Source organism: Zea mays, chromosome 10 (genome assembly GCF_902167145.1).
Source record: "Zea mays cultivar B73 chromosome 10, Zm-B73-REFERENCE-NAM-5.0, whole genome shotgun sequence".
Lineage (NCBI taxonomy): Eukaryota > Viridiplantae > Streptophyta > Magnoliopsida > Poales > Poaceae > Zea > Zea mays.
The window spans coordinates 69015708-69087796 of record NC_050105.1 but is presented as its reverse complement, the minus strand read 5'-3'; the positions used below and the strand labels follow the sequence as shown (position 1 = coordinate 69087796).

General features: G+C 42.6%; 1 protein-coding gene across 2 annotated transcripts; it reads left to right on the top strand.

Annotated features, from left to right (window-relative positions):
* The first annotated feature begins 34026 nt into the window (after positions 1-34026).
* Positions 34027-40910, top strand: LOC103641176 (F-box/kelch-repeat protein At1g51550). Of its 2 annotated transcripts, none has more exons than XM_008664543.4 (2): positions 34027-34801; positions 39019-40910. In XM_008664543.4, the coding sequence occupies exons 1-2, from the start codon at positions 34366-34368 to the stop codon at positions 39033-39035; spliced, it is 453 nt and encodes a 150-aa protein (XP_008662765.1). In that variant the 5' UTR covers positions 34027-34365; the 3' UTR covers positions 39036-40910. The 2 variants fall into 2 exon arrangements, with proteins under 2 accessions (XP_008662765.1, XP_008662763.1); XM_008664541.4 differs by having other exon boundaries at positions 34030-34801; positions 39023-40910.
* The last annotated feature ends 31179 nt before the right edge of the window (positions 40911-72089 follow it).

The following is a 72089-nucleotide window of genomic DNA, read 5'->3' as shown; positions in this document are numbered from 1 at the left end:
GAAGGACCAAACACTTCGAATGTGTGTGGATTATAGACCCCTTAATGAGGTTACTATCAAAAATAAGTACCCTCTTCCACAGATTGACATTCTATTTGATCAACTGACTGGAGCAAGGGTATTCTCCAAGATTGACCTTAGGTCGGGCTATCATCAGATCCGTATCAGGCCCGAGGATATACCAAAGACCGCATTCACCAGCGGTATGGACTATTTGAATATTTGGTTATGTCTTTCGGACTGACGAATGCTCCTGCCCACTTCACTTATCTGATGAACTCGGTATTTATGCCCGAGTTGGACAAGTTTGTGGTGGTCTTCATCGACGATATCTTAATATACTCCAAGAATGAAGAGGAGCATGCTCAGCACTTGAGGATCGTATTGACGCGCTTAAGGGAACATCAATTGTATGCTAAGTTCAGTAAATGCGCGTTCTGGCTGGAAGAAATTCAATTTCTGGGACATGTATTATCTGCCAAGGGGATTGCGGTGGATCCCAGCAAAGTCAAGGATATTTTGGAGTGGAAATCCCCAACCATTGTACATCAAATCCGAAGTTTCCTTGGGCTGGCTGGTTATTACCGCCGATTCATTCCAGATTTTTCTAAGCTTGTGAAACCAATCACGAGTTTATTGAAGAATGATATTAAATTCAGTTGGTCTTCAAAATGTAATGAAGCTTTTGAACAATTGAAAGTATTACTAACCACTGCTCCGGTATTGGCTCAACCGGATATTAATAAGCCCTTTGATGTGTATTGTGACGCATCAAGCAGTGGTCTCGGCTGTGTATTAATGCAAGAAGGCCAAGTAATAGCTTATGCTTCACGGCAGTTACCCTGACATGAGGAAAATTATCCGACTCATGATCTGGAGCTAGCTGCAGTGGTTCATGCCCTAAAAATCTGGCATCATTATTTGCTGGGTAATATCTGTCACATTTATACAGATCATAAAAGCTTGAAGTATATCTTCACCCAGTCAGAGTTGAACATGAGACAAAGGCGATGGCTTGAGCTTATTAAGGACTATGAATTGGAAATTCATTATCACCCGGGCAAGGCCAATGTTGTGGCAGATGCACTTAGCCGTAAGGTTTCCTGTCACTGTCTTACGGTGAAGACCTCTGACGATACACTATGCCAGGAGATGGAGAAGTTAAACCTGGGAATGATCCAACAAGGAGCCTTAAGTCAACTAAAGCTTGAGTCAGTCCTTTTACAAAGGATAATGGATGCTCAAAGGGATAATGAGGGTATGAAACACATCCATGAAAAAATAGAGGCCGGAAAAGCCAAATGTTTCAGAAAGGATGATCAAGGCATTGTATGGTTCAACAACCGCATAGTTGTGCCAAAGAATGAAGAAATCCGCCAACAAATATTAGATGAAGCACATCTTAGTCTCTATTCTATTCATCTCGGAAGCACTAAGATGTATCATGATCTAAAGCAAAATTATTGGTGGACAAAGATGAAAATTGAAATCGCACGCTATCTGGCAAGATATGACACCTGCAGACGTGTCAAAGCCATACATATGAAGACTGTTGGTCCATTACAATCTCTACCAATACCAACATGGAAATGGGAAGATATAAGCATGGACTTTATTGTGGGATTACCCAGGACCGCAAAGGGGTATGATTCTATTTGGGTTATAATTGACCGGCTTACGAAAATTGCTCATTTTCTGCCAGTCAAGACATATTACCCGGTCCTCACATATGCGGAACTGTACATTGCTCGTATTCTCAGTTTGTACGGTATTCTGAAGACTATAGTATCGGATCGTGGACCCCAATTTGTATCCAAATTCTGGGAAGAACTTCACAAATCCTTGGGTACTAAATTGCTCCATAGTTCGGCCTATCATCCTCAAACCAGTGGGCAGACTGAGAGGGTAAATCAGATACTCGAAGATATGTTGCGAGCATGTGTTCTGGAGTTCCCACAGAAATGGGATGATTGTTTACCATTAGCGGAGTTATCATATAAAAATAGCTATCAAGAAAGCATTAAGATGGCACCCTTCGAAGCTTTATATGGACGACGATGTCGTACTCCGTTAAACTGGTCTGAACTAGGTGAAAGAAATTTCTTCAGGACTGATATGGTAAAGGAGACAGAAGAGAAGGTTCAACGAATAATTCATAATTTGAAGAAAGCTCAAGCTCGGCAGAAGAGTTATGTAGACACCCACCGGATACCCTTGTACTTTCCAGTTGGAGACTATGTCTACCTAAAAGTTTCACCAATGAAGGGTGTAACACGTTTCGGGGTAAAAGGGAAGCTTGCACCTCGATACATTGGTCCTTTTCTTATCCTTGAAAGGTATGGACCAGTGGCATACCGACTATAGTTACCTGAAACCCTATCTGTTGTACATAATGTGTTCCACGTGTCTCAACTGAAGAAGTGTCTTCGGGTTCCCGATCGAACCATTGACGTAACGGATGTTGCCCTAGAACCAGACTTGACATATTCTAAGCACCCTATTTGAGTCTTGGATCAAAAGGACAGAATTACCCGAAGAAAAACTCTGAAGTTTTACAAGATACAGTGGAACCAGCATTCAGAAGATGAGGCTACATGGGAAACTCAGGACTTTTTAGAAAAGAATTTCCCATGATTTTTAGCCTCATGTAATTTGTAAAGTGTATACAATTGTTGTAATAAAGGAGTGAACCCCAAACCACCCCTGCCTTGTACCAAGAATAAGGAAATAAAGACATGTCATGTTTCCTTTTCCATTACTTGCCCTATGACTTTTAATCTCGGGACGAGATTCTTTTAGGGGAAGGATGTAACACCCCTGGTGTTACTATCACTAAAACTTGAGCATAACATCATAAGCATTGGCATTTCATATGTTTGACACACTTAGAGTGCATTCACTAGGCAAAAATTTCAAACAAGTTGTATTGAGATGATATTTTGCAAATAAAACCCTAGAATAGGGTACTTAACCCTAAATGGGGTTTAGAAGGGTAAAACAAAATCCAAAAAGAGAAAACCATAAAGCTTAAGTGAAATAGTCATAAAATGTTACTAAGAATGGACCTACATTACATTCACACCCCTGAAATACCAAAAACCCTAAAAAGGAACCCAGGAAAACCCTAGGGGGCTAAGTGCAAAATCAGTGCACTTTTGGACTAAAGTGAAAAAACTATGAAAGTAAGGTATCTTAAGTCATATGGTTCACAATCATGAAGATTTGCAAGCTAAACCCTGAATTTTGGACCTATTTGCATAAGGACCCTATTTGAGTTCTAAAGCTAAGTCTGAAATTCAGTGTTTTGAGCTCATCTTTGTGACCTTGTAACTTCCAAACAAGAAGGATTTTGCCCTAGATCACCACATCAACATTGTAGACCTATCAAAGGAGAATAACTTTGCTTAATAGAGTAAGCATGGTTGTTATGAAGAAATTGGAGAAAAATGCACCCAAAGTTGGGCTGTCAGGCTGTTTGGTGTCTAAATTTCAGACTAATAATGCAACTCCAAGAACTTTGGGCTATACCAAGAATTTGCCTAGGGTTGCTATACCAAGATTATAGCTGGATCATAGAGCTATAACTTTGCTAAAGAGTGTTGATCATGTTACTACATAAAATTGAGAGAAAATTCGCCCTAATCATAGACTGACAGACTGACTGAATGGGCTTCGCCATGGTACAGTGATCTGAAATAGATCAGGCCGCCAGCTCAGTTTTTCACCGCCGACGATCTCTGCCACGATTCGTGCTGCCGCCGTCTCGATTCATGCTCGGGTTGATCGGATAACGCTCGTAGTCACGCCGCTGTGGATAAGCTCCAGCCAGTAAATAATTCCGGCCACCGTACCACGCTCGCCGCGGTGGATTAAGATGAGATCGCCGGTGACTGCCGCCTTCCGGCCTTGTGCCACGTGTCTAGGCATCTCCACCGCATCGCCGTGACCTGTTTTAGCTCTCTGTTGATCACCGGAGTGAACACCACGATAAAGGACACCAATCCACTGCGCTAGTGAAATTCCCCCTCCTCCGACCGCCGTGCGTCATCGCTCAAATTTCCGGCCATCGCTCACTAGGCCGATAAATTGAGCACCCCCTCGGCTCTGCCATGTATTCAAGCAGCTAACGCACCCACCCGCACCTCAAATCCTCCACCAGAGAGCTCTAATTTTGGATTCTCCCCAAATCACGTCCGAACTCCGCTCGGTTTAGCCTCACCGCGGCCAGCTCAATTCAGGTCAGTTCAAGTTTCTCCGTCGCTTGTTCTAGCATCCTTAGGCTCTCCTCAAGCTCTTCGACCCCTTTGATTGAACTGGACCGCCATGAATCACTGGGAACACGTTGTTCTTTGGGTTGTCCGCGCTGTCACCGTGGCCAGAGACATTGGGGTAGCTGTTCATGAAATTGAATGAGGGGAACACTCCTCAGGGCTAGAATTAGGTTTAAACCAAAGATTAGCGCTGGTCCTGAAGCGAGTCGGCCGGTACGCGAGCTCGCCGGAGCTCTGCAGCGCCGCTCGACGACGGGGACTTCAAGTTGTAAAGGGAAGGAAGTGTAGGGGTTCTTTGGTAATTGTCAGTGACTGTATTAAATAGTGCTTTGGACTCCTTCAGATTATTCAAAAAGATAGGGGCCTCCGTGCAAAGTCTGTAGGGGCGCGGGCGCGCTTCCGCCCATTGTTGGGCCGTCTGGGCTGGATTCGGCCCAGGACTGTTCATCCTTTTTCTTTTTCTTTTTCTTTTTCTACCAGAACTAAAACAATTTTATAAAATTGTAGAAAAATGGTAAAAATGTCAAACCAATTTTTCTATATCCCTAATTTTCTATAGAATTTAATAAAAATAGTTTTAGGATTTTTAATCCAAACAAGAAATTATAGAGTATTTAAAACAGTCTAAAACCTTGTTTCTGGATTTTTAGAAAATAGATAATGATTCCCAAAAATCCCCAAACTTTTTAGATGACCCTTATATAATATTTAGAAGCCTAGGGTAGAGTTTGGTATGATTTGGACCCTATCTGATACTTAGAACCCAAAACCCTACCCCCTGCTCTTTGAACTTCACTATTGACTCCGGAAACCCTAGGTTCTCGGAGATCCGTGAAGGAAAATTGTACTCAAGACTTTAGATAACCAATTTCTATTGTTTTTGCATCTTCATGAGCACTACATGAACATTCATTATTATACTTGGCTATATATAGCAAACGAAGAAGAAGTTGAAGTAGAAGAAGAGAAGACTCCACCACCACCACCTAAGGAACATCAGGCAGGCAGTTGTTTCTATTTTGACATCTGCGGGTCTGAGCCTAACTCACCAGTAAAACAAGGCAAGCCTCGGTGCAATTGCCACCTCCTTGATGCTTTTAAAATCTTTCTCACTTGCTTGATGCATTAGGTGATAGGAGTTAAGTGCTAAAACAATTCTTGCATTACCTTCCTTGAATTTGATTACCTTCCTTCGAATCCCTGTTTTACAAAAGCAAACAAAATGTTTTGTTTTTACAAAAAGATGATGTGGCAAAGTGGGAGGGATGTTTTTGAAAATAAAACTTAGTGGTGGATCCATCATGGCCATGATGGGTTCAACATCGGAAAAGATGTACCTCTGCCAGGTACCAAACTTTGGGTTTAAAATAATTAAGCTGAGACCGGGCGGGTGACTTGCACGAGAAGAGAGTCTCAGTGTAGTGTCTCCGTCTGAGTCGATTAAGGACCATCTCGATGTAGGCTTGATGACCGAGGACCCTTTAGTTGGTCACATGCCTCGTCATGGGTAAGCTTTGCCTCGGGCAGACTAATACCAGAATAAGATAACACGCAATGGGCGTGGAGAGATGGTGAGAGTAGTGTGTACCCTCCGTGGCAAGAGGCTGGACGGTGGTGTATCTGTGCTCTCGGTTGGCGTGAACCTGATCTGGTCTTAAGAAACCCGGTGGCGAATTGACATATGCAAGGGTTAAGTGCTACATATGTCGTGTGATTGGAGATCCTCAGCTGAGTATAATCGATTCGGATCGTCGTACCTTCGCGGTTATGAAGACTTGGTCACTGACCTATACGTAGAAATCCAGTAAAGATGAAGGGTTGTTAAGAAATCGGCTAGTGCAGGTCAAGTGTTTGAACTAGGGTAGCAAGAACTCTAGTTGCAGGTAATCTTACTTAACCTGACAAATTAAAATTGGATTTTTAAGGATCCACTTTAGTAAGCATTTATGCAAACAGAGTCATTGATTATTGATAAGCCTTACCTTGACTCCCTTATAGCCAGCATATCCTTGAGAGTCTTTTACTTTGTCGGGTAAGTCTTGTGAAAGTACACTTCGTACTCAGGGCTTTGTCACATGTTGTTTTAGGTGAAGAAGCAACAAACTTTTGTTGCTTCTGTTCTAAGGTGGTACCCAAAGGCGAACACCAAGACTAGAGCTACGGGAGGGAAGGCCCTCCATTAAAAACTTTTTACTATCTATTTGGGGAGGAGTTTTTGCCTCCCATGGTTTGTAATAATAATACTCTACACTCGTATATTTTATGTCTGGTCTGTAAATATTTAACTATGTCATACTTTTAAATAAAATTAAGTTATTGTAACTGCTTCTGCACTTCCGCATCTCCGATGATTTGTAATGTCTGCGTGACGGGTGAAACGCTCATGGGAAAGGTAAGAAAAGCATATACCGAACTTGTCAAGTGATTCAGGGGCACCTGCAGGGTTGTCTGAGGTCCGTTGGACAAGGACAACTGTAGGTGGGCCTAATGACTTGGGAGGTTCCGTCACATGTCCCAGCGGCGGCGGTGAGGTACCTGGTCGAGGGGGCAGGTCGTTGACAGCGGTCGTGTCTAGGCGGCGACGATTAGGGTTGGAGAAAATAGTGGGGGAGAAAGAAGAGGAACGAGGGAGATAGAGGATGAGCGGCGTCTGTTTTAGTGACGACGGCGAAACATGTTTTTTGGCGCCCAATGTGTTTGGCAATGAGGATGCTAATACGTTTAAATATATTAGCGCTGGGTATATATTGAAAATACGTGAATCGCTCAATGGTTTGACCTGCTAACTATGAGACCGAGCTCCCAGGTTCAAGCGCCCGCAAGGAGACATTTTTTGTGTTTTGCCTACCATTTTATATTAATTTTTGTTTTTTTATTTTTCTCTATGTTTTTTCAATTATCTATTTATGGACACATTAGTTTGGTTTATGATCATGTTATAATATTTTGAAATAATTTTGACATAGTGGTACTATACATCTCTCACTTGCAATAGCATCTCTCACTTAGTAATTAGCCTTATATGAGAGATGTATGCCTTTCTTAGGATGTGTGTCACCACTTTGTCCGAATGAATTGAAACTATTTTGTCAACATTGTACACCAAAATAAATGGTCCATGCAAGTTTTTAGATTCTTCTAGCTAGGTTATGGTATTGTAAGAAATATCTTTACGAAATGCATCAAATAATTACAGTAATTGGTAAACTAGGTCTGAAAAATGCATAAATGCACACAACATCATAGGTTGGTTCAATAAACATCCCATTAAAATTTAAAAGGATTTGGAGAAAGTGGTAGTATAGATCCATCACAAGCATGAACATCTCTCACTGAGTAACTAGGCTCTATGTGAGAGATGTATGCATGTTCGGAGGATGTATGTCAGCACTTTGTCATAACAAAATAATTTTTTTGTCAACATTGTACAACAAAATAAAGTGTACATGCAAGTTTTTAGATTTTTCTAGCTACCTAAGGTTTTTTTACCACTTATTCTTTAGTAAAATAACAAATAATTACATTAATAGTTAAACTAGTCATAAAAATTGCACCGGCACACAACATCATGGTACACCTCCATCAACACCCTAAAAAATTTGAAATGGTTTGGAGAAAATGGTGCTATACATTATAAACAAAAGACAAAGACAAAAATTATTGAAAAATGTCAACAGACACAAAAAAAACTACCTATCCCATAGTTTGAACCCAGGACGCCAAGGTTATCACTAGCAAGCGGTTACCATTGCACTAGTCAGGTTTGTTCATTAGTAACTGAGCGCATTTGTATTTCTTTCCTCTGTCTAGGAAGCTAACGTTCAGAATTGAATGCTCTCAGTTCAGATGTTAAGGTAATAGCAGATCGAAGCAGAACTGATCTAATAGAAGATCGAAGCAGATCGAAGCAGTTCGAAGCAGATGTATTTAGAACTGAATGCTCTCAGTTCTGAAGCATTTGTATTTAGACTATGGTTTAGCTTACTCCATTCTACTTTATTCTGTTATTATCAAAACTAATAGAGTAGACTAATAGCAGAACTGAATGCTCTCAGTTCTGAATGTAAGTCTGCTACATTCTGAACTAAAATTGAACTGAACTGTATGTTGTATTCTGAATTCTAAACTGATAAATATTCCTGATGCACATCATTACTGCCCTCATATTTTTCAGCCACATCATAAATATTCCTATGTTCAAATTTCTGCACAACTCGGAAATCTTTACATTGTGGAGTTGTGTCTTGCAGGTAAAATATCTTTTTCGCTTGGTCTGCCAAGATAAAAGGATCGGACTTGTACCAAAATGACTGCACATTGATGGATTTGAAATGTCGGTCATCTCGAATGCCCACAGTCTTGCCTACTTGGTTGTACCAATCGCATCGAAATAGAACCATCGACCGACGAACTTGATAATTCGAGTTATATTGTAACTCAATTACCTCTTTAAGGACACCATAAAAATCTATGTTCTCCCCATTATGTTCACCTTCAGTCATTACACCACTATTTTGTGTCTGCATGAACTTCTCACGATCCACTGTGCTAAACCACACTCCATTAATCTTGCAAGCTGTACTAGTCTTAACTCGCTGAGCTGGGCCACATGACAGTGCCCACAGTCCTTCGCTAAACACTTCTGGATTCTCATTACGCTTCTTCTCAATCTGTTGCAACAAAATTACTCAGCTGAGCAATTACATATGCATACCAAAAACTTTAGTAAACCTATAACATAAAAGTTTAGTGACTTACATGGGACATAAACCACTTTGCAAATCCTTGTTGAACCATTCGATCAACATCATTTGGACGTGCACCTTGTTGCGATAGCTCCTCCCTGTACAGACTGCATGGCATACTTTATTCATAAGAATATTTTCAAATTTAATAAATATAACATAAATTATGTAGCACATACCAAACTAACTTACTTCAAATATTCTTGTACTTCATCAGCATTATGTAGCACATACCAAACTAACTTATTCATGATAGCATCATCAATGTACTCAGTCTTAGTAGCTCCAACAAGAGTAGCACCATGCTTAAAAATAGACATGTCATTAGGCAATGGCATCTCTATACCACTATCATCATCGTGGTTAAATCTAGTGTCAACATCCTTCATGTACCTAGAACAAAATGTTAAGGTATCACTTGCCATATATGCCTCAGCAATTGATCCTTCTGGCCTAGCCCTGTTCCTTACAAAAATTTTCAAAGTGCCTAGTCGCCTTTCTATTGGGTACATCCATCCATACTGAACAGGTCCTCTAAGCATTGCCTCATCGGGAAGATGGACACACAAGTGCACCATGACATCAAAGAAGGCAGGTGGAAAGATTTTCTCAAGCTTGCATAGGATCAATGGAATATCTCCTTTCAGCCGTTGCACAACATCTATCCGTAGATTTCTACTGCATAGTTCCCTGAAGAAGGTCCCCAGCTCTGCAATTGCTTCAAATACATCCTTCCTCACCAGTCCTCTAAGGCCAGCGGGTATGATTCTCTGTAGGAGTATGTGGCAAGAATGTGTTTTCAGTTTTCCAACCACCTTTGAACCATCTTCACTTATGTATCTTGCTAGGTTATCCGCAAATCCATCAGGAAACTTGATACCTTTGAGGAACTTGCAAAACTTGACTTTCTGATCCTTCCCCAACACATATGGAGCAGGTGGAGCCCTGCAGGCCGAGTTGCCATCTTGTTGCAAGTGCAGTTCAGGTCTTATGCCCATATCATACAAATCTAGCCTTGCATTATGTGTGTCCTTGGACTTGCCTGGTATACTAAGTAGTGTGCAAAGAATATTTTCACATACATTCTTCTCTATGTGCATCACATCGAGATTATGTGGAAGCATCAAATCTTTCCAATATGGCAATTGCCACAACCCAGATTTCCAGCTATAAATCTTTGGACCGTCACTACGCTTCCTTTTATTTCCAGTAATGTCAGCCTGCTTCCCTGGCCTGACATCTTTCACCTTCTCTAGCTCTTGTAGGACCTCATCCATAGTGAACCTGCCAGGCTCAACTTTGTTTTCACACTTACCATTGAAATCCAAGCTATTCCGCCATGAATGTGTCCTTTTAAGGTAACGACGATGTCCAATGTAGCATAACTTGTTCCTTATTGCCAGAGACAACAGATTCTTGTCGCAATAAATACATGCATAATACCCTTTTGTTGTTTGCCCAGATAACGTGGCCAGCGTTGGATAATCATGTATACACCATAGTACAGCAGCACGAAGGTCGAACTTCCTACCAGTACATGCATCATAGGTCTTGACACCCTTCCATAGCTTCAGCAGTTCTTCAATTAGGGGCTCAAGGAACAAATCAAAATCCTTTCTTGGACATCTTGGACCTGGGATGAGTAAAGACATAAAGTAGTTTGTTGGATTCACGCATTCCCATGGTGGGAGATTAAGCAGTGTCACAAGCACTAGCCACATACTGTACTGGGTACTCATGTTGCCAAATGGATTGAATCCATCGGTAGCTAAGGCTAGCCTCAGGTTCCTCGGATCATCTGCAAAACCTGGGTACTTTCGGTCAACTTCCTTCCACGCTTCCCCATCAGCTGGATGGCTCATCACATTGGCGACTGGATTCCTCACTTTCTTGTGCCATTGTGTTTCCTCTGAAGTTTGTTTTGAAGCAAAAATTCTTTTCAACCATGGCAACAGTGGAAAATGCCTCAAAACCTTATGTGGAACCCGCTTCGAACCAGTTTCATCTTTCCATCTAGACTCCTTGCATACGGGCACTCATTCAATTTAGCATTAACATTCCAAAACAACACACAATTGTTCTTGCACACATGGATGTTTTCGTATCTAAGGCCCAATTCTTTAAGATATTTCATGGCCTCATTATATGATTTTGGCAACTCACTATTAGGGTATCCATCGGGCATCAGCTTCATCATTGCTGAAAATGCTGTATTGCTGATTCGATAACGAGACTTCATATACAACATCCTCACCATAAAAGAAAATTTTGAATGGCTAGAACCCGGACTAAGCGCCTTCTTTGAATCTCCAAGAACTCCTGCAAATCTTGGCTCTTCTCCATCAGCCTCTGCCGCTGCAAACAGTTCACCGATCATCTCAGGTACTCCATAATCATCATCGTAAACATCATCGTCCACATCCATATGTATCCCAAAGTCATGATCATATCCTTCGACCTCCTCCTCTATACCCTCATCTTCTGTATCTGCCGACTCCCATGATGAATCCACCTCGTGTATGTAGCTGACATTCCATAAATGTGTATATGAGTTTCTACTTCACTCTGAGGTCGCAGCCTTTGATTAAGACAATTCACGCACGGACAACGAATGTGTGTGTCTTCTGGGTATCTTTCACTAACAAAATTCATGAACTCTTCAACTCCTTTCACATATGCAGGTGTGAATTGTTTCCCATAAACCCATCTTCTATCCATCTATTTTGACAATAAATTAAAACTTGCATTAACTCCATAACTATGATTAAATTGAACAAAATTGAAAACCACATCAAACACATGCATATACGAAATAAAATTCAAACGCACATGGAACCTTATTGTCAAAAACACAACACATCAAACCTTGTCTTTTCTCCCCGCCCTGCCGCTGTTCTGTCCATGCCCGCCGTAGCTCTGCGCACGACGCCGCTGCTTTGTCGCGCCCGAAGCTTCTCTGCCCTCGCTGTTTTCACGATGACGCCATTCTTCCAACTGACCAATGGATCAATGGATCAGGCGACAAGATCGCTCGTTCACTGCGACGCTAACCAGTTGCCGATCAAGCGGACGACCGACGTCGGTGTCGTTGTGTGCTGTAACCTGAGGGCCAAGACTAAGATCGTCAATCGTAGAACATAGAAGCGCAGATCGTAGAAGGCAGAAGCAGAACAGGCGAACAACCATGCAGATCGCAGAATGGCGGCTGGGAACACCTGTTAACAGAACGACAGATGGGAACAGGTACTATGCTAACGATTCTGTTCTGATTAGGCCCAACTGACCAACTTATGTACTCTAACTTTCTTTAGTTACAAGAACAAGCAAGTAGTCTAGTGGTAACACTGATTTGAAGCAAGGTGCAGGTCTCTGGTTCGAAGCTCCACGGGCGCAAGTTTTTTTTGCCAAATAAACACATGCCGCTTCCAGTTGGTGGGCCGGGGCCGTGTCGCCAGGCGGGGGCTATGTCCCACTTTACCAAAAAACTGCGGCCCATGTGGCCATGTAGGCCAAGGATCCCACGTCGTCAAGTGGTGTGTACACGTGGGGCGTTTTTTACTAAAACTCATCTGTGACCAATTTATTTCATCATTACGTCAGTCGATCAAGGCAAATTAGCGATGACGATATCAAATCTAATCTATGACGAACTTGTTGCGTCCAAACTTTGTGTCTATGACGTTCCTTTCATTTTCGTCATTAATATTCAAGTCTAATCTTCGTCACTTGTAATTGTTGACGAAGATGTAAATTTGGTCATAGAAATGTATAAATCTATGACTGAAGTCACCAGCGTCATGAGAAAATCGTCACTGATGATCACATTCTTACTAGTGGTGGTGCCCGCATGTTTCGCCGTGCACGTCGGTGAGTAGTTATCGCCGTTCCTCGAGCGTGATGCAGTTCTGCTTGATTCTGTAGGCACTTCATCTTTGTGGCGGCAATGACAAAGATGACTATGTCTACTGCCTTCCAAACAGTAGAGAAATTGAGGTATGTCGCGTCATGATGGATAATATTGGATATCCAAAGCACCAAAAGTCTTGTCTACAATGCCGAAGGGGTTCCTTACGGATTGCTTAGATTACAATAGCTTAAAGGTGAGGCTTTTGTTTTTCACTTTGGATAATCATACTTTTATGGCATAGTTTTTAGTTTATTTTATTGTGTTGTGTAGGGGCTTATATTAAGCAAGGCTTTAAAAGCGCAGAAGGATGCCGAAGAAGCAAGCACCCACATAGCAATAAATAATATGTGCTCCAAAGTTATCGAGCTTCGACACAAGATTGAAGAAAAAGAAATTAAGCTCAACACTCTGCCTAAAGATCTTATTGAAAGCTGAACTAAACTTTGGTCAACCACTGAGGAAAAGGTAGTAACATTTCAAAGCTAGAGGTCGAAAAACTTTGGAGCCTAAAGCACATTGAAGAACTTGAAGCCCAAATGAATAAGAATGTTGAGTGTCATGAAGCCCAAATGTCTAGTTTGAAGGTAAAGCTTGACAATAAAAATGAAAATTTTGAAGTAGAAAGAGCAAAAGGGAAATAGCCAACGATGACAAAGACATGCTTTAAAAGAGTAGATGAGCTCTGAAGCTATAAAGAGGAATGCTTCTCCACCGCTGCCCAATGCTGCGAAATGCTGAAAGAGGCCTTTGTCTCCATAGAGACTATTTCTAGTGAATAAGACTATGTATATGGAGACGTCACTGGAGCAATAAAGTGGTTAAATGGGGAAGTAGAAGCCTTTAATGAAGTTCTATCATGCCACAGAGATTACTGTGCATGGATAGATGTGCGGGGGATAGCTTCATTGCTTTGAAAAAGCTGGGTGCAAGCACGTGAAGGCTGTTAGCCAGCTAGACTTCACATTCTTCGTGGACCATATTAAGAGCGCTTCAACTGAAGCGTCAAATTTTAGGGGTAAAATTCTACACAAATGTCCAGAGTGTTGGGGGAAGAAGCTAGCTGACGAAGCTACTAGAAAAATGTGAGATAGGTTTCTGTTTAACATTTGACTCTTGCTTCATTATTTTCAAATTTATTACTTACACGTTATTTTCCCTGCAGGGGAATAAAGCCGCCAAGGAAGCCAAAGCAATAAGAGACACCCTAAGATTAAAAGAACTCAAAGGTATCTTGCTTACTTAATTGCTAGAACTTCGGGTGATTATTTATACTTGCTTAACAACAAATATTTTTAAGCAAATGGCATCTCACCAGAACCCGAGGAGTATATTCTGGAGAATAATCCAGAGCTGAAGGAGTGGCAGTCCCACCTTGATATTGTACACAAGACAATAGGCAAAGTTGTCTTAAAAGTTTTTAATGACAATGTTAAAAAAGTTCTAAAAGAGAACTAGTGAACATTTCTGTAACAAAAACTTTGTAAATGTATTCATGTAATATAGAAGCTTCGTGTGTTTGCTGTACTATATTTTATGATGTGTGAAACTAGTGTGAGTGCCTTTTAAGCCGAAGGTGAAGACATCTTCCCTTCTTTTCACGTGTAACAAAGTCATAGAAATTATTACATTCTTACCGATATGATGAAGGTTAAGCACTTCGTCTCAACGGAAAAACTACTTCGAGTTCCACTTATAATATATGCACTAGTAAAAATGAAATATTCATTTTACTTGCATGAAGTAAAACCTACTACAAAGGCTTTCGAATACCTTTGGTGGTACTTTATATAAAGAGCTTCTGCATACTTGTCACTATTACCATGTGACTGATCCTACTTGTTATATAGTTCAAAAGTAGGGATGTCTTCACATCTTGCGCTCATTCAAACAAGAGGGTGTGAATAATGTTGTGCATGAAGTCATAATGAAATGATTCCATGATGAAAAATATTTGATGCTAATAATAGTATGACAAAGATACATCATAAAATAAAAGATCATGCCTTCGCTCAAAGGTCTTTTGGATCTGACTTTGCATTCCCATTTTGAACGACTTCTGAGTCTTGTTGTCTTTACTAGGCATTTGATCTTGCCTTCATCCAAAGGTCATCGGGATCTTTTTGCTTTCCGTTACACTCGGTGGTGCAACCCTATAATTACATTTACAAGTTTGAGAATGGTTCATTCCCTTATTGTCTCTTGCAATGAAGGTAAACTTGGAGAAAATGCAAAACAACAAGATACAATAGATTTCTTGTTTCTTTGCCCCATCTTTGGCTCCACAACCCAGCCCTTCAGGCCCTAATAAATATGCTTGGATTCAGGGACCACACTATTTACTATGCAAGCTTCGGACGGCTCCCTTCTATCCTTCCGGAGCATAACTTGCGCTAAAAATTGGGGTTGGCCAAAAGACATTTGCTCATATGGTGGAGGTCCTAGGATAAATGGTAATAGCGTTAGCCAATGACTAGGTGAAGGGCTTGTTGAAGCTATGGATCCCGAAGGTTACCGCTTTGACTCTTGGTGTTGGATGTGCTGTGGAATATAAGGAGATTAGTTTGAGGATATGTGGAAGACTTCCTTCGGTTAGCTTGTCTATGCAACGACAAGCTCTTTTTTGCTTTTGTATAGTTATTTGGCAAGTCTTCGTAGTATGGCCTTTGCTTTTTAAACAAAACATGCACAACTTCTTTGGTTGAGTATTGTTGTTGAACCTTTCGCTAAAGCTTCGACCTGCTCTGCCTCCTCTTGGTGCTAATGGATGAAAGTTACCATGTGAAGGCTATTGTGATCCTGGTACATGGGATGAATCCTACTGGTGGTTCTGATGCACTTGAGATTTATCTTCGTTTTGGCTTGGGTTGTGTATGCTTTGGACATGCTTGGGGTAAAATCTTCCTCCGAAGCCCCTAGTGGTTTCTGCATCATGAAGGTGCTCTTGATGTCGTGGATTCATCGGAGGTGGACACCAATGTTGGTCACTTGCTTTTAACTCTTGAAGAATATAAAAAACAAGGTAACACAAATGAATTAACCTTTTTATTCACCATTTAATTAACTCTTCCTGAAGAGATTAATTAAAGGGATAAGGTTAGAGAGGTAAACAATGAATGAAAAGATTGAAGCATAAAGGTATAATTGAAAGTCGCCTAGAGGGGGTGAAAAGGGCGAATCTGAAATTTATAAACTTAAGCACAACTACAAGCCGGGTTAGCGTTAGAAATATAAACGAGTCCGAGAGAGAGGGCAAAAACAAATCACAAGCAAATAAGAAGTGTGACACAAGGATTTGTTTTACCGAGGTTCGGTTCTTGCAAACCTACTCCCCGTTGAGGTGGTCACAAAGACCGGGTCTCTTTCAATCCTTTCCCTCTCTCAAACGGTCACTTAGATCGAGTGAGCTTCTCTTCTCAATCAAATGGAACACAAAGTTCCCGCAAGGACCACCACACAATTGGTGTCTCTTGCCTTGATTACAATTGAGTTTGATCACAAGAAGAATGAGAAAGAAAAGAAGCAATCCGGCAAGAGCTCAATTGAACACAAATGTCGCTCTCTCTAGTCACTATTTGATTTGGAGTGATTCTGGACTTGGGAGAGGATTTGATCTCTTTGGATGTGTCTAGAATTGAATGCTATAGCTCTTGTATGGTGTAGGAAGTTGGAAAACTTGGATGTGATTGAATGTGGGGTGGTTGGGGTATTTATAGCCCCAACCACCAAACTAGTCGTTTGGTGGAGGCTGCTGTCTCATGGCGCACCGGACAGTCCGGTGCGCCATCGGACACTATCCGGTGCGCCAGCCACGTCAGCGGGCCGTTAGGGTTCGACCGTTGGAGCTCTGACTGGTGGGGCCTCTGGGCTGTCCGGTGGTGCACCGGACAGGTCCTGTTGACTGTCCGGTGCGCCAACTGCGCGTGCTCTGACTCTGGCGCGCACTGTAGCGCATTGAATGTGGTTGCAGTCGACCGTTGGCGCGAAGTAGCCGTTGCTCCGCTGGCACACCGGACAGCCCGGTGTGACACCGGACAGTCCGGTGAATTATAGCGGAGCGGCCTCCCATTTTCCCGAAGATAGCGAGTTCAGCGTCAAGTTCCCTGGTGCACCGGACACTGTCCGGTGGTGCACCGGACACTATCCGGTGGCACACCGGACAGTCCGGTGCGCCAGACCAGGGTGCCTTTTGGGATGTCTTTAGCTCTCTTTATTTGAACCCATCTTTGGTCTTTTTATTGGCTTATTGTGAACCTTTGGCACCTGTAAAACTTATAGACTAGAGCAAACTAGTTAGTCCAAATATTTGTGTTGGGCAATTCAACCACCAAAATCAATTAGGAAAAAGGTGTAAGCCTAATTCCCTTTCAATCTCCCCTTTTTGGTGATTGATGCCAACACAAACCAAAGCAAATATAGAAATGCATAATTGAACTAGTTTGCATAATTGTAAGTGCAAAGATTGCTAAGAATTTGAACCAATAAATTCTCATAAGATATGCATGGATTGTTTCTTTATATTTTTAACATTTTGGACCACGCTTGCACCACATGTTTTGTTTTTGCAAATTCTTTTGTAAATTCTTTTCAAAGTCCTTTTGCAAATGATCAAAGGATACATGAATAAGATTTTAAGAAGCATTTTCAAGATTTGAAATTTTTCTCCCCCTGTTTCATATGCTTTTCCTTTGACTAAAACAAAACTCCCCCTTAATGAAATCCTCCTCTTAGTGTTCAAGAGGGTTTTGCAAATTTTGAAGATACTAGTACTTTCTCCCCCTTTTGAACACAATAAGATATCAATTTGAGAATCTTTATTTTAAAATTAGGTGGTGGTGCGGTCCTTTTGCTTTGGGCTAATACTCTCTCCCCCTTTGGCATGAATCGCCAAAAACGGATACTTGAGTGAAATATAAGCCCTTTAACTACTTTCTCCCCTTTGGCAAACAAAATATGAGTGAAGATTATACCAAAGTTGGAGAGCGGCTCGGAGCGACGGTGAAGGATGAATAATTTGATGGAGTGGAGTGGAGTGGAAGCCTTTGTCTTCGCCGAAGACTTGAATTCCCTTTCAATCTATGACTAGGTTTGAAATACACTTGAAAACACATTAGTCATAGCATATAAAAGAGATATGATCAAAGGTATATTAATGAGCTATGTGTGCAAAACATCAAAAGAAGTTTCGAGAATCAAGAATATTTAGCTCATGCCTAAGTTTGTTAAAAGTTTGTTCATCTAGTGGCTTGGTAAAGATATCGGCTAATTGTTCCTTGGTGTTAATATATGCAATCTCAATATCCCCCTTTTGTTGGTGATCCCTTAGAAAATGATACCGAATGGTTATGTGTTTAGTGCGGCTATGCTCAACGGGATTATCCGCCATGCGGATTGCACTCTCATTATCACATAGAAGAGGAACTTTGGTTAATTTGTAACCATAGTCCCTAAGGGTTTGCCTCATCCAAAGTAATTGCGCGCAACAATGGCCTGTGGCAATATACTCGGCTTCGGCGGTAGAAAGAGAGACGGAATTTTGCTTCTTTGAAGCCCAAGACACCAAGGATCTTCCCAAGAACTGGCAAGTCCCCGATGTGCTCTTTCTATTAATTTTACACCCCGCCCAATTGGCATCCGAATAACCAATTAAATCAAAAGTGGATCCCCGAGGGTACCAAAGCCCAAACTTAGGAGTATAAACTAAATATCTCAAGATTCGTTTTACGGCCGTAAGGTGAGCTTCCTTAGGGTCGGCTTGGAATCTTGCACACATGCATACGGAAAGCATAATGTCTAGTCGTGAAGCACATAAATAGAGTAAGGATCCTATCATCGACCGATATACCTTTTGATCTACGGATTTACCTCCCGTGTCGAGGTCGAGATGCCCATTGGTTCCCATGGGTGTCTTGATGGGCTTGGCATCCTTCATCCCAAACTTGTTTAGAATGTCTTGAATATACTTCGTTTGGCTAATGAAGGTGCCCTCGTGGAGTTGCTTCACTTGAAATCCCAAGAAGTACTTCAACTCCCCCATCACAGACATCTCGAATTTCTGTGTCATGATCCTACTAAATTCCTCACATGTAGATTCGTTAGTAGACCCAAATATAATATCATTAACATAATTTGGCATACAAACAAATCATTGTCAAGAGTTTTAGTAAATAAAGTAGGATCAGCCTTTCCGACTTTGAAGCCATTAGTGATAAGAAAATCTCTTAGGCATTCATACCATGCTCTTGGGGCTTGCTTGAGCCCATAAAGCGCCTTAGAGAGTTTATACACATGGTTAGGATACTCACTATCTTCAAAGCCGGGAGGTTGCTCAACATAGACCTCTTCCTTGATTGGTCCGTTGAGGAAGGCACTCTTCACGTCCATTTGATAAAGCTTGAAGCCATGGTAAGTAGCATAGGCAAGTAAAATGCGAATTGATTCTAGCCTAGCTACGGGTGCATAGGTTTCACCGAAATCCAAACCTTCGACTTGTGAATACCCCTTGACCACTAGTCGAGCTTTGTTCCTTGTCACCACACCATGCTCGTCTTGCTTGTTGCGGAAAATCCATTTGGTTCCTACAACATTTTGGCTAGGACGTGGAACTAAATGCCATACCTCATTCCTAGTGAAGTTGTTGAGCTCCTCTTGCATTGCCATCACCCAATCCGAATCTTGTAGTGCTTCCTCTACCCTATGTGGCTCAATAGAGGAAACAAAAGAGTAATGTTCACAAAAATGAGCAACACGAGATCGAGTAGTTACCCCCTTTTGAATATCGTCGAGATGGTATTCACGGGGTGATCTCGTTGGATCGCTTGGTGGACTCTTGGGTGTGGCGGTCTTGGAACTTGTTCATCTTCCTCATCTTGATCATGGGCATCTCCCCCTTAATCATTGCTTTCCTCTTGAGGTGGCTCAACTTCTTGATCTTCTCCTTCATCATTTTGAGCCTTATCCTCATCTTGAGTTGGTGGAGATGCTTGTGTGGAGGAAGATGGTTGATCTTGTGCTTGTGGAGGCTCTTTGGATTCCTTAGGACACACATCCCCAATGGACATGTTCCTTATCGTGACGCACTGAGCCTCTTCATCATCTAGTTCATCAAGATCAACTTGCTCCACTTGAGAGCCGTTAGTTTCATCAAACACAATGTCACAAGAGACTTCAACTAATCCAGAGGACTTGTTAAAGACTCTATATGCCCTTGTGTTTGAATCATAACCTAGTAAAAAGCCTTCTACGGCCTTAGGAGCAAATTTAGATTTTCTACCTCTTTTAACAAGAATAAAACATTTGCTACCAAAGACTCTAAAATATGAAACATTGGGCTTTTTACCGGTTAGGAGTTCATACGATGTCTTCTTGAGGATTCGGTGTAGATACAACCGGTTGATGGCGTAGCAAGCGGTGTTAACCGCCTCCGCCCAAAACCGATCCGACGTCTTGTACTCATCAAGCATGGTCCTTGCCATGTCCAATAGAGTTCTATTCTTCCTCTCCACTACACCATTTTGTTGTGGCGTGTAGGGAGAAGAGAACTCATGCTTGATGCCCTCCTCCTCAAGGAAGCCTTCAATTTGAGAGTTCTTGAACTCCGTCCCGTTGTCGCTTCTTATTTTCTTGATCCTTAAGCCGAACTTGTTTTGAGCTCGTCTCAGGAATCCCTTTAAGGTCTCTTGGGTATGAGATTTTTCCTGCAAAAAGAACACCCAAGTGAAGCGAGAATAGTCATCCACAATAACTAGACAGTACTAACTCCCGTCGATGCTTATGTAAGCTATTGGGCCGAATAGATCCATGTGTAGGAGCTCGAGTGGTCTGTCAGTCGTCATAATGTTCTTATGTGGATGATGAACACCAACTTGCTTCCCTGCCTGACATGCGCTACAAATCCTGTCTTTCTCAAAATGAACATTTGTTAGTCCCAAAATGTGTTCTCCCTTTAGAAGCTTGTGAAGATTCTTCATTCCAACATGTGCTAGTAGGCGATGCCAGAGCCAGCCCATGTTAGTCTTAGCAATTAAGCAAGTATCGAGTTCAACTCTATCAAAATCTACTAAGTATAGCTGACCCTCTAACACTCCTTTAAATGCTATTGAATCATCACTTCTTCTAAAGACAGTGTTACCTACATCCGTAAAAAGACAGTTGTAACCCATTTTACATAATTGCGAAACTAAAAGCAAGTTGTAATCTAAAGAATCTACAAGAAAAACATTGGAAATGGAGTGGTCAGGAGATATAGCAATTTTACCCAATCCTTTGACTAATCCTTGATTTCCATCCCCGAATGTGATAGCTCTTTGGGGATCTCGGTTTTTCTCATAGGAGGAGAACATCTTCTTCTCCCCTGTCATATGGTTTGTGCACCCGCTATCGATGATCCAACTTTGAGCCCTCGGATGCATAAACCTACAAAACAAGTTTAGTTCTTGATTTTAGGTACCCAAACGGTTTTGGGTCCTTTGGCATTAGATACAAGAACTTTGGGTACCCAAACACAAGTCTTGGTGCCTTTGTGTTTGTCCCCAACATACTTGTCAACTACCTTGCCTGATTTGTTGGTTAGCACATAAGATGCATCAAAAGTTTTAAATGAAATGTTATGATCATTTGATGCAGTTGGAGTTTTCTTCTTAGGCAATTTTGCACGGGTTGATTGCCTAGAACTAGATGTCTCACCCTTATACATAAAAGCATGATTAGGGCCAGAGTGAGACTTCCTAGAATGAATTCTCCTAATCTTGCTCTCGGGATAACCGGCAGGGTACAAAATGTAACCCTCGTTATCCTGAGGCATGGGAGCCTTGCCCTTAACAAAATTACACAATCTTTTAGGAGGGGCACTAAGTTTAACATTGTCTCCCTTTTAAAAGCCAATGCCATCCTTGATGCCAGGGCGTCTCCCACTATAGAGCATGCTTCTAGCAAATTTAAATTTTTCATTTTCCAAGTCATGCTCATTAATTTTGGCATTAAGTTGAGCTATGTGATCATTTTGTTTCTTAATTAAAGCTAGGTGATCATGAATAGCATCAACATTAATGTCTCTACATCTAGTGCAAATGGAAACATGCTCAATGGTAGATGTAGAGGGTTTGCAAGAATTGAGTTCAACAATCTTAGCACGTAAAATATCATTCTTATCTCTAAGATCGGAAATGGAAGCATTGCAAACATCTAAATCTTTAGCCTTAGCAATTAATTTTTCATTATCATTTCTAAGGCTAGCAAGAGAGATATTTAATTCTTCAATCTTAGCAAGTAAATTAACATTATCATTTCTAAGATTGGGAATTGAAACATCACTAACATTAGAATCAACCTTATCAATTAAACTAGCATTCTCATTTCTAAGGTTGGCAATAACATCATGGCAAGTGCTTAGCTCACTAGATAGTTTTTCACATTTTTCTACTTCTAGAGCATAAGCATTCTTAACCTTAACATGCTTCTTATTTTCCTTAATTAGGAAGTCCTCTTGGGAGTCTAAGAGTTCATCCTTCTCATGAATAGCACTAATTAATTTATTCAATTTTTCTTTTTGTTGCATGCTTAGGTTGGCAAAAAGGGTGCGCAAATTATCCTCCTCATCACTAGCATTATCTTCATCACTAGAGGTTTCATACTTAGTGGAGGATTTTGATTTTACCTTCTTTCTTTTGCCGTCCTTTGCCATGAGGCACTTGTGGCCGACGTTGGGGAAGAGGAGTCCCTTGGTGACGGCGATGTTGGCGGCGTCCTCGTCGGAGGAGGAGTCGGAGGAGCTCTCGTCGGAGTCCCACTCGCGACACACATGGGCATCGTCGCCTTTCTTCTTGTAGTATCTCTTATTTTCTCTCCTCTTTCCCTTCTTGTCGTCGACCCTGTCACTATCACTGGATAATGGACATTTAGCAAAGAAATGATCGGGCTTACCACACTTGTAGCACACTTTCTTGGAGCGGGATTTGTAGTCCTTCCCCCTCATTTGCTTGAGGATTTGGCGGAAGCTCTTGATGATGAGCCTCATTTCCTCATTGTCGAGCTTAGAGGCGTCGATGGGTTGTCTACTTGATGTAGAATCCTCCTTTTTCTCCTCCGTTGCCTTGAATGCGACCGGTTGTGCTTCGGGCGTGGAGGGGCCATCTAGCTCGATGATTTTCTTTGAGCCTTTTATCATCAATTCAAAGCTCACAAAATTTCCTATCACTTCCTCGGGAGACATTAGTGTGTATCTAGGATTACCACGAATTAATTGAACTTGTGTAGGGTTAAGAAAAACAAGTGATCTAAGAATAACCTTGACCATTTCATGGTCATCCCATTTTGTGCTCCCGAGGTTGCGCACTTGGTTCACCAAGGTCTTCAAGCGGTTGTACATGGCTTGAGGGTCCTCTCCTTGGTTGAGTCGGAATCGACCGAGCTCCCCCTCGATCGTCTCCCGCTTGGTGATTTTAGTCACCTCATCTCCTTCGTGCGCGGTTTTAAGTACGTCCCAAATCTCCTTGGCGCTCTGTAAGGAAAATGGACCCCGGGCCTTTTGGCTAACTGAGTTTTGGTGTTTGATGAACAACACAATCCGTGAACTAATAAGTTTTCTAGTGTTTGTGTTTTGTAGTTCACAGGATGCGAAGAGAATTGGACCAAGGCAATGAGGATGCAACACCTCAAAAGAAGACATAAAAAGATGCATAGGAGTCCAATACTCAAGAACAAAGAAGCCCGAAGAAATCAGCGAAGAAATCCAAGATAAGGGCTGTCAGCCAGCGCCTGGTGGCGCACCGGACATTGGTGTCCGGTGTGCACCGGACTGTCCGGTGAGACACCGGACAGCCTGCGCAGAGAGACCGCAGAAAGGCGCTCTCTGACTGTAGCACCGGACTGTCCGGTGTGCACCGGACTGTCCGGTGTGCCAACGGGCAGACGGCAACGGTCGGATCCAACGGTCGACTGCTACAGGCGCCAACGGTCGGCTGACGTGGCGTGCACCGGACATCTACTGTGCAGTGTCCGGTGGTGCACCGGACTGTCCGGTGCACCCGACGACAGAAAGCTACTGCTTTCTGTCCAACGGCTAGTTTGGGGTGTGGAGGCTATAAATACCACCCCAACCGGCCATTCTCAAGTGTGGGAGCCCAAGCAACATACCAAGGCATATAGTGCACATTTCCAAGAGCTCAAACACCCAAGTGCTTAATAGAATCACTCGGTGATTAGCATAGGTGCTTTGCGAAGTGCTTAGGTTAGTTAGACCGCTTTAGCGCTTGCTCTAGGTGAACCCTAGTTAGTTGAGTGAGTTTTGTAAAACCACACAACCCCTCGGCTCTTGCGTGAGTCATTGTAATTGTACCGAGTGGGGCGAGAGTCTTGCGAGACCGTGACAACCGCGTTTGTGTCACGGCCGCCACCGTGTACCGGAGGGAACGAGGCCCGCGGCGTTTCGGCCGGAAGCTCGATAGTGGAGACGGTGGGGAGCGTCCGAGAGGAGCCGGAAGCGGAGCACCACTTGCGCGTGGAGAAGGGTCGTGGCTCTCTACGGAGTTACTCGACTGTGGTGCTTGGCCCTCGCGTGGGCTTCCCTTTGCGTAGGGGCACCAACGAGGATTAGTCGGGACCTTGCGTGGTTCCGGATACCTCGGTAAAAATACCGGCGTCATCTTCGAGAGTTTGCTTCTCTACTTTGCTCTTTAAGTTTCCGCATTTATATTAAGCATTTAAGTTTCAATCTTGTATGCATACATATCTAGTGTAGATTGAAACTTAGCCTTTGCGGTAGAGATAGCAACACTTAGACAAAACCTAGTTTGCACATTCTAGTTTGATTATTTGCATAGGTTTTGCTCTAAAGATTTATTTGTGGCCTAGTTTAGCGAAAGTTTTAGAAGTCCTAATTCACCCCCCCTCTTAGGCGTCACCCGTTTCCTACAAGTGGTATCAGAGCCGGTTTGGCTCATTTGAAACGCTTTAGCTTCACCGCTAAAAGAGTCGACGCTTTTTAGAGGAAGGGATGGATACCCATAGGCCACCACACTTCGACGGCACTAACTTCCCTTATTATAGTGCTAGAATGGCTTGTTACCTAGAGGCCGTTGATCTAGGTGTTTGGAGAGTCACTCGTGACGGGATGAAACCCCTCAAGAATCCCGAGAAACCCACCACGAGTGAGGAAAAAGAAATTCATTTAAATGCTAGAGCCAAAAATTGCTTGTATGAATCTCTTAGCATGGATATTTTTAACCAAGTATTTACCTTGAAAACTGCTAATGAGATTTGGCTAAAATTGCATGAGCTCCATGACGACACATCCAATGTCCGTGAGCAAAAACATTGCCTAGTCTTAAATGAGTATAATTCTTTTGCTATGAAAGATGATGAGCTTGTTAGAGACATGTATTCTCGTTTGAATCTAATAATCAATGAGCTCAACTCTATTGGCATTAATAAGCTAGGTGATGCGGACATTGTGAGGAAGATTATCTCCCTGCTACCACAACAAAGATATGGGAGCATCATCACCATCCTTCACAACATGGAGGACTTGAGCAACATGACCCCGACCATTGTGATTGGGAAAATCGCAGCCTTTGAGATGTCGCGAAAAATGAGTCGGGGAGAGGAGCCAACTTCCTCAAGACCATATGCTTTTGCATGTGATGAAAGGAAGGGCAAAAAGAAGGCTCCCACTCCAAGTTCCTCAAGTGAAGAAGAGGAAGAAGAAGAAAGTGATGATGATGAAGATAATCAACCATGCACATCATCCTCCGAGGACGAAGAAACGATCCGACGCGTCGGAAAGGTAATGGGGATGATCCGCAAAATTAATCTAATGGGTGTGCCCCTGCAGGTCGAGGATCTTCTCTTTAACATTGACAGGAAAAAGCAAAGGAAGAGAGGATGCTTCGCATGTGGGGAGAAGGGCCACTTCAGGGACAACTGTCCAAATATGGCCAAACCCAAAAAGGAGAGGAGCAAAGGCAAGGCGCTAACAAGTGTTAGAACGTGGGATGATTCTTCAAGTGAAGATGAACCTCCAAGGACGCGCAGCCACCGGTCCTCGTCACGATCATCACGGTCATCACACAAATGCCTTATGGCAAGAGGTAACAAAAGCACTCCATCCTCTAGTGATGAAAGTAGTAGTGATGATGAAGGTGAGGGAAGAGCCTCTCTAGATGAGCTTGCGGAAGCCGTAGAATTTTTCCAGGATGTTTGCACTAAGCAAAAAGCTCAACTTAAAACTTTGAAAAATAAGTTGGTTAGCTCTCAAAATGATTACAAAGGTTTGCTAGAAAAATTTGAAACTTTTGCAAACTTAAATAGTGAGCTATCAACTAAACTTGAGCTATTAGAATCTAGTGCTCCATCCACTGCTACCGATGATAGCCTTATTAAAAAGAATGAAAAACTTAAGGCTAAGTTAGCTAGCTCCCAAGAAGCTATTGAAAATTTGCTAGAGAAAATGGAAATTCTTAGCATACACAATAATGAGCTAACTACTAAGCTAGAAAACATTGGTAGCACCCCAGCAGCATCTTTAGTTGAAATACCTGAAATAATTAAGAAAGATGCTTCTACTTCCTGCTTTGATTTAATTGATGATTCTAACCCCTGCAACCAAGTCGTTGTTGAGAATATTGTTGTAGAGACATGTTCGGATGAGGTTGCAAAGGAAAATGAACAATTAAAGCAAGAAGTGGCTCGCCTTGGCAAGGTTTTGTATGACAAGAAAGGCAAAGCCAAACAAATCCGACCTCCACAGGATAACACCACTGCGGGAGTGAACAAGCCTGTAGAGGGAGAAACTGTGGTTTGTAGGCTATGCCACATGGAAGGCCACAAGTCTTTCCAATGCAAGGCGATGACCGGGGATAAACAAAGGCAAAAGCTCAAGCAAAAGCCATCAAGCAAAATCTCCAACACCTACATCAAAAAGGTGGATAAAAAGACTGCTACACCATACTTAATCAAAAAGAAGAAGAATGGAAAGGTGATAGCAATCAAGGCCAACAAGCAAGCCAACAAAGGAAAGGGGGCCAAACGCATCTGGGTGCCAAAGGAAATAATTTCAACCATGAAGAGCACCAAGAAGGTTTGGATTCCGAAAGGGAAGTGAGTGGACCGAAGGTCGGAGGGAAATTTGGAGACTTGGCAAAGTTGGGATGTATATCATGGGATACATCATATTGGATCAAGTTTATTGCCAAGTGGGTTAGTGAAAATTTTGGACCCAAATTTCCCACCCATGACTAAGGTAACTAGTTTTATTGTATTTCTCGTTTTTAGATATGCGTATCTATTTATCTTTTATCTAGTTTACCTTTCTTGCCTAGTATTACATTTGTTATGTACTTTTGTTCAAAATCATGCATACTAGGTAAATCATATGGTAGGATTGCTAGTTTTTAAATTCATATACTTAAGCAAACCTACATGGCTTAAAATGTTTAGTTAAAGCACGGCACATAGCTTTTATATCACTCCATAGTAAATGATGCATCAATTTAAAATTTTGATTTCTACAAAGTGTATCATTTAACTTATATGTGCCAAAGTTTGGATTATGGATAATTTGCCCCTCTTGATATCAAATCAAAGTGCATGTCTCCTACAAGTATTCAAAACTTGTATGCACACCTTTAGGGGGAGGTTACTCTATAATCTAACACTTTGAGACTAACACCTTTTCAAGTCTATTTCATGTGATAGTCTCATTGTAAGGAAAATGAAGTCCCCGGAGAAAGACAACAATCTTCCACTGCAAAATCTCCAAGAACTCTCATGTCTCTCAAGCTCGCCATTGATCTTCAATTGGTATCTTTTGAGACTACATTCAGTATCATTTACATGTCTTCTCCAATATTTGATTAGACTATATTTCATATCATATGCTTCCATGTTGCTAAAAATGCATAAGTAGTTAACTCATATTCTGTTACCTATGCATAAGGGAAGTCAGTCTTTTCAAATCATGTCTTGCACCTCTAATTTTCACATGCTTTTTCCTAAGTAGAGGATCTCTGTCAAGGGGAGTATTTCTTCATCTCTAAAGGGGGAGAAAAACTCTTTCTAAAGGAAAATACTCATTTAGGGGGAGTAATCTTTTAAGGACTCCTACAACTGGTATCATTCATGGCTTAATTTAATACCATTCTAGTGATATCATTTGATTCAATTCTTGATGAGGGCAAGCTTTTATTCACTTCCTACATGCTTTTAATGTCTTCCTTTTCGGTGGTTGATGCCAAAGGGGGAGAAATTTAGGGACCAAAGCAATGAAAACTATATCAAACACCAAACACCATCAATTTAAACTTTTATATCTACAAATAGCTTTTCAAGTGGTTTTGGTTATTTGGTTCAAAAATAGGAAGTAAGTGAATTATGGAGTTAGGGGGAGGCTTAAGTCCATAATATCACATTGTGGGGACAATCATGCATCTTAGCAAGTAGATTGCATATTTTCACTCAAATACTTGTATTATTTGCTTGCTTTGGTTGTGTTGTCATCAATCACCAAAAAGGGGGAGATTGTAAGGAAAATGGACCCCGGGCCTTTTGGCTAACTGAGTTTTGGTGTTTGATGAACAACACAATCCGTGAACTAATAAGTTTTCTAGTGTTTGTGTTTTGTAGTTCACAGGATGCGAAGAGAATTGGACCAAGGCAATGAGGATGCAACACCTCAAAAGAAGACATAAAAAGATGCATAGGAGTCCAATACTCAAGAACAAAGAAGCTCGAAGAAATCAGCGAAGAAATCCAAGATAAGGGCTGTCAGCCAGCGCCTGGTGGCGCACCGGACTGTCCGGTGAGACACCGGACAGCCTGCGCAGAGAGACCGCAGAAAGGCGCTCTCTGGCTGTAGCACCGGACTGTCCGGTGTGCACCGGACTGTCCGGTGTGCCAACGGGCAGACGGCAACGGTCGGATCCAACGGTCGACTGCTACAGGCGCCAACGGTCGGCTGACGTGGCGTGCACCGGACATCTACTGTGCAGTGTCCGGTGGTGCACCGGACTGTCCGGTGCACCCGACGACAGAAAGCTACTGCTTTCTGTCCAACGGCTAGTTTGGGGTGTGGAGGCTATAAATACCACCCCAACCGGCCATTCTCAAGTGTGGGAGCCCAAGCAACATACCAAGGCATATAGTGCACATTTCCAAGAGCTCAAACACCCAAGTGGTTAATAGAATCACTCGGTGATTAGCGTAGGTGCTTTGCGAAGTGCTTAGGTTAGTTAGACCGCTTTAGCGCTTGCTCTAGGTGAACCCTAGTTAGTTGAGTGAGTTTTGTAAAACCACACAACCCCTCGGCTCTTGCGTGAGTCATTGTAATTGTACCGAGTGGGGCGAGAGTCTTGCGAGACCGTGACAACCGCGTTTGTGTCACGGCCGCCACCGTGTACCGGAGGGAACGAGGCCCGCGGCGTTTCGGCCGGAAGCTCGATAGTGGAGACGGCGGGGAGCATCCGAGAGGAGCCGGAAGCGGAGCACCACTTGCGCGTGGAGAAGGGCCGTGGCTCTCTACGGAGTTACTCGACTGTGGTGCTTGGCCCTCGCGTGGGCTTCCCTTTGTGTAGGGGCACCAACGAGGATTAGTCGGGACCTTGCGTGGTTCCGGATACCTCGGTAAAAATACCGGCGTCATCTCCGAGAGTTTGCTTCTCTACTTTGCTCTTTAAGTTTCCGCATTTATATTAAGCATTTAAGTTTCAATCTTGTATGCATACATATCTAGTGTAGATTGAAACTTAGCCTTTGCGGTAGAGATAGCAACACTTAGACAAAACCTAGTTTGCACATTCTAGTTTGATTATTTGCATAGGTTTTGCTCTAAAGATTTATTTGTGGCCTAGTTTAGCGAAAGTTTTAGAAGTCCTAATTCACCCCCCCCCCTCTTAGGCGTCACCCGTTTCCTACACGCTCTTTAATCCTTGCACCTTGTTATACTCCTCTCGACTTAGAGAGGCGAGGAGTATGGTGGTGGCTTGGGAGTTGAAGTGTCGGATTTGGGCGACCTCGTCCGAATCATAGTCTTCCTCCCCCGGTGATGGTACTTGTACTCCAATCTCAACAACATCCCAAATGCTAGTGTGGAGTGAGGTTAGATGATGCCTCATTTTATCACTCCACATATTATAATCTTCACCATCAAACATAGGTGGTTTGCCTAATGGGACGGAAAGTAATGGAGTACGTTTGGAAATACGAGGATAGCGTAGGGGAATCTTACTAAACTTCTTGCGCTCATGGCGCTTAGAAGTTACGGACGGCGTGTCGGAGCCGGAGGTGGATGGCGATGAAGAGTCGGTCTCGTAGTAGACCACCTTCCTCATCTTCTTCTTCTTGTCACCGCTCCGCCCCGACTTGTTGTGTGAAGGGGATCCCTTCATCTTGTTGGCGGACTCCCCGGATGGAGCCTTCCCATGGCTTGTGGCGGATTTCTCGCCGGTCCCGATTTCCCTCTTGGCGGATGCTCCCGACGTTACTTCGAGCGGTTAGGCTCTAATGAAGCACCGGGTTTTGATACCAATTTAAAGTCGCCTAGAGGGGGGGTGAATAGGGCGAATCTGAAATTTATAAACTTAAGCACAACTACAAGCCGGGTTAGCGTTAGAAATATAAACGAGTCCGAGAGAGAGGGCAAAAACAAATCACAAGCAAATAAGAAGTGTGACACAAGGATTTGTTTTACCGAGGTTCGGTTCTTGCAAACCTACTCCCCGTTGAAGTGGTCAAAAAGACCGGGTCTCTTTCAACCCTTTCCCTCTCTCAAACGGTCACTTAGACCGAGTGAGCTTCTCTTCTCAATCAAATGGAACACAAAGTTCCCGCAAGGACCACCACACAATTGGTGTCTCTTGCCTTGATTACAATTGAGTTTGATCACAAGAATAATGAGAAAGAAAAGAAGCAATCCAAGGGCAAGAGCTCAATTGAACACAAATGTCGCTCTCTCTAGTCACTATTTGATTTGGAGTGATTCGATTCCGGACTTGGTAGAGGATTTGATCTCTTTGGATGTGTCTAGAATTGAATGCTATAACTCTTGTATGGTGTAGGAAGTTGGAAAACTTGGATGCAATTGAATGTGGGGTGGTTGGGGTATTTATAGCCACAACTACCAAACTAGCCGTTTGGTGGAGGCTGCTGTCGCATGACGCACCGGATAGTCTGGTGCGCCACCGGACACTGTCCGGTGCGCCAGTCACGTCAGCGGGCCGTTAGGGTTCGATCGTTGGAGCTCTGACTGGTGGGGCCTCTGGGCTGTCCGGTGGTGCACCGGACAGGTCCTGTTGACTGTCCGGTGCGCCAACTGCGCGTGCTCTGACTCTGGCGCGCACTGTAGCGCATTGAATGCGGTTGCAGTCGACCGTTGGCGCGAAGTAGTCGTTGCTCCGCTGGCACACCGGATAGTCCGGTGTGACACCGGACACTGTCCGGTGCTTCACCGGATAGTCCGATGAATTATAGTGGAGCGGCCTCCCATTTTCCCGAAGGTAGCGAGTTCAGCGTCAAGTTCCCTGGTGCACCGGACACTGTCCGGTGGCACACCGGACAGTCCGGTGCGCCAGACCAGGGTGCCTTTTGGGATGTCTTTAGCTCTCTTTATTTGAACTCATCTTTGGTCTTTTTATTGGCTTGTTGTGAACCTTTGGCACCTGTAAAACTTATAGACTAGAGCAAACTAGTTAGTCCAAATATTTGTGTTGGGCAATTCAACCACCAAAATCAATTAGGAAAAATGTGTAAGCCTAATTCCCTTTCAATAATAAACAACTCATCTCGAACATATAAATATGATTCTTCTTCATTTCTTTATTAACAAAAATAATTACAGTTATACCTTTGGCTTTATAGAAAGCAATTTGAAGGTAAACGAACAAAACAACTTCATAAACAGAGCGATTCGGTTCGTCTCTGGCCCAAAAAATGTCCTATGCATAACACTGTTCCTCTATTTATAATCATGAGGTACAACTTCATGAAAATTACAATCATGTCCATAGATATATACATATGAACTATGAAATCGACTAAGGGCACTGTTGTCTTTTCCCATTGTAGTCTTGTTGATCAAGTCTTGAGGATTTCACCTTGCTCTTACTGGCTTCTTCGTCATGCACTTGTGCCATTGGATCGAAGCTTGTAGCTTCATCTTTGCAATTGTGATGACTACACACCATCTCTAAACGAAGATGTCATTCGGCTATTACCCTGTTACACCTTAAACAGACTTAGTAATAACTGATAAGTTAATAGTTTAAGGACCTTCGGCCAAAGAGTGCCCCTAACAAATCCCTACACACCTTGAAGCGAAAGGTCGATTTTTAGGATTCTATTAAAAAGACGGTGCCTCGGTGACGACCCACACCACAACTATTCCTAGAGACTCCATATACATATCACAAGGGGGATGTCACATCACCAAAGATTGTTGTATCCTGAAGAGACTCATCAACCAGAGCACACATCAAGCGACCCATAACTCGGCTGTTACCCTTTCTTCCCAACCAAGTAATTCATCTTTTTTATAATAGTAGATGAATTATAGATACTTTAGGTCCTAGACAGATTCATCTTAATATTTGTCTTTGAAACTTTTGGTATTTTTATTAATAAATGCATAGTTCATACAACATTGATGGCTCGGATCGTCAAATGATTTCTTGTCCCATATATATTTTCCTACTCTAAGCCTACCTCAAACATCTTGGTCATATCCTACGAGGGGGCAAAAATCATGAATCTGATCTTAACATGCTTACATATAACACATTTACCATGAATCTGATCTTAACATGTTTACATATAGTGCATTTTTCATGAATCTGATATCTTCCATGAACTCTTTAAAAATGATTTAGCCCCACAATTCTGCTTAGTTTAGACGTCACTCTATGGGTACTATGTGCTGGCCCTGCCGCTAGAAATACTTTGACAACTAAGCCTAGGCAAAGTTGGGGTCCTTTAAGGTAAGGATAGTAATTTCACTTATACGACTCTGCTACCATCCCATGCAAAATTAGCTCTTGATCGAGGTTTGGAACAAGGTATTTACTATAATGTGCCTAATTTTTTGTCTAAAATTAAAATTTTAATTTAGCCAACTAACCCTAGATAAATTGTGGCGTGGTTAGTCTATAAACAAATAGATCACAAAAACCAAAACGTGTCTATATCCGGGATAACAACTATTGTGCAAGTAGTTCTTAGGTGTAGTGTCTAAATGAGCCTTTTTGTCCGTTAGATCAAGATCTAACCATATGTCATATTTAACATTTAAACCTTTTCACCATCAGCTCGTGTAGATTTATTAAAAAAATCCTAACAACTTATGGTTGTATTTATAGTTAGATCATAATCTAACCGTTCAGAAATTGTGTTTGCAGGTTTACGCCTAAGGACTACTCGTTGTTGTCATCTACAACGTCACATAAAGTGACAGCGATAGAAACAACCATGTCACCCATTAGCAATCTGCTGACGTGCCACCACCATAATAATATCATGTCAAACCGCTTCAGGTGCGCATCAATCTAACCATGGTTAGAAATCTCGAGCGGTAACCGACGAAATTCGGTATTTTTTCTCGTTCTCGTCGTACAGCGGCCGGTGGCAAATTTCAAGAATTCCGTTTAAATTTTTTAAATTTTAAAAATCATAAAAATCTAGAAAAAAATGTATAAAAAACTAGATATTTTGGTAAGTCCAAAATATATTTTTATTCAAAAATTCATATTTTAGTATTAAAATAAATTTAATTTATTCTAGACCCGTGGATCCGAACCTAGACCGTTAAGCGGCGGTTCTCGGCAAGATATAACCAAAAACCGATCGAGAACGGCGGTTTTCAGCGAGAAAAACGAAAACCAGGATTTTAATTTTGAAAAATACAATAACGGTTTTTGGACGATGAACCAGGTTTTCAGAAAGAAATTTAATTTTGAAAACAATTTCGTTTCCGGCGTTGAGCGCAAAATATTTTGAAAACGGGACGATGAACCCTGGTCTGACAAAGACGACGAGTTACATTTAAAAATAATCGTTTTTTATTTTTAAAATTTAAAATACGTTTTTTTCGCAGGTGACCATCGCCACCAGCCCACCAACCCACCACCACAAGCACAAGCCCGCAGCATTACCACACTCTCCCCGCCACTCGCCTCCTCTGAGCTGCCTGCTTGTTCGAGCTCCCACGGCTCCAGTGTCCCCGACACATCAGCCGCTCCCTCCACTCGCCTTCCTTTTTGACGTTCCAGGATCATCCATGGCATCCAAACCAAGTAGGGAAGACTAGCATCGAACCCGCTCGTCACAGGATCCAACCGCCTAAGAAACAAAGCAGCCGTGGCGACCTCCTAGAGGAGTCAACCAGGAACAAGAAGGCATCAAGCATGTTGCCGTAGGTGGGAGGGGGAGGGCAAGGGCGCAAAAATGGCAACAACCATGGCCGGCGATGGGATGCGGCGGCGGTGAGCGCATGGAGGAGGACGAGGCGGGGACGGCGTCGTCGTCGTCGTCGCCGCCTATTGTGCAGCTGGGCTACGACCAGGTCTTGTCCGTCCTCCGTCTGCTCCCGCCCGAGGCCGTGCTGTCCTTCGCCGCCACCTGCCGCGTTTTCCGGGCCTGGGCCTCCTCGGACGCGCTCTGGGAGGCGCTGTGCTGCCGCGACTGGGGCTCCCGCGCCACCGCTGCGCTCGCCGAGCGCCGGCGCGACCGCGGCGGCGGCCTTCAGGCGCCGTGGCGGAGGGTCTACGCCGAGGTCGCCAGGCTCGGCGCGCTGTCCGCGCGACGCGTCCCCGCCAGGGGCGCCTCACCGCGGCCCCGCGCGTCGCACTCACTTAACCTCGTCGCCGGCTGGCTCGTGCTCTTCGGCGGCGGCTGCGAGGGAGGTAATTACAACCAAATTGTTTCACCACGTCCTTCTTGCTACGTAGTAATTTGGTTCACTAAGGTTAAAAAGATTATTGTTTTGTGCGTTGACTTCTCTATGAATCGATTCACGAGGGGAAATTCGATCCCTATGGCCGACTACTTCAGTAGACTTGGTGGGGTGATAAGTTGCTTACAGTTTGCAGATTATATGCAGAATTTATGTTGCTGTTGCAGGTGTCTGGTTCATGCTTTGATTTGTTTGTTTTGTTTATGTCTGTTTAAGAAAACAACAGGGTTGTTGTTCAAAAGACACTAGAATGCTTAGGCTAGTCCCAATCCATGGTATCTTACTTGATATCCAAAACTGCCACACCATAAGAAGAGTATTAAATTCTTAAGAAACTTCTGCAATGTATGATACCAAGTTACTGTATCCAATACTATGTTATGTCTGTGAAAGTGGGTCCATATGATCGAAATTAATTCTGGATTGTTAGGTGTCCAGCAAAAGCTATAACACCAAAGTGTTACAACTTCATTCTCTCTCTATTAATTATTTCTTTGCCACATAAGCAAAACATCCTACATGGCATCTAACAAATGTGGATGTCAAAACCCGTTGGGACTTTGGGAGTAGCCTTAGTTCTCAGATTTACTTATAATTTCATTTTAAAACACTTTGTTTTATCGATTATGAAGCTTGTATGGTTTTGTTAGTTATGACGGGCTTGCAAGTTGTTTAGAGAGCCTTCTAATATCTCATGTATCCTGACTGTAACATACCATGGTATGTGCTGGTAATGTAGCACATCGGACATAACTTCAGGAAGACTTACATCATGATTGTAGGAGGAAATCCTTGGAAATTTAGGATTTCATTTCAAGTTCGAATGAAATTCTATGGACCAAATCCAAATGGTTCATTAGCTGGAATTATTTTCATGCAAATCAAGGTAGTTGCTTTCCTTCAGAGTGCTTTGTTTGAGTGGTACATTGGTTATCTAATAAACTATTTAATCTCCAAAAAGGATGAATACTTTGTGAGTTTCAAAGCAAGCAAGAGAAAAAAACCAGATAATTTCCAGTAGTTATATTCTTTGCAGTTAAAAGTTCCACCCTTTTAATCCCGTTTCCCTTTTTGTGTATTATTAGTTTATCTTTGATGTTAAGGCCACATGAATGTTAGACTTGAAGGAATTTCTGATGATTTGGATATTATGCTAATATGCTTAACCTGATTATTTTAATTAATTTAGAAGTCTAAGTGTAAATCTAATTTGGACTGTTTGATGTGATACATAAATTGTATGAATATCCAAGATCAGTATTCAGTATTCGTAATGGAGTACAAGTATTTTTTTCTTGAACATGTGGGATAGCTCCATATATTTATATTAAAGAAGAGAAAAATGAGTTGAAACTCCAAAGCACACACACTCACACCCTTTTAGTTCTCAAGATGCATTCAATAGCATCATGACCATGACACAACAGAACCTAACCACTAGGTGCAAGGACACTCAACAGCGAGATCTCTCACACTCAAGCATGCCCCAAAGCTGCACCTCCTCTTCTTCTACAAGTAGTAAGGCACCCACCATGTTTGGGGAACACCAACAAACACACAGTGATTCTGATGTATCCAAAAGTCCAAGCCCCTAAAAATGAGAGAATTGAGACCTTGCTGTAGCAAATCCTTTATGCCTTCACTGACAGATCAGTAGAGCACCACCATTCATCAAAGGACACTTTTCTAGGAGAAGGTGATAACACTTGGAAGCCAGACACACCCAGTGAGAAGGCGACGTTCTAGATGTGCTAGGCCTTGCTTGGCAATGCTGTCAGCCGTTCAACATTGCTTGTGCTACCAATCAGATGAAGAAACAGTACTTTCCAAGTGCCCATGATTTCCAAATACATTCCCAAGGCCGAAATTGAATCGATCCTTGCAAGAAACCCTCATAGGCAGATTTGGCCAAGTGGGTCCCAGAGATAAAGATATTCAGCAAGCACCCTACTGAAACCACACCCTGAATATCCTCTCCAAGAAAGGTTAGTTAAGGAGCAGAGTTCCTGCCATTTACGTTAAAAAGTCAAGGAGCACAGTACATATATGCATTGCCTGAAATGATTGCTTTTGGTTCTCTTCAGATTGTAGCTGTATTTTCACCATTGATGTGCTGTTTGTGTTTATGTGGTCTTGTATGTTATTATCATTATCTTTATCATTATTATTATTGTTAATTGTTGTTATTAACTTATTATTACTATTACTAGTACTATTACAATTACTGTTACTGTTACTATTACTATTATTTTTTGAGCTTCTACTTATTTACATTGGTTATTCCGTTAGATTTTTGTTGCTCTTTATACTTATCTGTGAGCACCACATCTGTCCTCCTGAACTCCTGACTTGTTTGTTTTCGTTGGTTTATGGTTTGAATATGATCATCTATGTATTCGAGGAAGAAACAAAAGACAAAGAATACAATCATCTAAATAGAACTATATTTTATTCTGAGAATCAATGCAGACCTTTGTAACCAGCATGAAAGAAGAGCCTTCTTATCCATGAATAGTGTCTGTAAGTTAGTATTGTGGTCTAAAAGGTGTCTGAATCCCTGATCTGGTGACAGCAATCTACTCATCTTAGAGTTAACATCACTTAGCTCTGGAGACATCAAGGAACAATTATTCTCCCTAGATATAATATTGGCGCAAAGCCAATACTAACCCTGAACTTAGCTGCCTAGATCCAAACCCTTCCCATCTGCATGTGCGTACCACTACAACTGCATTTCTCTGTTGTTGTTGGTCACATGTGTTGCTTGTCCATGCACTTCAGCTGAACTTTCAGCCTATCACATGCTACCCCTGCTGCTCTTTCAAATCATTTTATTTACCGTTTGCACAGGAGTAACCATGATGAGAACGTTTCACGTCATTTTGTATCTAACACCATGGCTTTTTCTAAAAAGAAGATGTTAACTGCTCACAAATATTGGACACTATGCATGCGATGTGGATTGTGCAAGAGACCAGTTATGATCTAAGTGCTATGATGATGAGTATTCTTCATCAAGTTTTGGACTGTTGTGGTCTTGTGGAGTTATGGGAACCACTGACATATTCATGCAAAATCAAGGGCTGCCATCTCCATTAAATACCGTTCGTTCCATGGCAACGACCAGTTCAACCTCCCCCTCACGTGGAGGCCCCCAGGCCTCAGACGTGAAATAGGAGCGAGTAACAATTATTTTATTTAATTGCTAACCAGGATTCGAACTCGATACATCTGGCTTTGATATCATGTTAAGTTGCATGCACCAACTATTTCAACCTAAAAGTTTAAGCTGATAGGGAGAGATAGTCAATTCACTTGTATTCCAACATTCAAGATTTGGAAGGAATCCCTCTTAGATTTGAAAGAAAAATATCTCACTGATTAGACATGAATCTGAAAGCAAGTTGAAGGAGGGACAGCTAGCATGATGCTGTGCTTACTATGCCACTATAGTTGACTAAGGGGCCAACACAATTATGCAATGGCTTCACCAGGAAAAAATGTTGACATTGTTCCACTGCCCATGTTGTCTATGTTGTAATGGGAGTGCACATATAGGATTCTCATAACAAATGGCGATAAATCCATGATGTATAAGAACATGAGTTATATAATTATATTGTCTAGTTGTGATCAGTTCTTTCACAGGGTATTCAGACCTATAATTGAGTCTGGCTTCCTTTTTTGATTGGAGATAAAGAACTGTCTCTTGAGATTAGAGTCCTTCGATCCATCCCCATAAAGGGCCAGGTATCATGTCCTTGAGGAGAAGAGAAAGTGAAATTAGTCTATTTGTTTTCTGATACTCTTACCTATGTTCCAGCTTGTACTTTCAATGCTCTTATCTCCTTCCATCCATGCTGTCAGTGCTTCCTCTCCCTGATAACTGATAATGGTCCAGATGTAAGACTTTATGCTCTGCTTAATGTATATGTTCTGTCCCAGGGCTGCGACACCTGACACATGGTGCCAAAGCATAACACTTTCTATATGTAGTTATTGGAGATGATTGCCTTTTTTTAAAAAAAATTCTTCCTCTTTCTATGTGAAAAGATGATTGCATACTGTGATTATATGATTTCGCTACAATTATGAAGATTTAATTGATTTGATTTTATCCCAGTCTTTGATTTCTAACTAGTTTTCTGATTTTCTCTATTGCTCTAGTTAGGTCACCATCTTGATGATACTTGGGTGGCTTATGCTGGAAGTGGAGCTGGAAATAGGCCGCCCCCTATACTTAGCTGGCAGCAATTAGCATCCGGCACTCCAGGTGGTCGTTTCAGTCATTCTTGCCTTCTAGTTGGTGACACATTAGTCTTGTTTGGTGGAATCACAGATCAGGGACAGCGTTTGAATGATACATGGACTGGTCAAATCATCTGTGAAGAGCCTCGAAGGCCACGGATCTCATGGAGATTGCTGGAGGTAGGTCGGCTTGCACCACCTCCACGTGGAGCTCATGCAGCCTGCTGTGTGGATGACAAGTTTATTGTCATTCATGGTGGGATAGGGCTCTATGGAAGCCGGCTTGGTGATACATGGCTTCTTGATCTCTCAAATGGCCTTCAGTCTGGCAGCTGGCACCAAATAGGCAACACATGGCCTTTGCCTCAACCTCGTTCTGGCCACTCTTTAACTTGGATTGGCAGCACATGCATGGTATTATTTGGTGGTAGAGGATCGGAATTTGAGGTTCTTAATGATGTCTGGCTGTTTGATATCAGTGATCAATACCCCAAATGGAAGGAGCTAAAGTATGGCTTGTCTAGTGCTCTTGGTGAGCTTCCTTTTCCACGGGTTGGGCATTCAGCGATACTTGTGTTGGGTGGCAAGGTCCTTGTGTATGGCGGGGAGGACTCACAAAGGCGACGAAAGGATGACTTTTGGATCTTGGATACACCAGCTCTACTTCAATACGAGTCAGGTTCCAAGAAAATGACCAGAAAGATGTGGAAGAAACTAAGAATTGATGGTCAGTGCCCAAACTACCGATCCTTCCATGGGGCATGTGTAGATGCTTCTGGTTGCTGTGTGTATATTTTTGGTGGAATGGTTGATGGCCTTGTACACCCTTCAGAAGCCTTGGGCATGAGGTTTGATGGGCATCTGTATCAAGTGGAGCTCGTGCTACATCTTTAGGACGTGTTTGTTCCCTTGTATATCCGAGAAATTCCATAGGTTTGATGTTTAGCGTCTGGTGTAGTACCATGTCACCCAGGTTTTCAACATTGTAAGGATACTCCAGATGGTGCCTAACGGTCGTTTGCGCATGGATGCTTGCGCACAGCTGTCGCTGATCTGTGAAAGGAACAGTGACCCTTGTAATTTTGGCCTGATGTGTCTGCATATGGCCATATGGGTTTGAATTGTCATTCCTTTGTCAGATTCATATGTTCCAAAGAATGTCCGTCAATACCATCTGGAGCAGATGGTTGTTTTGCTACCTGATGAGCCATCATATAGTCATGGGAAGAGAGAGAAAGATATTCTTTTCCACAATAATCCAATGCGCGAGGATTGCTCGGGACCATATGGAGCTGCTATTGGATCTTTGCATCCCAGTCACAGGTTAGCTCAATGCAGGAGAGGACCATGTCCCATTCAACCCTTGGGTTCACATGCACAGAACCTGTTATTTGTATTTATCTAATGATGGTGCATGAGTCATATTGGCATCACCAAGCATCAGAATTTCTTCCAAAGATGAATGCTGGTTTGATCTTTGGTCCACCAGCACTCGATAGTCATGTCTTGCGCGCATTAATTCTGCGATAACAGGACCGATGATTGCTTGGATTATTTCAGATTATGGACCATTTGCAGTATGATTGCTCGAGAGAAATCTGGAGCTCCTGTTCAGATCCACTTTGTGACAGCAAGGCATGCTTCAGCATGAAGATCCATGTATGATACCTCTGAAAGGTTTACTTAGGCCTAGACTCAGTTTGTCTCTGATTCTGTACATTCTTGATAGATTATATTTGCTCAAGATGTTGTTTCAGTGCAGCATTCAACTGCAAATTTTATTGCTGGATGAATCGCTATCCACTAGTACATACCGATTTCCAGGCACTGAATTCCATCTGCATCTCCATCTGCATCCGCGTTCGCATTAGTATGCATAGGGACGAGCGGCGCGGGCATGGCGCGAGGTAATGGGCCGAGGGGAGGGAATTCGGCCCAGCTGAAGCTTTTGTCCTTTTCTCTTTTCTTTTCCTTTTTCTATTCTATTTCAGATTTCAAATATTCAAACCAAATTCTAATTTCTGTTTTAAATTTTAGATGTTCAATCTAAAATATAATTCAAATGTGAATATAAATCCTACTATTTTATATTATTATTTATTCTCCTTCCCATTATTTAATTATAGCAATAAATTACAAATTTCTTTTCTCATTTTTTGTTTTATATTTTCATTTATAATTTGAGGTCAAGTCTAAGTTATGATTCCTTTATTCACATAAAATGTATTACACCAAAACTTTAGCATGGGGTGCATATTTCTTTACTTATTTATTGGTTACTTAATTTAATACCTTACTTAATTTAATACCATTATCTGATTATAAAAAGGAAGGGAATTAATGAATCTCCAAAGGTTTCAAAGAAAAATTCCCAAAATACTAACATAAATATTTTTTATTATTTATATCACTATTTTTCTCTGATACTAATTTTGGGCTTTACAATAGGTGATTAGGAAAGCAAGGGTATATATATGTATAGCCACCTAATTATGTAGGATAAAAGATGGGTTGGTTAGGGCAAGAATAGTTTGGGATAAGAAAGATTATGGTAAGGAAAGGTTTTCATCACGAATGATGGGCCTTGTCTCATTTGGAGATCTGGCTTGGATCTTATCCTTCCTTGATTTGATGAGGTCGATCATCTTCGATCTTCGTTCTTGAAATTGTTATCCGAATTGAGGACATGTAGTTAAGGCAGATTTGTAGGTAAACAAAATAGATTAGTAGGTGGTTAGGAGTTAAATAAGTTTAAGCAGAGTCTGTCTTATTGTTTTGCTTCTAGGTTGAGCTAGGTAGGTTATGCAACCCAACATGTAGGTCAGGTTGTTTGTATACGACCAAGTTAGTACAGGGCACCAATTTAGGTTAAAACATGTCTATAGAAGTAGGGTCTAATCTATTTCACCAATATTAACTAACATGTTAGATAACTCACTTTATATTAGATCAGATTTAGATTAGGTGGGATCTAAATTAGACTGTATATGACTAGACTAGTTTAGATTAGATAGATCTATTAGGGTAAGATTAATCTTTATTAGGATAAGTCAGGATCTTTTGAGATAAGATGGATTTATGAGTGTAGGATAGAATCTTTTAAGATGAGATGGATATTGTTAGGCTAGATATTTTAATGAGGGATATTTTAGGTTGTTTAGTTATCTTATAAACATATTTTTATGCCTAAGTATGCAGATGCAATTATGGACATTACTTCATAACTCATCACACTCAATCAAAGAACCAAATCAAACAATTATCATAAGAACAAACACTCAAGCATATAGATACCTACAAAAATAAAATAGTTTTTTTTGTTCCTAAGATTAGGTCTCCTATTCCTAAAGTTCACTTTATGTACATGATTTTAAAGTGTGAAATCCACTTTTGCCTTTAGAAGTGAAAGGATAAGGATAATCAAAGTAAATCAGCAATAGAAATGAATGTCACATCTTTAATATATAGCGGAGTTTTGTACAAAATAGTTAAATAATTACATCATACGAAGACAAAGATCCAGCAACCAAAGTTGACTGGGAGACGACGACCTAGACCACTCAGGAACCCATCACAGCATCCTTCATGCGCCTCATCGTGTGGTACTTGTCCTTGACCTGGGGGGATGTGAGTACAGCAAGGGTGAGCTCACATGCGTTCATCGCTCAACAAGTTGTGGAGAATAATGTGCATGAACTCACCAAAGGTGGGAGCTCATGTGAAGTGTAAGGCTTACCAAAGGAGATGGTTAAAGCTGAGCATTGCTTTTAGAGTTGGTCAAAATTTTATTAGCAGTTACTAAGTATAAGTAGATACCAACCCAATTAAATAAGAGATCACAATTGATAATAACACCCGCGATGCAATGCATATGACAGATTAAGTTTAGTTCCATAAATTAATCATGCGAGAGTCCTGAGTCGCTCTTGACCGTGAGCACGACTGATATACTAATTTTACACTCTGTAGAGGTTGCACATCTTTACCCACAAGTCATGTTACCCATTTTCCACGGGGTTGATCGGATCCCATACACCTCTACCGAGGAAGCGAGGCAGGGTAGCACAACGAGGCCTTTCCAAAGTTCCACTAGTTCGAGAATACCCACTACGGTTCCAGGACGAAGGAAGTATAGGAATCCCTCCGAACTGCCATCACAACAGTTCGACCCGAGAACCTCCTTATACTCTAGCAGCGACGCCTCCCCGCTTGCCCCTTTCGGGTAAGGTAATCTCTCCCTAGCTTTCCTAATTACTTCGCCAAGGGCGTTCCATTCCACCCTTGTGGTAGCACTGTTAACTCAAGTTAAGCTCCATGTTCCAATTAACACAATGATCTTGTCATGAACAATAATTAAAACAACAACATAATTGGAACATGATCATGGTATAACATTAATTTCCCAAAACCAGGTAGAGCAATAGAAAATCTACCCAATAGTTCATATATTTGCAAGGTATGGGATAAACAATGCTAGGGAAGCCTATTGGGTCCCATCAAATTAACCTAAGCATGTCACAGTGATTAACAGATAACATTGTTAGGTAAAGAAGAGTTATCAATGGTACAACTTGCCTTAGACTCGAGATTCCCAGGTACCAAGTTGGTTTTCAGTTGACTCGTAACCTCGCTGCTACTCATAGTAATGCGTACAAATAGACAAGGAGTATAAAAATAACAGTACACCAAACATGATTTTTCGAAGATTTAAGTGTTGGATATAAAAGGAACTAAGTGCATAATTTTTAATCTAGGTTTCATAACAAACTAAGGTTACCAGATGATAAACAATATTATTATAAATTTAATGCAACTGGAATGGATCAATTTGGAGTTAAAATGATTAAGTTATAAATAAAACAAGTTTCTGGAATTATTTTCATATTAAAAATCATTTTCTATATTAATTTACCTAATTTATTAAATCCCAGGATTGCGCACACAAATTCCGGAAAGCCTGGGGTTGAATTTATGAATAACAGGACTTAAGCACATTGATCTTTCTATGCGAGGGGACGGTGGGTTAAATACGAAGAAGAGCATGGGCTCTTTATGAAGATTACAGACCGAAGAGGTATCGGCCAATCCTAGTCGTCCGATCAAGAAAAGGCCACCTAGATCATCCCGGCCATACGCCCAAATCGGTACGCCCTCCTGGCCGCCCGATCGCAGACGACTGCACTAGATTCAAAGTGCGCTAGGTCTAAACCTACCTGTCCACACGACGATTAGCGGTCAGGATTGATCCCAACCGAAACAATATTCATGATCCAATCACAGTCGTTGCATCCCAGATCAACGGCCCATACCGGATCACCCCAACTAGTACCACCCTTCTAATCCCAGCCACTCGAGTTATGATCAATGGTTCGGATTGGATCTCGCCGATGTAATACCCAAAAAAATGTAAAATGAAAACATAGTGATTTACATACATATTTTTTGCCTCTAATTATTATAACATGCGAACCAACACTTCAAAAGTCATTAATTAACCAATGACACCTGAAACAATATGTGCATCATGATAGGTTTTATTGTGTGTGCATTTGGTGACAATATAAAAATAAGGTGAATAGACATATTTTAGAAACCAAATTGGAATTTAAGACTTAAATTGGAATCCTAGACTTAGAGAAAGAGAACACTAGCTAACATGAAATAAATATTAAAAATAGATAAATTCACCCCTACCATGTCCAAGTGAATATTTAATGAGAAGAAAATTATCACGAAGTTTGAATTTAAATGGGAATTTGAAATTTGAATTTGGAAATAATGGGGAAAGAAAAAGAAAAAAGCAAAAATATAAAAGCAAAAGGAATTGTGGGGTCCACCGCTCGAGGCACCCAATTCGGCCCAAGTAAATTCACCCTCGCGCGGCCAGGTTCCTCTCCACCGCGCGCGCCGCCCTGGCATGAGGGACCCACCGGTCAGTCCCTTCTCGCCCGTTGCTGCGCTTAACTCACAGGTTGCGCCGACATGTGGGGTCCACCGCTCGGCCACTCCTCGCGCGCTTTTTACTGGGAATTGTGGCCCGCATGTCAACTGTTGCGCGTGAAGCCGTTGGCAACCCTGCGCCGACAGCCTGGTCCCACGTCATAGCGCATCACATTCGCATTCCACTGACTGGTGGGCCCGAGTTGCCAGGACCGCACTCCACCTTGCCACGACGTAGGCGCGGTCCGACTTCGTCGCCGGGGGAAGCAGATTCCCCCCTACCATCTCGCCCTGATCGTTCCTTCCTCAACCGGTATTAAGCCCGAGACGTACCCGTCCCCTCTGTCCCTCCTTCGCCCAGACCGCCTTTGCGGCACCTCTGAGTGAGAAGAGCGCCGCCATTGCCGCCAAGGACGACCGACGCCGCAATTGTGCTCTCCTCTGCATTCCTCGACGGTAACTTCCCCCTCTCGCTTGCGGAACCTTCTTTGGTCGATAGGAGTTCATACCGTGCCGTGTTCAAACCATAAAACCCTTGTAATTGCTCGCCGGTGCGATTTTCCCCGCCGAGGGTTTGACAGCACCGTGGGCCGGGGGTCTGCGCTGTGTGGCGGCAAAAATTGATGGGCGAAATAGGTTTGGGCAGTCGTTAATTTCACGAGGGCCGAGTGAATTATTGTTTGGAGCTCGGGATGGCCGGAATTTGTGAGCTCTGGTGAGCCACCACCGTGCGCAGTGACCGGACTGCGCGGATTGGGTTGGGTTTGGGATGATGACGCGCTGGCCGTTGATTCCTTGCGTGGCGGCCAGGATTAGATCCGCCTGGTACCGTTTCGGAGATAGACCTGAGTCGTTCAATTGAGGTCTGACACATAGGATTTAATCAAGGTATTTTAAATCGGGACCACGGATCACTGATCTAACGATCGCAGGCGCATATCGGTTCGATGGCGGGGTTGTTTAATCCGAGCACTCGATTACAAGTTCAACGGCTCGGATGGCCTCGTACCCCTTCGGCTCTAGATTTTTGCTAAAGAGACCCTGACTAAAGTAAAAATCAACATGTAGTCCATGCGCCAATGGTCTGAGTCTCGGGAATTTTTATAGTTTAGCCACTGCAATTCTCAGTATTTGATGCGCAATCCAGAGAGTAATGAAAATAGAGAATAAATTCTAGAAATTTATTTTTAATACAAAAATAATTCCAGAAACTTGTATAATTCATATTAAATTCATTTTAACTCTAAATTAATTCATTCAAGAGACATTAATTTTGTTTTAATATTGTTTATCACTTAGTAAATTTGTTTAGCCATGAAATTTGGACTAAAATTATTTACATGTGTTATGCTATTCCAAGTACTTAATAACTTCAAAAATTCAAAGCTTAATAACGGTAGATCCAAATTTAGTGGTCTTGTTCCTATGTTCTCGTTACACAGCGTAGAATATTATCATGCATTTTATTCTATTGTTTGGTGTAATGTTAATTTTTGCTATACCATATATGTTTGTATTGGTGCGAGTAGACGAGCAAGCCACAGAGGATCTAGGGTTCAGCTGGTGGAGACTGCTGAGCAGGAGCTCGTTGAAGGCAAGTTGTGCCCTTGATGAAAGAGAAATGTGCCCTTGGGCCATTTCTAAGTATTTTGGTGGTTTAGTGTCCAACACAAGTGCCTAAGTGTAAAAAGGTGGACAAAGTACAAATCAAAGATAAAGGTATGTTTCTCAGACTTAGTATATTGTTTAAGAGACTAATGTATTGTGTCTAAGTGCTGGAAACAGGAAAAATCCAATTGAAAATGCCTTGGCTCGAGCAGCCAAGACTATGCTCGGTCTGGAGCACCGGACTGTCCGGTGGTGCACCGGACAGTGTCCGGTGCACCCGGCTGGCTCTGCAAAGTGGCTGCTCTCGGGACTTCGACGGCGGTGTACGACTATAATTCACCGGACTGTCCGGTGGTGCACCGGACTGTCCGGTGGGTCGTTCACAGGTGAACTCGTCGCTCTCGGGAATTCATCGTCGACGTACGGCTATAATTCACCGGACTGTCCGGTGTGCACCGGACTGTCCGGTGAGCCAACGGTCGGCAGGGCCAACGGTCGGCCGCGCGATCTGCGCGGGACACGTGGCCGGGCCAACGGCTAGAAGGGGGCACCGGTCTGTCCGGTGTGCACCGGACATGTCCGGTGCGCCAACGGCTCTCAGCCTGCCAACCGTCGACTGCTTCGTTTATGGAAAGAAATCGGGCACCGGACAATGTCCGGTGTGCACCGGACTGTCCGGTGCGCCAGTCGACAGAAGGCAAGATCAGCCTTCCAAGATTGCTCTCAACGGCTCCTAGCTGCCTTGGGGCTATAAAAGGGACCCCTAGGCGCATGGAGGAGTACACCAAGCATTCCTACAACATTCCTAAGCACCAAGACATCAATTTCGCGCATTCGTTTCATTGTGATAGCATATAGAGCTCTAGTGGAGTTGTGAACTCATTGAGTTGTGTTGCGAGCTTTTGTTGTGACTTGTGTGCGTGTTGACACTCTGATTCTTGTGTCTTGTGTGCGTTGCTAATCCCTCCCTTGCTCCGTGTTCTTTGTGAATTTCAAGTGTAAGGGCGAGAGGCTCCAAGTTGTGGAGATTCCTCGCAAACGGGATTGAGAAAAAGCAAGCAAAACACCGTGGTATTCAAGTGGGTCTTTGGACCGCTTGAGAGGGGTTGATTGCAACCCTCGTCCGTTGGGACGCCACAACGTGGAGTAGGCAAGCGTTGGTCTTGGCCGAACCACGGGATAACCACCGTGCCATCTCTGTGATTGATCCTTGTTGGTTATTGTGTTTTGTTGAGGATTCCTCTCTAGCCACTTGGCAATTATTGTGCTAACGATTAACCAAGTTTTGTGGCTTAAGTTTTTCAAGTTTCACAGGATCACCTATTCACCCCCCCTCTAGGTGCTCTCAATTGGTATCAGAGCCGTTCTCTTCACAAAGGGACTAACCGCCCGAAGAGATGGATCCTAAGGGGAAGGGTATCGTGATCAACGATAAAGAGAAGGAATCCTTCGTCAACGAGCCGAAGGACGACAAGCCTACCGACTCCGGCTCGGGCCATAGACAGAAGGAAGGGAAGAAGAAGAAGACGAGGCGCATCAAGGAGATCGTCTACTACGACGACAGCGATGAGTCTACTTCTTCCCAAAAGGACGACGACCACAACGACTACGAGAGAAGGAAACTGGTTAATTCGAACTTTTCTTTTGACTACTCTCGTATTCCGCAAAGTTCAAATTCACATTTGCTCTCCATTCCACTTGGTAAACCTCCTCATTTTGATGGAGAGGACTACGGATTTTGGAGTCACAAAATGCGTAGTCACTTCTTCTCTCTCCATCCTAGTATATGGGAGATTGTAGAGAGTGGAATGCACTTTGATAGTACGGATAGTCCTGTATTCATTAATGAGCAAATCCATAAGAATGCACAAGCTACTACTGTTCTTCTAGCTTCTTTGTGCAGGGATGAATACCACAAAGTGAGCGGCTTGGATAACGCCAAGCAAATATGGGACACCCTCAAGATTTCTCATGAGGGGAACGACGTCACCTTGCTCACTAAAATGGAGTTGGTGGAGGGCGAGCTTGGACGGTTCGCGATGATAAGGGGCGAGGAGCCAACCCAAACATACAACCGGCTCAAGACCCTTATCAACAAAATAAGGAGCTACGGAAGCACGCGATGGACGGACCACGATGTCGTCCGACTGATGCTAAGGTCCTTTACCGTTCTTGATCCTCATTTGGTGAATAATATTCGTGAGAATCCCAGGTACACCAAAATGTCGCCCGAAGAAGTCCTTGGAAAATTCGTTAGCGGGCGAATGATGATCAAGGAGGCGAGGTACATGGACGACGCTTTGAATGGTCCGATCAACGAGCCGCAACCCCTTGCTCTCAAGGCAACAAGAAGCAAGGAGGTGCTACCTAGCAAGGTGGCACAAATTGAGGCGGTCGGACTTAATGATGAAGAGATGGCCCTCATCATCAAAAGATTCAAGACGGCGCTTAAAGGTCGCAAGGGACAGCCAAGCAAGACCAAAGCCAAGGGGAAGCGCTCATGCTTCAAATGCGGTAAGCTTGGTCATTTTATTGCTAACTGTCCCGACAATGATAGTGATCAGGACCAAGAGAACAAGAGGGAGAAGAAGAAGAACTATAAGAAGGCAAAGGGCGAGGCACATCTAGGAAAGGAGTGGGATTCGGATTGCTCCTCCTCCGATTCCGACAATGAAGGACTCGCCGCCACCGCCTTCAACAAGTCATCCCTCTTCCCCAACGAGCGTCACACATGCCTTATGGCAAGGGAGAAGAAGGTATGTACTCGAGACTCTACTTATGCTTCTTCAAGTGAGGACGAATCTAGTGATGAGGATGAAATAGATTATTCATGTCTATTTAAGGGCCTAGATAGAACCAAGGTAGATAAAATTAATGAATTAATTGATGCCTTGAATGATAAGAATAGGCTTCTAGAAAAACAAGAAGATTTGTTGTATGAAGAACATGACAAATTTATAGAAGCACAAAAATCTCATGCCTTAGAAGTTAAGAGAAATGAAATGCTTTCTTATGAATTATCCTCTTGCCATAAGACAATTTCTAGCTTAAGGAGCATTAATGATGATTTGAATGCTAAGTTAGAAATAGCTAGTAAATGAACAACTTGTGTAGAAAATGTTGTTATTTGCAATAGATGTAAAGATTTTGATTTTGATGCTTGTAGTGAACACATAGCTTCTATTGCAAAATTAAATGATGAAATGGCTAGTCTTAATGCCCAACTTAAGGCTAGCAAAAGTGATTTTGATAAACTAAAATTTGCTAGGGATGCCTACACGATTGGTAGACACCCCTCCATTAAGGATGGGCTTGGCTTCAAGAGGGAAGCCAAGAACTTAACAAGCCATAAGGCTCCCATCACCGCCAAGGAGAAAGGGAAGGCCCCTATGACAAGTAGTACTAAGAAGAATCATGCTTTTATGTACAATGATAGAAGACAGTCTCATAGGAGTTGTAATGCTTTTGATTCACATGCCTATGATTCTTATGCTATGTATGCTTCCAGTTCTTCCTATATGCATTGTAGAGATATGCCTAGGAAAAATATTCATCACGTTCCTAGAAAAGTTGTGAATGGTCCCTCTACAATTTATCATGCTTTAAATGCTTCCTTTGCTATTTGTAGAAAGGATAGGAAGATAGTGGCTAGGAAATTAGGGGCAAAATGCAAGGGTGATAAAACTTGCATTTGGGTCCCTAAGGAAATTGTGACTAACCTTGTAGGACCCAACAAGAGTTGGGTACCTAAGACCCAAGCCTAAATTTGCCTTGCAGGTTTATGCATCCAGGGGCTCAAGCTGGATTATCGACAGCGGATGTACAAACCATATGACGGGGAGAAGAAGATGTTCACTTCCTACGTCAAGAATAAGGATTCCCAAGATTCAATCATATTCGGTGATGGGAACCAAGGCAAGGTGAAAGGTTTAGGCAAGATTGCAATATCTAATGAGCACTCTATCTCTAATGTGTTTTTAGTTGAGTCTCTTGGATATAATTTACTATCTGTCAGTCAATTATGTAATATGGGATATAATTGTTTATTTACAAATGTAGATGTGACTGTCTTTAGAAGATGTGATGGTTCACTAGCTTTTAAGGGTGTACTAGACGACAAACTTTACTTAGTTGATTTTGCAAAAGAAGAGGCCGGTCTAGATGCATGCTTAATGGCTAAGACTTGCATGGGCTGGTTGTGGCATAGCCGCTTAGCACATGTGGGGATGAAGAACCTCCACAAGCTTCTAAAGGGAGAACACGTGATAGGTCTAACCAATGTACATTTCGAAAAAGATAGACCTTGTGCAGCTTGTCAAGCAGGGAAACAGGTGGGAGGCTCTCATCACACCAAAAATGTGATGACAACATCAAGACCCCTGGAGCTGCTACATATGGACCTCTTCGGACCCGTCGCCTATCTGAGCATAGGAGGAAGTAAGTATGGTCTAGTTATTGTTGATGACTTTTCCCGCTTCACTTGGGTGTTCTTTTTGCAGGATAAGTCTGAAACCCAAGGGACCCTCAAGCGCTTCCTCAGGAGAGCTCAAAATGAGTTTGAGCTCAAGGTGAAGAAGATAAGGAGCGACAACGGGTCCAAATTCAAGAATCTTCAAGTGGAGGAGTTCCTTGAGGAGGAGGGGATCAAGCACGAGTTCTCCGCTCCCTACACACCTCAGCAAAATGGTGTGGTAGAGAGGAAGAACAGGACGCTCATAGATATGGCGAGGACTATGCTTGGAGAGTTCAAGACCCCCGAGTGTTTTTGGTCGGAAGCCGTGAACACGGCTTGCCACGCCATCAACAGGGTCTACCTTCACTGCCTCCTCAAGAAGACTTCATATGAGCTGCTGACTGGTAACAAACCCAATGTGTCTTATTTTCGTGTTTTTGGGAGCAAGTGTTATATTCTTGTGAAGAAAGGTAGAACCTCTAAATTTGCTCCCAAAGTTGTAGAAGGTTTTTTATTAGGTTATGATTCAAATACAAAGGCGTATAGGGTCTTCAACAAATCATCGGGTTTGGTTGAAGTCTCTAGCGACGTTGTATTTGATGAGACTAATGGCTCTCCAAGAGAGCAAGTTGTTGATCTTGATGATGTAGATGAAGAAGACGTTCCAACGGCCGCGATACGCACCATGGCGATTGGAGATGTATGGCCCCAGGAACATTTGGGGCAAGATCAACCGTCTTCCTCAACTATGGTGCATCCCCCAACCCAAGATGACGAGGCGCATGATCAAGGGGGAGCACAGGATGTTCAAGTTGAAGAGGAAGAAGCACCTCAGGCACCTCCAACCCAAGTTCGAGCGACAATTCAAAGGGATCATCCCGTCGACCAGATATTGGGTGATATTAGCAAGGGAGTAACTACTCGTTCAAGATTAGTTAATTTTTGTGAGCATTACTCTTTTGTCTCTTCTATTGAGCCTTTCAGGGTAGAAAAGGCCTTGCTAGATCCGGACTGGGTATTGGCCATGCAGGAGGAACTCAACAACTTCAAGCGCAATGAAGTTTGGACACTGGTGCCTCGTCCCAAGCAAAATGTTGTGGGAACCAAGTGGGTGTTCCGCAACAAACAGGACGAGCACGGGGTGGTGACAAGGAACAAGGCTCGACTTGTGGCAAAAGGTTATGCCCAAGTCGCAGGTTTGGACTTTGAGGAGACTTTTGCTCCTGTGGCTAGGCTAGAATCAATTCGTATCTTGCTAGCATATGCTGCTCACCATTCTTTCAGGTTGTACCAAATGGATGTGAAGAGCGCTTTCCTCAACGGGCCGATCAAGGAGGAGGTGTACGTGGAGCAACCCCCTGGCTTCGAGGATGAACGGTACCCCGACCACGTGTGTAAGCTCTCTAAGGCGCTCTATGGACTTAAGCAAGCCCCAAGAGCATGGTATGAATGCCTTAGTGACTTTTTAATTGCTAATGCTTTCAAGGTTGGGAAAGCCGATCCAACTCTTTTTACCAAGACTTGCGATGGTGATCTTTTTGTGTGCCAAATTTATGTCGATGACATAATATTTGGTTCTACTAATCAAAAGTCTTGTGAAGAGTTTAGCAGGGTTATGACGCAGAAATTCGAGATGTCGATGATGGGCGAGTTGAACTACTTCCTTGGGTTCCAAGTGAAGCAACTCAAGGACGGCACTTTCATCTCCCAAACGAAGTACACGCAAGACTTGCTAAAGCGGTTTGGGATGAAGGAAGCCAAGCCCGCAAAGACGCCGATGGGAACTGACGGACACACCGACCTCAACAAAGGAGGTAAGTCCGTTGATCAAAAAGCATACCGGTCCATGATAGGTTCTTTGCTTTATTTATGTGCTAGTAGACCGGATATTATGCTTAGCGTATGCATGTGTGCTAGATTTCAATCCGATCCTAAGGAGTGTCACTTAGTGGCTGTGAAGCGAATTCTTCGATATTTAGTCGCTACGCCTTGCTTCGGGATCTGGTATCCAAAGGGGTCTAACTTTGACTTGATTGGGTACTCAGATTCCGACTATGCTGGATGTAAGGTCGATAGGAAGAGTACATCGGGGACGTGCCAATTCTTAGGAAGGTCCCTGGTGTCATGGAACTCTAAGAAACAAACCTCCGTTGCCCTATCCACCGCTGAGGCCGAGTACGTTGCCGCAGGACAGTGTTGCGCGCAACTACTTTGGATGAGGCAAACCCTCCGGGACTTTGGCTACAATCTGAGCAAAGTCCCACTCCTATGTGACAATGAGAGTTGTTGGGGACTTGTTCTCAAATGCTATGAGTTAAGAACAAGGCAACACAGAAAATGTTAATCGGTAAAGTCCTTCGTCCTTCAAAGCATTATTTCCCTTAGGATATAATGATTTTCGGACGAAGGTTATGAAGGACGTACCTTCATAAACACAGCATACGATGACGAAGAATGAATCATAAAGAATATGAAGGATAACATAGGCAATTATATATTATTATCAACTTATTTTTGCATTATTATTATGGAGGAACAGAAATTACATCGAATTACAAATGTACCTTCAGCTTGGAAGGAGATGAAAGTACAGGTGTGACGCAAAAGCAAATGCCAAATCAGCGTGAACAGTACGGGGGTACTGTTCACCTATTTATAGGCACGGGACACAGCCCATACAAAATTACATTCATGCCCTTTACATTTGGTAATAATTCTACAGTAATCCACCGAGGTCTGAATAGCCTTTTCATCTTTAAGTCGGTTTCATTTTCTGCTACCACGCCGAAGCTTTCCCGCTCACATCTTCGGCGCTGTATCAACCTTCGTATTATTTTGGGCTTCTCCTACTGTGATACCGACTCGAGTCCGAAGATACCTGTTCACACATTATACTCCAGAAATACTGTTAAATCCTGTTTTTGAGGACCTTCGTAAGCCGAAGGCCCCCAACAGTAGCCCCTCGCAATATTAATTTGTTAAAATAATAAATTTAGATTGCGACATGGACGAAGGCTTTAAGCCGAAGGTCCAAAAAAACACCTTCCCTTTGCTAGAATAGCAACATTCACTGACAGGCGGGGTCTTTCAATTTTCAACACACTGGGCGTATAAATAAGATCATACCGCAAGCTCATTTGGCACACTCTCTTGCCATCTGCTCTCGCTCACTCAATTTTTAGCTCTTGCACACCAAGATTTGCTTAGCTTTTTAAGTTTTGAAGCTTCGGCATTGAAAACAGTTTTTTAGTGTTTCCGAAGATGTCTGAAGATAAGAAGGCTGCTGCCGAGATGAAGCTGAGTCTCTCTGAAGAGAAGAATCTGGGGTTTCTTATAGCAATGTCGAAGACCAATACAGAAAAAATCACCAAAGAGATTTTAGAAGGTTTGTCTGAAGATACTGATGACAGCGGCAGTTATGATGTGGATAGTGGTGGTGAAGACTCCGAAGATCGCCCTTGGCGACCAAGCCATGCGGTTTTCGGCAAATCAAGTATCAAAGAAAATCATCTTGTCAACATGAGAGGAAGGTATTTCCGGGACTTGTCCGCTATGAGGGCCGACGAAGGAGAAAAGACTTGTCCGAACCCTGAAGAAAATGAAGTCGTAGTGTACCGAAGCTTTTTGAAAGCTGGACTTAGATTTCCCCTGAGTAACTTTGTCGTAGAGGTGCTGAAAATATTCGAAGTCTATCTTCACCAACTTACCCCCGAAGCAATCATAAGGCTGAATATCTTCGTGTGGGCCGTGAGAAGCCAAGGTCTGGAACCTGATGCGAAAAGTTTCTGCAATATACACGAATTATCATACGAGACAAAACCTTGGGGTAAGGAACAGTATCACAATAATTTTGGCTGCTACAGTTTCGTTTCTCGGTCTGGGTCAAGCTGTCCCGTGCCAACCTTTCGGAAGAGATGGCCCGGCGACTGGATGACAAAATGGTTTTATGTGAAGAATGACCTGAAAGTACGGGAAGATATCAAAGGTATAATTATGCGCCCTATTTGGCAAAGCTTCGGCCTGCGGAGGCCGAAGGTTGAAATGAATGAAGCTGCCGAAGAATGCCAGAGAGCCTTCGGTGTTATTTGTTCTTTTATTGGAACGAGAGATTTGGTACAAGAGCATATTGCCTTCAGAGTATGGCCGCTCGCGGAAAAATGGGAAATGCCGCAAGAAACCATAAAGGAGGCTGACGAAGGTGGACTTATCAGGCTGAAGTATACTTTCAAGTTCGGAGATAAATTCGTTGAGCCAGATGATGACTGGCTAAAAAGCATTGAAAATTTAAGTGATGAACTGCTTGGGGCTTACTCGAAGGCCGAAGATACTGCATTGTCAGCAGCCTTCGGAGGCCGAAAAAAGAAAAGACTGAACCGGGTGTTTGACGCAATCGGGTTCGTCTACCCTGACTATCGTTATCCCATTCGAGGGCAGAAAAGAAAAAGCACAACCTCTGCGAAAGAAGAAGCTGCAACTGCTCCTAGTGAGCCAACACCGAAAAGAAAAAGGATAAAGGTCCTCACACATCGGCCACGCTATATTGAACCAGCCTCGGTGCCTGAGTTCACCGGAGAGACCTCTTCGGCCACCAAAGCTGAAAAGCCAACCAAGCCAACCTTGCTGCCAGAAGTCGCAAAAATGGCCGAAGCGCCAACAAGAATAGAATTGGAAGAACCAAAGATTTTGTTACCAGAAACCAAAGAGATGGCCGAAGCGCCATCGACAGAAAAAATGGAAGAAGTAAAAGGATCAACCGAGGGATCAAAAATATCAGAAGTTTTAAGTCCTTCAGCAAATGTTGAGACAATAAAAAATCAAAAGGGGCCAGCGGTGACTCCGAAAAGAAAGAGAATGGTCAATGTGTTAGATGTTCTGGAAACAATTAAGTCCTCAAGCACAACTCCGAAGAAGACTGTTGCAACTTCTGAAGCGAAAACAGAAATTTCTGATACTAAGGCTCCGGAGCAAGAAACTGAAGCTGAAGCTGGGCCCTCAGAGCCTACGAAGGTAAAATCCTTGGAAACCGAGGAAGAAAAAATGACGGAGCCAATTCTTGTTGAAGAAATCAGTGCTGTTGCCCCCGAAGCATCGCCCAAAGTCCTTGATTATATTGTTCGTCATGCTTCGGGGAAAAAATTATCAGAAAAAGAGAAGCAAGAGGCCCAGCTTTACGCCCAAAAACTGAAGTATCCAAAGGGGGCGTTAATATTCAACGGCAGTGGAGAAGAAGACTTTTTGTATTGTCTCCCTGACAGCAAGGAGATTTCTGTCTGTCGGGAGATGGGCAAGAGCTTCGGATTCCCAACACTAGAAGACGGGCTCTCGATGCTGTCGAAAAACGAACTGGCCGACAGCCTGGCATACAATAGCTTAAAGGTGCAAAAAATGAGATCTTTGTATTTTTTGTTGAGATCAAAAATTTTTCGTTTGCTTAAATCTATTGACGCACACACATTTTTCTTTGCAGGGCCTTATACTTAGCAATGCCCTCAGGGCCCAAAAAGATGCCGAAGACGAAGGGTGCGCTATAGCCCTGAGCAACCTTCGTTCTGAAGTAATTGAACTAAGGAACGAAGGTCTCGAAAAAGATAAAATATTACATTCATTGATAAATAGAATAAAAGAAGACGAAGCTACTTTTAAAGGTCAAGCTGAGGCTCAGAAGCGTGAAATTAAAGATCTTCGAAAACAACTGGCCAGAGCCAAAGAGGAATGCATACTTGAAGAAACGAAGCGAGAACTTAGCGACCAATGGGCAAATCATTTAGAGGGAACTGTTGAAGAGCTTCGTTCGTCCAAGAAAAGATGCTATAACAAATGTATGGAGTGTGTTAGGAAGCTGAAAGCTAGCTTCGCCAGCGTCGGCGCATTCTCGAGCGAAGAAAACTTTACAAGAGGCAACCCCGAAGGTCCCATCGAATGGATTAATCACGAAGCAGAGGCCTTCGAGGAAATTTTAAATAGCCGCAGAGACATATGTGCTTTCTCGGGTGCCAGGGGGATTGCCACCATTTTGGAGAAAAAGGGCTGCGAGCATGTAAAGATTTTAGCGCAATCCGAAGCTACCTTGTCCTTCGAAGATGCGAGAGATCCTTCAGCCGAAGCTAGCATGGTTGGTGGAAAATTTTTCACCGATGTCTGGGACAACGGTGGCCGAGAAATGGCTCGAGAAATTATCCAAAAAAGCGAGAAGGGCATTCACGATGCTAGAGAAGTGGCTGAGGCTGCTGAGAAGAGCGCAGAGCCCGAAGGGCAAATAGGTATTAACTAATGGTTTTTATTGTGTTGTAATTTTTGGTTTTAAACTTCGTTCGCAATTTGTAATAGCAATGTAGCCGTATCCTGTCCTCCTTCAGATCCTACTAAAGCGTCTCCGGGCCCCCACCCGAAAGGAGACGACGAAATTAAAAAGATGGCTGAAGCTATCATGGATGAAGTTGTTAATCGGCTCCTGAACGAGGCTGCGGAAGTTGTTCTGAGAGAAGATTAAGTACTATTGTAAAAACTTCTGAAATGTAACATGTGTAACATCTTATAACCTTGAATATAATATACCTGTTTTTATTGTTCAATTCTTTACGATGCATGAAATTTTACATACGTACCGTTTTTGAGTCTTTGACGAAAAAACACCTTCCCTTCTTTTCATGCTTCGTGAAGAAGAATTTTTATTTGTCACAACAATATCCATAGTGTTCTGATGAATAATATCCAAGCTTCGTGAAGATATTTTCCGAAGCTATACTTCCGAAGATCAATAGTGTATCTCCTTGCGACTTAGCATGATTTTCCCCCTTTTCCAAAACATTCTTCTGAAGATCGACATTGTGTCCCCCTCTTGTGCCATATGCAGCATGATGTATGATGCTTATGCTATGCGAAATGATGTGATGATGTTATGTTATGTAAGATGGTGTTTATTCCAAAGATACGCACACATCCTTGCGATAAAACACATAATCTTTTTGAATCAGCGTTGACTTTTTGCTATAAGCCTCCCTTAGGAGCTTCTTCGCCTTTTACTTCAGCGGAATCAGCGTTTATTTTTCGCTGTAAGCCTCCCTTAGGAGCTTCTTCGCCTTTTACTTTCAGCGGTATTCGCGTTGACTTTTCGCGCTTCGCCTTTTACTTAGGCGGTATCAGCGTTGACTTTTCGCTGTAAGCTCTGCATTCCCTTTGGAACGACTTTGGAGCAGAAAACTTACACTGCGTTCCCTTTGGAACGGCTTTTTGTGACTTCAGCAAACTTACTCTGCGTTCCTTAGAACGACTTTTTGTTGCTTCGAAGAATTTTTTGATAATTCGAAGGTCCTCCTTGTTATCGCAAATCTTTAAGCTTCAATGACTTAAGCCTGTGAAGAAAATATATTTTCCTTGTGGCAAACAACGAAACTATTACATGAAATTTGAAAAATGTCCTTTATTACACAAAAAATAAAATTGAATGAAAAAGACTGCTATCAAGGTAGGATATTTGTCAATAGATGTGCTTCGACTCTAGCACAGTGCTGTTGACTGTGCGAGCTTCGGACTGTTCTCTGAAGTCCCTTTGGTGTGGAGCATATTGGCTCCCTTCTGGCTGTTGTCCTTGTTGCAGCGGTGGTGGAGGCGGAGGCTGTTGCCAGGAAGCTTGAGGTTGACTCGCCGAAGCAACAGAAACTGCAGGGTGGTTGCCTACATATTCTGGGATGTAAGGCGAATGATACGAAGCAGTGTGCATGACCTACTTCGGCTGATCCTGTTGTGCCGCAGCTTCGGCTATTTCCTTTTGCTTCTGGATGGTAACATGGCACATCCTGGTGGTATGGCCCTTGTTCTCACCACAGAACAAACAAAAAATTCTTCTTGGTTGATCTCCAAATCTTCCGCCGAAGCCCCTGGCGCCTCTGCCTCTTGGAGCTGGTGGTCGGAAGGAGCCTTGCTGTTGCCCCGAAGCCTGTGAGGAGCACTGTGGCCTTTGCTGCTGGCTCCCCTTATCATCATTTTGAGTAGAGTTATGGATTGACCTAACGTGCCTCGGATAGAATCTTCCTCCGAAGCCCCTGGTCATTTCAGAAAACCTGAAAGCCTCCTCCCTTCTTTGACGAAAATCATTATCGGCCCGAATATATTCGTCCATCTTCTGGAGCAGCTTCTCCAAAGTTTGAGGAGGCTTCCTAGCGAAGTACTGAGCTGAAGGTCCTGGCCGAAGCCCCTTGATCATGGCCTCAATGACAATTTCGTTGGGCACTGTTGGTGCCTGTGCCCTCAAACGCAAGAACCTCCGGACGTACGCCTGAAGGTATTCTTCGTGATCCTGGGTGCACTGGAATAGAGCTTGAGCAGTGACCGGCTTCGTCTGAAACCCTTGGAAGCTGGTTAACAACAAGTCCTTCAGCTTTTGCCATGAAGTGATCGTTCCTGGTCGAAGGGAGGAATACCAGGTTTGAGCAACACTCCTGACAGCCATAACAAAAGATTTGGCCATGACTGCAGCATTGCCACCATACGAAGATACTGTTGCTTCGTAGCTCATCAAAAACTGCTTCGGGTCTGAGTGGCCATCGAATATGGGAAGCTGAGGCGGCTTGTAGGACGGAGGCCAAGGTGTAGCCTGCAGCTCAGCGGACAGAGGAGAAGCATCATCAAAAACAAAATTCCCATGATGGAAATTGTCATACCAGTCATCTTCGTTGAGGAAACCCTCCTGATGAAGGTCTTGGTGCTGAGGCCTTCGGTGTTGCTCATCCTGAGTAAGATGACGAACTTCTTCAGAGGCTTCGTCTATCTGCCTTTGCAGTTCAGCTAGCCTGGCCATCTTTTCCTTCTTCCTCTGCACCTGTTGATGAAGCATCTCCATGTCTCTGATTTCTTGGTCTATCTCATCCTCTGGCGGTGTCGGGCTAACAGCCTTCCTTTTCTGGCTTCGGGCCTCCCGAAGGGAGACAGTCTCCTGATTGTGGTCCAGCGGTTGCAGAGCTGCAGCCCCAGTTGCTGAAGCTTTCTTCGGCGCCATAGCAAAGGTTTATGATCGCCGAAGGTGTTCAAAAACTCAAAGAGTGGAAGTGAGTTCACCGGAGGTGGGCGCCAATGTTGGGGACTTGTTCTCAAATGCTATGAGTTAAGAACAAGGCAACACAGAAAATGTTAATCGGTAAAGTCCTTTGTCCTTCAAAGCATTATTTCCCTTAGGATATAATGATTTTCGGACGAAGGTTATGAAGGACGTACCTTCATAAACACAGCATACGATGACGAAGAATGAATCATAAAGAATATGAAGGATAACATAGGCAATTATATATTATTATCAACTTATTTTTGCATTATTATTATGGAGGAACAGAAATTACATCGAATTACAAATGTACCTTCAGCTTGGAAGGAGATGAAAGTACAGGTGTGACGCAAAAGCAAATGCCAAATCAGCGTGAACAGTACGGGGGTACTGTTCACCTATTTATAGGCACGGGACACAGCCCATACAAAATTACATTCATGCCCTTTACATTTGGTAATAATTCTACAGTAATCCATCGAGGTCTGAATAGCCTTTTCATCTTTAAGTCGGTTTCATTTTCTGCTACCACGCCGAAGCTTTCCCGCTCACATCTTCGGCGCTGTATCAACCTTCGTATTATTTTGGGCTTCTCCTACTGTGATACCGACTTGAGTCCGAAGATACCTGTTCACACATTATACTCCAGAAATACTGTTAAATCCTGTTTTTGAGGACCTTCGTAAGCCGAAGGCCCCCAACAAGAGTGCTATCCGAATAGCGGAAAATCCTGTTGAGCACAGCCGCACCAAGCACATTGACATCAGGCATCACTTTTTGAGAGACCACCAGCAAAAGGGGGATATCGAAGTGTTTCATGTTAGCACCGAGAACCAGCTAGCCGATATCTTTACCAAGCCTCTAGATGAGAAGACCTTTTGCAGGCTGCGTAGTGAGCTCAATATCTTAGATTCGCGGAACTTGGATTGAATTATAGCATACATGTGTTTATGCCTTTGATCATGTTCATTTTGCATTTTGTTGCTTTTTGTGGTGCTCAAGTTGTACAAACACTCCCTGGACCTCACAAGTCCTTTTTGCAAGTGATGCACATATTTAGGGGGAGCTGTGCTACAACTTGACCCCTTGAGACTAACCATGTACTTGAGTTTGGTTGTTTTAGTCTCAAAAGAGGATTGAAAGGGAAAAGGTGGACTTGGACCATGCAAGACTTCCACTGCACTCCGATGAAAAGAGTAACTTTTCCAAGTTCATCTTTATACTCTTATTGCCTATGTGTTCGTATTTGAAGATTTTGGTGAGGCAATGGGGTTATGGGGCCAAGATTGATCCCGTTTTGGTGTTTGATGCCAAAGGGGGAGAAAATAAAGGCCAAAGCGATAAATGGATCAGCTACCACTTGAGAGATTTTGAAAATAGTAGAATAGAGCTTTTGGTTTGTCAAAACTCTTTTATTGTCTCTCTTGTCAAAAGTTGGCTTCTTGTGGGGAGATGTATTGATTATGGGAAAAAGGGGAGTTTTTGAAATCTTGAATCAATTTCTCTTGGAATGACTGTCTTTATGTCTTAACATGTGTGTTTGACTTAGAGATAGAAATTTGAGTTTGATTTCAAAAACAAACCAAGTGGTGGCAAAGAGTGATCCATATATGTCAAATTTGAATCAAAACAATTTGAGTTCTTATTTGAATTGATTTTGTATTTGTTCTACTAGCTTTATGTTGTGTTGGCATAAATCACCAAAAAGGGGGAGATTGAAAGGGAAATGTGCCCTTGGGCTATTTCTAAGTATTTTGGTGGTTTAGTGTCCAACACAAGTGCCTAAGTGTAAAAAGGTGGACGAAGTACAAATCAAAGATAAAGGTATGTTTCTCAGACTTAGTACATTGTTTAAGAGACTAATGTATTGTGTCTAAGTGCTGGAAACAGGAAAAATCCAATTGAAAATGCCTTGGCTCGAGCAGCCAAGACTATGCTCGGTCTGGAGCACCGGACTGTCCGGTGGTGCACCGGACACCCGGCTGGCTCTGCAAAGTGGCTGCTCTCGAGACTTCGACGGCGGTGTACGGCTATAATTCACCGGACTGTCCGGTGGTGCACCGGACTGTCCGGTGGGTCGTTCACAGGCGAACTCGTCGCTCTCAGGAATTCATCGTCGACGTACGGCTATAATTCACCGGACTGTCCGGTGTGCACCGGACTGTCCGGTGAGCCAACGGTCGGCAGGGCCAACGGTCGGCCGCGCGATCTGCGCGGGACACGTGGCCGGGCCAACGGCTAGAAGGGGGCACCGGTCTGTCCGGTGTGCACCGGACATGTCCGGTGCGCCAACGGCTCTCAGCCTGCCAACGGTCGACTGCTTCGTTTATGGAAAGAAATCGGGCACCGGACAATGTCCGGTGTGCACCGGACTGTCCGGTGCGCCAATCGACAGAAGGCAAGATCAGCCTTCCAAGATTGCTCTCAACGGCTCCTAGCTGCCTTGGGGCTATAAAAGGGACCCCTAGGCGCATGGAGGAGTACACCAAGCATTCCTACAACATTCCTAAGCACCAAGACATCAATTTCGCGCATTCGTTTCATTGTGATAGCATATAGAGCTCTAGTGGAGTTGTGAACTCATTGAGTTGTGTTGCGAGCTTTTGTTGTGACTTGTGTGCGTGTTGACACTCTGATTCTTGTGTCTTGTGTGCGTTGCTAATCCCTCCCTTGCTCCGTGTTCTTTGTGAATTTCAAGTGTAAGGGCGAGAGGCTCCAAGTTGTGGAGATTCCTCGCAAACGGGATTGAGAAAAAGCAAGCAAAACACCGTGGTATTCAAGTGGGTCTTTGGACCGCTTGAGAGGGGTTGATTGCAACCCTCGTCCGTTGGGACGCCACAACGTGGAGTAGGCAAGCGTTGGTCTTGGCCGAACCACGGGATAACCACCGTGCCATCTCTGTGATTGATCCTTGTTGGTTATTGTGTTTTGTTGAGGATTCCTCTCTAGCCACTTGGCAATTATTGTGCTAACGATTAACCAAGTTTTGTGGCTTAAGTTTTTCAAGTTTCACAGGATCACCTATTCACCCCCCTCTCTAGGTGCTCTCACTTGATCACTTTCTTTTTACCCAATCATGTTCTTATTAATCATAATGATCTGCATAGGTTAATTTGATGGGATACAATAGGTTACTCTAGTTTTGGCTATCTTTATAAATATTTTACCACTGACTTTTTGGGTAGTATATGCTATTGCTTTATGTGGTTTTGAGTATAGAGATATACATTACTCATAATTACACTTTTTATTATCAGTTTATTATTTACTGTTCATGATAAGATCGTTATGTTAATGGGAACATGGAGAACCACCCGGAAAACAGTGCTACCACAAGGGTGGTATGGGACGCCCTTGACTGATTAACTAGGAAAGCTAGTGGATGACTACCTTACCCGATAGGGGCAAGGGCAGTAGGGGAGAGGTCAGTGTAGGGAGGTCCTTAGGTTGATTTTGTTGCGATGGCGGTCAGGTGAGGGATCCCTGCACTGGAGCTTCCTATAAACTGTAGCGTGTTTTCTGAAGCTAGTGGAACTTTATAAAGGCCTCATAGTGGTACCCTGCCTCGCTTCCTTGATAGAGGTGTATGGAGTCTGATCAACCCCGTGGCCAATGAGCAACACGACTTGTAGGTAAAGATGTGCAACCTCTGCAGAGTGTAAAACTGGTATACTAGTGCTCACGATCATGAGCAGCTCGGACATTCACATGATTAATTTATGAAATTAAATTTAAATTTATCATTTGCCTCGCATTGGGATTATTTTATTATTATTTTTATTTATTATTACTATGTTTGGTATTTACTTACACTTAGTAACTGCTAATAAAATTTAACCAACTTATACAAGCAATGCTCAGCTTCAACCTTTATTTTATTGATCAGTCTTACACTTCACATGAACTCCCACCTTTAGTGAGTTCATGCACATTATTCCCCACAACTTGTTGAGCGATGACCATGTGTGGGCTCACCCTTGCTGTCTCACACCCCCACAGGAGAAGATCTGGTGGTTCAAGAGGAGCCACCCAATGTGGAGTTCGACTTAATCTAGGTAGCGTCTCCTAGTCAGCTTTGTGGCGCCAGGGAAATAATATTTAGTTCGCTTTATTTTATCATTTATTTTGTAAGACTTTCGCTATGTAATAAGTATATTTATGATATTTATATTTATGCATTATGTTATTATATGTGTTGTTCTTTCTTGGCGCATATATGAGACGAACCTGGTTTTATCCCTTAAATCCGGGTGTGACAGCCGAAACGCTACCTCCCCTAATCCGATTCGTCCATCCTATCATCAACGGTCACCAACCTATCTTATACCTCTGGTCATAGGGTCACAGTGGCGCAAAGTTCTCTCCACGGCGGTGTCATGGCCGAACTCCCAGACTCGCAACCACGCTTACTTCGATTCGAAGGGTGCTACATGTAGCTTAGACAAAATCGCTCACAGGGGAGGGAGTATTACCAATACTGACACGCGACGTCTCCTGCCCGAGGCATGACGTGACACAACGGCGGTGTCCGTCACCCCTACCTGCCCTCGACGCTCCTCTCAGATATGCTTTGGCGCAGCGATGGTTTCGGTTGTGGGGGATGGGGAGGTCACAGGAGCTCGATTTTATAGCCCGGAGGGGAGGGTGAATCAACCGACTCAGCCAGATCGGGATCCCGCGATCCCCGGTGGGGTTTCACAACGACCCAAAGCTGACATCGATTCGGACTTGTGGAAGACGACCGACGCATTGGGCCCACAAGTCAGCGCCTGCGCGTGCGTGAGAGGGAGACCGGCTATGGGTCATGGGACCTGCCTTTCAGCGCAAGTGGGCGCGTGGAGGAGTGCTAGCGGGATGGTTGCTGGGCTGAGGAGAGGAAGGGAGAGTGGGCCGACCAGGGCAATTCGACCCATGTGGCAGGTGGTTTTCCCTTTTTTTCTTTTCTTTTTCTTTATTGTTTCTACTTTCTTGTTTTGTTTTCAAAATCTGATATTTGAATTTAAATTTGTCATAGAAATCAAGTGCATAAATAAAGTGCTAGCATGAAGAATTATATATATATATTTATAATGTATATTCTTTTCCATTTCTATTTCATTCTCTTTTCTTATTTCTCTTTCCATTTTTAGATTCTATTTTTCAAACTTAAACTTGTCTCATAAATTTGAATACAAATGAAAAAATACAAGATCCTCAACATGAGATGTATATTTCTGTATTTGTTATTTTGACTACTTTTATTTCCATTAATTGAATATGCAAAAAGAAAAGAAAACCAAATACTCTCCAAAGGTTCCATTATCCCAAAACACCAACATATAAATATATTTATCTATTTATTTTATTATTTTTTTGCTTGTACAAATTTTGGGCTTTACAATTATGAGGGATGAAGTGATGGCAGTGGTTTCAGCAGTATGGAGTAGGAAGTTTGCTAACTTTGATCGGCTAAATACAACTTATGTTACAACTTATGTGACTCTTCTTCCTAAGAAGAATGTGGCTGAGGTAAAAGATTTTCGACCTATTAGCCTGGTGCATAGCATTGCCAAATTAATCACAAAACTGCTAGCTAACAGGTTGGCTAGCAAGTTGCACTGTATAGTGTCTCCAAAACAGAGTGCTTTCATCAAAGGTCGCTTCATTCAAGATAATTTTTTGTTAGTTCAACAAACTACTAGGTTACCACATCAGCAAAAAAGACCTCGGCTGCTCTTAAAACTTGATATTACAAATGTGTTTGATTCAGTCTCCTAGCCTTTTTTACTGGAGGTTCTTCAAAATTTGGGTTTTGGTCACGTTTGGAGAGATATTATTAGCGGGTTATTGGCTGCCTCTTCCATGCAAGTGATTTTAAATGGAATCTCGGGAAAGAACATTTACTTAAAAAGGGGTTTAAGGCAGGGAGATCCCTTGTCTCCAATGCTCTTTATTTTGGTGATGGATATACTCGGTGATATGGTATCTAAAGCTGAAGGAGAAGGGCCTTTGCAACCTCTTTCTACTAGATCCTTACCGCAGAGGATTTCGTTGTATGCAGATGATGTTGCTCTTTTCTTGCATCCAAGGTATAGTGATATTCAGATGATTCTCAGTATTCTGCACCCTTTTGGGGAATCTTCAGGTCTTAAGAATAATGTCTAGAAGAGCAATGTTTACCCTATTAGATGTGATGATCAGGACATTGCAATTCTGAATGAGCAGCTCCCTTGTGAGGTTTCTGCTTTTCCTTGTAGTTATTTGGCTTTACCTTTATCCTTGAAGAAGATTTCTAAGAGCCAAGTGCAACCAATCATTGACAAGATTGCAGATCAGCTTCCTGGTTGGAAGGCAGATTTGATGACTAGGGTAGGGCGCAAAGTTCTAGTTCAAGTGATGCTAACAGTAATGATGATTTATTTGACAATGGCTATGGATTTGATAGCGTGGGCTCTAAAGTCTATTTATAAAATTAGAAAAGGTTTTCTTTGGCGGGGATGAAAAGAAGTTAAAGGGGCACTATTTGGTGGCCTCAGGGAAAGTTTGTCGACCGGTGGAGTTTGGAGGGCTAGGCATTTTTCGTTTAAAGGAGCTAGGCTGGGCCCTTCGAATGAGATGGTTATGGTTGGCCAAGACTGACCCTATGAGACCTTGGTCCTCTCTTCCACTATAGTCTTGTGATAAAGTCAAAGCATTCTTCTCTATGGCTATGATGACAGAAATCGAAAATGGTGCTTCAACCTTATTTTGGATGGACTGATGGTTGCATGGGTTATGTGTGAAGGACTTGGCTCCTAGGTTGTTTGAGGTGGTTCCTAAAGGCATTGCCATTAGCAGAAATGTGCAGGAGACCCTCATGGACAGGAGATGGATTTCAGATATCCGAGGTAGTTTATCTGTTGGAGTAATAGTAGAGTTCCTCACTCTTTGGGATGCCTTGTGTTCAGTGGAGCTGCAGCCGGAGAAAGAGGATAATCACATTCTTAGTCTGGCAAACAATGGTAAATACTCAGCTAAGGCTACCTATGAGAGCCTTTTTTTTGATCTACTCAGTTTGAGCCTTGTAAGAGAATTTGGCATTCGTGGGATCCTCCGAAATGTAAACTTTTCATGTGGCTTGTGGCTCATAAAAGATGTTGGATTACTGATAGGCTGCAAAAACGGGGACTCCCACACCCTGACTGTTGCCCTCTTTGTGATCAAGAATTTGAAGATATTGATCACTTGATGGTGGGGTGTGTTTTTTCTAGACAATTTTGGTACAGATGTCTTGGACAGGTCAATCTACAGGGCCTCACTCCTCAGCCAGGCGATAGGAGCACCATGGATTGGTGGAAGAAGGCCTCTGATCAGTTGCAGGGCATTGCTGCGGAAGGGCTCAATTCCTTTATCATCCTGGGGTTCTGGGCACTTTGGAACCACAGGAACGACTGCATTTTTTAGATGCCCACTCTTGATGTTGCTTCGACCATTAGGAAAGCTGAGGAGGAATTGGAGCTGTGGGAGATGGCAGGGGCCAAGAGTTTTTCTCTCCTAATGGCTCCCATTCCTGGGATATAGTGGAGAGAGTTCCTTTAGCAGTGTGTCTCCTATGGAGGTTGTTTTGTAGTTTATTTTTTTGCCACCGTTTGGTGGTCCTCTTTGTTTCCTGTATTTGGTCTACTTTCGACCTTCTTTTTCTTCTTAATATAATGATGCGTAGCTCTCCTGCGCGTTTGAGAAAAAAAGGAATTAGTCTTCACTAGGATTTTCTGTTCCTATTTAAAGACTTGTTTAGTTATACAAGGATCAAAGGGATTGTAGGGAATTGGGATTAAATTCCGTCCAATCCCCTCAATCCTGTCGCAACCAAATAAGGCCTTAAGTTTACTAGTTCACATAAATTCAATAATAGACTAACAACAAGCATCTTAGAAAACTCATCAACTTACATAATTAAAAGATATCAAATTATCAATAGATCTCCATATGTTTAGTACACTGTATCTATATAAAAGTAATAGATTTGTACACTTAATAAATTAGTACAAGATTGCTATAAAAATGAACTTCATAGTGTGGAAACATGGCGTTCAGCGGCAAAAATGATTTTTTGTCCCTGTCCGCATGAAAACCGATATAGAGTTTTCCTCTATTTTATTTTCTGAAGGAGGCTAAGTTTTTCCTATCTCCATCTCTAGTAGAGGAATTCTCCGTGATGGTTCTTATACCAATTGATTTTTACTCTGCAAGTGCACGAAGACTGATTATAGTCCTTTACCGGTAGTATTATCGTATTTTTCACAGAGAAGCGGTAGTCTTGAGGTAAACTAAACAACTCAAACTTGATTTGAATTGTAAAATTGATAAGTACACACTAGTAAATAAAGGGGGTAAATGTAATAAAATGATAGGTGGATGAGAAAGAAACAGATAGATACCCTATTGTCTGTAGCTAGGTAAATTACCTAGGGTACAATGAGGAGTAAAAAACCAAACTATTACTTTTACTATGCTACAAAGGATTATTCACGGCTAATCTATTGATTATCAAATACAAGAAAGAACTTGTATCGAGTGAAATTATATAGATTCTAAGGGTTCTTAGGGGTAGATAGGCAGAACACAGAAGGGAAGCCAACTATCACCTACAAGCCTATTGAACGATGGGGGTTGGGATACACGGGTCACACTCTGGTTGTCACCAAGAGGGGATACCAACCATAGCTATGTGGATAGGATGACACGTTATAATAGTGGCCACCCCTTCTTCTATTCTCCATTCAACTATGCATGAGCCTCCGAGTCAATTTGAAGTCAGTTTACTAGTTGGAATCGTCCACCATTGGATCAAAGATGTGTTTCTTTCTTGGGTCTTAGATTTGTTCACATGGATTGATGAGGTCTTGTCCTTCCACCTCAAATATATGGCAACATGTCCAAGTTGTGGTGTTCTCTCCGTGACACGTGTAGGACAAGTATGGCAGAGATTTGGCCAAGTGGGGGGGGGGGTAGCTCACCTTTGTCGGTCGGCCATCGAGGTGGTCGGGTGGCCATCATATGGCCGACCATGCTCCTCCATGGGTTTGGCCATTATCTTCCATTGTTGTCCATTCTCACATCTTTTTGCTATATTTTGTCACTTGAATCCAAATACTTCAACACAACTGATGGAACTCACTTAGTAGTAAAATTATTCACTTTGTCATCAAGTTTTACTCATCCTTATGGATAGTTGATGGCCAAGATCGAGGAATAATGACCATAAACACCCCAAGCTTAGACCTTTTATCGTCCTCGAGCAAAGCTAAACAAAGGTTTTGGATTAGGGTTTGGTACAATATGTATTTCAATAAGATGACCAAGATCAAGAGGTTAGTATCATACTTATTCCGAATGGGTGAATGATCAGAGCTTACCTCATATCATACCTATGGTGCATTTCTCCATCCGTTTACCTAAGTTGTAAGAGAAAGAATGACATCTTCCACACGACATAGATCACTCAATGTTCCTTTTGAATCTATTTCTCAGGGGGTTTTCAAAAAAGTTCAAAATAACATGGTTTTCAAGAGGTACACTTAGTCGCTCAATGTGTATCCTCACTTTGTAGCCTTTCTTTGCTTTGACCATATTCCTCTACTAAACCTTAGGTGGAGCTTGGGTAAGTATAAACGATAGCTACTTAGGTTGCTTATTTTGCTAAGTCAAAGAACGCTCCAAAGAGTTTATTATATCACAAACTTCTTTCCAACTTTGGAGTGAGTGCATGGTATTATTTTGTCTCCTTTGATGAATCCTTTTGCAAGATCTTGAGATGTTGTGGAGCTATATTTTTTCTTCTCTTTTGCCATGCTTTTCTTTTTATGCCCTTTTGACATTTTTCTATGCCCTTTTGGCATATATTTTTCTTTTATTTTTTAATGAGGTACACATATAATCTTTTGATGACTCTAGGAATACAAGGATCTTTGTTGTTAGATATTCTTGGGTGGATGCAAGGCTCGAAATGAATCTCTTACATTTTACACTTTTACAAACTCCAATAGTCAAAAAGAAGAAAGTGATAATTTTACCCAATGCAAGACACAAATTTGGCAAAACTCAAAGCAAGCCTAGTAACTTTTTTGCATAAGTTTTCCATATTTGACATTATTTTGGTTCTAGTAGGAATTTAGAACCAATGGGGAGCCTGAATTTTCATTTCTTTCAAAATTAAAACTTGAGATGCCATCCTACTAGAGACACATGAATAGCTAGCTCGCTTGAAAAGAATCAAATCAAATCTAACTCAAAACAACCTTATTATAAGAATGAATGGCAAGGACAAAGTACAACGCTTTGTTTACTCTTAGCATATGCACATTCAAAACAATATTTAGTCCTACTACTTATTTGGGTCAATATTATTAGAATCATAGAGCAACTATCCATCATTTTCTAGGATAAGTTAAACTTGAACAAAGCATTTATTAGTCGGAGGTTTCTTATACTAAACTACCTTACTAATATCAATGCCACTTATTATTATTTTACTCTCACTAGTATTATCTCTCTCTCTCTCTGTGTGTGTTGAGGCCAATCCAAGAGAAAACAAGAATGGTAACAACCCAAACAATAAGGAGGAGGAGGCGACAGATGTACCCTTAATAGAAGGTTTCCCTCCAAGCTTGAACCAAGCTACTGGTAGGGGGTAAAAACCTTGTTATGTGTGATATTTATGGATACACCCAGAGAGGATATTCATCAGTTCTCTGGTTTCCCAAAGAATGTCATGGTCATGGTCCACATGATGCTGTATTTAAGTTGTGCATTGGATGAGCTCATGGATCTTGTCCCTCATTGCTGCAGTACGATGATTATGGAGATGCATCTTCTCCATCATGGAGTCAAGGTGTCTCATGATACGATTGTTGGAAGCGTAGCACACAGAGGTAGACGGTCGTGCAACTGCATAGTCAGGATCACTAGACATACCTTGGTATAACGAAGAGGCACCACCAGAGTACTCATAATGCTCCTGGGAGCATGCATTGGGTACAAGATGTCGTCTTGACTGGTCTTCTAGGATGAGTGCCTAGACTCAGTCGACCATAGGTCATGTTGAGTGGGAGGTTGACTCGAATGGTACCTGTAGTGACGTCCCCTAGGGTCACATTGTGGAGGAAATCGTGCCTCCTCTATTTCATTATGGTTTTGCTGCTCGAGTCACTATCGATGTCCTCAAGTCATGACACCAGCAACAATATGCCTTGTATCTTTTGTCTAGAGTTGTAGGGTGAATCATCAAACATGGTACAACTTATATTCCGATGCGGACAATGGGTGCTCAAAGTTTTAACCAGTGTATATCATGGCAAGGTCATTATTTGGGATTGCCCTAAATAAGTGACCTTGGAAAGTGTTGCTCAATGATTAAATATGTTTGATCATGAGAAAGCAACTCAATCCTAGCATTCCTTAGTGCACCAATGGCACGAGGTATCCTTGTTACCAAGGATGTGATCGTGATGGTGTGGCAATTATGGACCATGTAGCACTAATGATAAATCATATTCATCATAGAAGCGTAGAATTTTTTCTTCACCATGGCATAGAGGACTTTGAGGTCCTCTGTGGTGACACATCTTGTATCGTCCCAAGGATAGACAACAAGTATGAACTAACAAGCAAAAAACTGTAGAGTTGGGTTGTGGATTGTTGTCATATTGTCTTTTCCCTCCCATTAGTTATGGTGATATTCATCTAGAACTCTCTAGCATTGAATCCAGCCAAATCATTGCTCAGGCCGTGTTGAGGGTTTCTCGATAGTTCTTAATAAAACTATTGTGGGTATGAATGTTGTCGGTGTTTTGAACTAGCACCAACAAGTAAATTTTTGTATCGCATTTTGGATCCGAATGACGTGCTCAATGGGTGCAAGATTTATACTGGTTCAGGTTAAATGTCCCTACTTCCAGTGTTCAGTGGCATGCACTACCGGTACCTAATTGA

Coding starts and splice junctions, on each gene's coding strand:
- LOC103641176 (XM_008664541.4), top strand. CDS start 34,366: ATGGGATGCGGCGGCGGTGAGCGCATGGAGGAGGACGAGGCGGGGACG. Junction 34,802..39,022: donor CGGCGGCGGCTGCGAGGGAG/GTAATTACAACC, acceptor TGCTCTAGTTAG/GTCACCATCTTGATGATACT.